At 37.9% G+C, this 72,089-nt stretch overlaps 3 protein-coding genes across 3 annotated transcripts in view; 2 read left to right on the forward strand and 1 right to left on the reverse strand.

Annotated features, from left to right (window-relative positions):
* The first annotated feature begins 10,898 nt into the window (after positions 1 to 10,898).
* Positions 10,899 to 32,748, forward strand: LOC140239216 (uncharacterized). Its single transcript, XM_072319097.1, has 5 exons — positions 10,899 to 12,452; positions 13,006 to 13,249; positions 25,921 to 26,019; positions 26,738 to 26,829; positions 32,452 to 32,748. Exons 1-5 carry the CDS (start codon positions 10,899 to 10,901, stop codon positions 32,746 to 32,748), a joined length of 2,286 nt encoding a protein of 761 aa, XP_072175198.1.
* A 6,505-nt stretch (positions 32,749 to 39,253) lies between these two features.
* Positions 39,254 to 55,907, forward strand: LOC140239009 (polyunsaturated fatty acid 5-lipoxygenase-like). The gene is made up of 12 exons (XM_072318907.1): positions 39,254 to 39,742; positions 42,714 to 42,758; positions 45,975 to 46,103; positions 47,196 to 47,293; positions 48,953 to 49,085; positions 49,920 to 50,015; positions 50,651 to 50,865; positions 51,979 to 52,238; positions 53,635 to 53,735; positions 54,139 to 54,312; positions 54,719 to 54,882; positions 55,793 to 55,907. The coding sequence occupies exons 1-12, from the start codon at positions 39,254 to 39,256 to the stop codon at positions 55,905 to 55,907; spliced, it is 2,019 nt and encodes a 672-aa protein (XP_072175008.1).
* A 7,505-nt stretch (positions 55,908 to 63,412) lies between these two features.
* The window catches only part of LOC140239308 (uncharacterized), a 10,806-nt gene continuing 2,129 nt past the window's right edge, over positions 63,413 to 72,089 (reverse strand). Inside the window, exons 4-10 of the mRNA XM_072319179.1 lie at positions 70,939 to 71,153; positions 70,143 to 70,229; positions 67,945 to 68,087; positions 66,301 to 66,328; positions 65,470 to 65,688; positions 64,347 to 64,532; positions 63,413 to 63,800 (exon numbers count right to left, since the gene is read on the reverse strand). Coding sequence (XP_072175280.1) covers positions 63,513 to 63,800; positions 64,347 to 64,532; positions 65,470 to 65,688; positions 66,301 to 66,328; positions 67,945 to 68,087; positions 70,143 to 70,229; positions 70,939 to 71,153 — 1,166 coding nt within the window. The 3' untranslated portion in view covers positions 63,413 to 63,512. The remainder of the gene's footprint in view (positions 63,801 to 64,346; positions 64,533 to 65,469; positions 65,689 to 66,300; positions 66,329 to 67,944; positions 68,088 to 70,142; positions 70,230 to 70,938; positions 71,154 to 72,089) is intronic.

Genomic DNA, 72,089 nt, shown 5'->3' on the forward strand with positions numbered 1-72,089 from the left:
AAAAATAATGATAAAACGAGCATGGGAAGTGTTATTTTTGACATTTCCTTAAGGGTCGAGGAGTGACAACTTTTAAAATGTTAAAGTTTACATTGATATGTTTATTAGCTAAAAGATGTCATGGTAAATGGAACGTTGGGAGTGTTATATTTTAACATCTAAAAAGGTTCAAATAGTAACAACATTTCAAATGTTGGAGTTACCATTTCAAATGTTTAGCTGGAAAAAAAATGAAATGGTAAACAAAACTGAGAATTTTTCGTTTTATTTTTAACATTTAAAAAATGGCATTTAAAATGATGGATTTACCGTTTTTATTTATTTTTTCTTTCTGGAGTGAGTCAGGTTTGCAACGGAAAAATTGCGAGGAACCGAACACACAGACCAAAACTGTTTTGAGACGAAAACGTGAGGCCTTCGTAACCTTAGTGACCGTTCATCTGAAATGGTAATGAGTCGAGATTCCCTTGCGGCTCCAAATTAGATTTTAAGGGTGCGTGCGGTATCGAAACCCCCCTGTCTTGATATAGAGATAGTTAAGAAAGAGAGCAGAGGACTGGTAAGAAAGAAAGAAACAAACAACAGGAGCAAGAACAGAGTATCGAATGTAGCGATCAGGAAGTCATTATCTTCCTGATTGCATCGTGCTCCTGGACCGAGTGTGCATTTACCTTGAAAGTTACGCAAACGTTTTCTCTTGACTAGACATAGCACACAAAGTGATATAAGGGAGCATTGTTTCTGTGCCACAAGCCATCGCTCCTCTTTCAATCGGAGTCCATTGAGATGTCTTCCGTCTAACATTTTGTTTAAAATCAAACTATCGAGCAAACATACAAACACCAACAAACACCGAACAAACGCGAAGGAGCAATACATCACGAGGAAATCGCGTGTACAGCAGAGAATTCCAATGTTACCTGGCTGCTTCGCCTGTATTACACATGTAATTGCTACTTATTTTCCCATAATTTTATCAAAAAATAGAAAAATAATGAAGTGAACTCACATTTTCCCGCGTTGACTGACACATCTAAAGAGAGAGAGAGAGAGAGGGATAGAGGGTGGGGGAGAACCTGGCTGTGTGTATAGATGTACGTTTCTCTTTAACATTTACTCTATACTAGCCCTATTCTTCATCGTTACTATACATGCTATATCAATTATATCTCAGAGTAGAGCGTAGTTAGGTGCACTTAAAACAAGTAGCTACTGGAAAGAAAGCAGCCGAGAAAAGGAAGAAAGGGATAGAAAGCAAAAGAATGTACATTATTACTCAGTAGTTTGAAAAAGGATTTTTTTTTTCTCCTACATACCGAGGTAGCTCTGTCCGTTGATCATAAGCCACAAACCAGTTCATTTCAAACGGTTTCATCGTGTACCTGTAATAATGGTATAACGTAAGTTTCCAATGAATTCAATTTCATTCGTACAGATGTCCGCTTGTTAAATCTAATCAGCATTCATTTTGGAATAGAGATAATGGGCTCAAAAATCGCCTTACTCTATTCCTCTATACCCGACCACAAAGTCGGTACGCACGTTTGCTATGTAGACCACTGTCGTGGTGACCTTGCCAGTTATGGGTATGATGGTCAATTATTTGTTCGTGACATGTGCGATGCATACCCCACATTACAGTATGCATCTCGGTCAATTTCTTCTGCAATAAGGTGACAAGCACTGCAACGCTCCCCCGGGGACCCTAAGGTGCAGGAAACGTTGCAAATATAATCATTCTTCCCTCCTTATTCTACATCGTTATACGCTTTACTAATTTTAGCCAAGCATTCCTAGGGCAATGTGATTATTTCAATGAATCATTCATGGTCATTTTGACCACAAGATTTGATTCCACAGCAGGAATAACAACGGCCCTTGTATTAAAAAGAAAAAGAAACAAATCTGTCTTATATATTTTGTCACGTGTGACGTATCATCTAAGACCATGTCGCGGTAATAAGGTTGTCAAGCATCAAATTATAATTCTGATATTTCTCGATTCTTCTTACTGAAATATTTCCTTGAAATGTAATTTGTCCGTATTTATTTCAATACACTTACTACCACAGTAAACAGTAAAAATGTACATATATTAAAAAAACAAAAACAAATGAAGAGTTTGTTCGCAAAAACCGATAAGTCCATACTTGCCAAATGGAGATATTTGCGATTAAAGGTCAAGAAAAATAAAAAGAATAATAAGAAAAATTTTGCTTCTTTTGACCATAACTTCAAAAATGTACCTTTATACGTAGTGACCAATATATCAATTAAAAGGTATTATTTTGTACTTTGTGACAGAGACCGTACTTCAAAATCTTCAAAAATGGACTTATCGGTTTTTGCGAACAAACTCTTCAAATGAATACAAGAAACTGGACATTTTGGAGAAATTGGTTTTGACATCAAGATGCAACTTGCAGGAAATTAAGCATTTAAACGCGATGGAGTCATCTTTTCTAAAAGACCCAGAGATTGTTGTCCAAGTCAACCGATAATGATCTCCTCCACCTGTATACCTTTTGAGGAAACGATGAAACATGTGTATGTGTAATATAAACGTACTCATATCTATTCCTTATGAATAGTCTGGTTTATTACTTTGATGTAAAAACTGCTGATTTTGTCATTAAAAATCATTTGAATGAGAGAAAGAACAAACTGAAACAAACTGAAACTGAAACTGAAACATGGAGGCATCTATCTTTCTGTGTTTTCACTTCACGTTAGTTATTTCTGGGAATGCTCAAGAAAGGATAACCACCAGACATTACCTACTACTTCTACTTGTGTCTTTTCTTCTCCCCCCCCCCCCATTTCACCTATTCTCTACCCTTCTTTTCCTCTACCTACAGTGTAGACCTCATCAGGTTTATCAGCAGTTCTTTAAAGGACTATTTCAAGAAGGAATTAACACTCCCTTTAGGACGTTCTCTTCTCCTTCCCTTCAAGTTTCTTCCACCTCTAACTTCTGTTCTTTCTCCGTCATTTTCCTATTTCTCATTTTCTCTTATCTTTCTATCTTTCCTTCTCCTCTTCTCTTCCCAGGCAGAAGTTTTCAGGTTTACACACATCAAGTCATGGCGAACCATAAAGTCTACACCGGTGATCATATAACATTGGGTATTCGTAGATAGCAAAACACGCAATAATCGTATAATAATCGTATAATCGTATAAGCTACAAATATAAAATTCATTCTCAGAATTAGAGGCGTAGAGAGTGTGAGAGAGAGAATTCAAGCTGCAAATCAGGTAAGTCAGTCATTAATCCTCTGTTACCATGACAACTATATACACACTTTTGTTCATGCCTGATTATGTAAGGAAGATTGCTGATGAGGCGAGGACAGCAATTTCAAAGCTATAGACTTGAGAACTTTGGCATAGAAAGTGTGCATTACACATTCTGGGAAACAATGCATATACACATGTAGTGTGTGTGTGTGTGTGTGTGCCGTTATGTATGTCTATGTCTTTGCGATTATAATTGCATGTAAGATAAAAAATACTGTGTAGCAGTGTTGAAAGCAAGGAGGTTCGAGAGATGGAGTTACAACTGACTATAATTATTCAATCAGCTGTCAGTTTTCTATGGATGGACAAAAGAATTCCACAGGTGCATTTGTGCCTTTGATGTTCGATGCTTGAAGCCGCCATCTTTCTGAGCAATCTGAAGATTCATTTTTAACGCTAACATAATATCGGGTATATGCTGCTCGTTTATATATCAAATGCAATGAAAGTGTAAATCTGAGCTGTATTTTGTGAAAGTGTTTGAAATTTTACCCTCATGGAAAGCCGGTTTTATCACTTTTCTCCTTATTTCCGCCAAATGAAACTAATATGGTATCATCTTCAAGTACAGTTCTTTATAAATTAATGTGTCAGATCAGCATACAGACACGTATACAGTCGAGTAATTCTGATATCTATTTCAGCAATATTTGAGCAATTTCTATTGGCGCACCCCCGTGCCTTTACCATTGTCTACCGCCCATCGTTTGTAAGTAGGGATAGCGAAAAGTAATTACCATCACGAAGACATATCTTCCTTTGAAAGTGGCTGGTGATTATGCAATGAGACACGAGTCAATTGTCTTCGCATCTGAGCGGCAGATCCAGTTTGACACATACTTCAAATTTTTTTGGGTGGCGGCTTCGAGCATGGGATCAAAGCGAATAAGACTGTTGTGACTCCATTTCTCGAACCTCCTTGGTTGAAAGACTATGTATTTCTTCAGCTAGTATGTTTATTGATTCATGTAAACAAATGACGTGTATCTAAATTTCATTTGGAAATGTCAAAGTTGCATTGTACTTAATTTGTTTATATGAAATTGTCATATTATATGCTTTGGCCGGAAATGAAATAAAAATGAAATGAAATGAAATGAAAGAGCCGGCAGCGTTCTTGCATTTTGCATATTCAAGATGACACATTCCCTATTTTGTTAAGAATTAATGAAAAAACAGTACGACATTTTGACTTGATACATGACCGTTTATGACAAGACGATCTTGCCCCACTGAACACTTCTTGTTTTTCCAATGGAGTCATAACATACCAACACATGGATATACATTATTATGATTGTAAGCAAGCTGCGAAAGTTGCGTGTTTGCTTTGGTGCACGACATTTTGATTAATCTTATCTTGAAATTCAGTCAAAATACAAGTCACAATACGCACAGTCATCATTGCCCTATCTTATTTTCATTTTCTTTGCATTTTTATCAAGACATGGTTTGATCGTCGTCCGAGACGAAGGTCGCTGCGTTTGAAAATTTCTGTGCACACCCAAGTATCAACCCGTGCGTGCGACCTGGTTTCGTGACACAACTGTGAATTGAGGTGTTTTGTCACGTCACAATATGCTTGCTTCTCTTTTCCTCAGTTTTTTTCCCTCGCTTTTCATGGAGGCATGTGGCAGGTCAGGATTGTAATAGCCGTCTTGAAAAACGTGTCTAATAGTGACCACGAGGCGTCAACATCAAAAAGTAGTGCTACTGTTGTTGTGCTCAAAGAAGCCATCAAAGTAACCGTGCCGGAATTCAACAGTATTTCTCTCTAACGCTCCTTATACACGGCGCCTAAGTGATCGTAGGAGCAGAAAAAAAAGATACCTTTCGATATTCTCTACTGACACACCATGGACCCTTGGTAGGGTCCATGGACACACATTCACAGGACTGAAACCACATTATATCTTCCAATTGATCTTGGGCATGCACGAATTAAATTAGTCAAAGATGGACCTTTTTTTTTTCACTATTGTACAGCCAGCATGCTAGTGAGGAACTACATACGTTTACACTTAGTTCTCGCTATCCGCCGTCTGCTGACTACATGAATGAAACAACGGTTTTTTTTTTCTTTATTCTGACCAGAATTGCGGTCGCACAAAATCAGATATAAAGTGGGCAACAAAGATAAGAAAAAGAACCTTGAAGTTGAACATTGTTCATCACAAAGTAAGAAATGTGACCTTGCATCACTCGCAAGGCAACAAAAGTCGACAGATAGGATCTTTGTTTGATCAAAACCTGAAAGAAGAGAGCATTAAATTGATTAGCTACATAACACACCAAAACTTGATTTTCCTAACCTACAAAAGAAAAAAAAAGAGAATGACAGAAACTTATGCATGTATATAGGTGCAATGCTACTCTGAAAAGAGGGATTTTGAAGTGGTGGATTCGTCTATTCATTAAGTGCACGTCGTTAAACGTTATTACTTTGAATGATTCATTTGATTTTGTTGCTGTTTTGTTGCTTTTTTTTTTAACGTAATGTAACAGGAAGACAATTGACCAAAGTTATTGAGTAATACTTGAACAGTGAAATCCATGGAAACAGCTTTATGGTTGACGAAAATTCACAATGCTGTCTTCATTAATGATACAAAATGATTACGAGCAAGTGTCTTTTACACATTAAACGTTAAAAGGAAATAAAATTCCGCGTACCTACTGTTAAAAACAGAAATTAAAAGAAATCTAAGTGTTTTAGAAATACATGAGCCATTATCATACGCAGGTGCTTGACGGGGATAATAACATCAGATCTACACATGGTATTGTACAATCATAGATGATCCAATCACCACTCACTCTGAGTTTGATGAAAGAAAAGGGGAGGGGATATTAAAGTTCCTCGGAAACTATATCCTGTACATGGAATATGAGATTAATCTAAATATTTTGTACATTGATCGAAATGCTCTTTTGTGACTGCTCAAATGTCAAGGCAATACCGCTACTATTTTAAACTTTTGGGCTTCAGTTAAATTTTCCCATCTTTAAGTGCCGAACGGGATAAAATGAAATGTAATCTAGTTCGAGACAGAAAGCAGCAAGTTTACCAAAACTACTAAAAAGCAATAGTTGTACTTAATGCCCATTGGTAACATTTGTATATTTTTGCCGATAAAAATAAAAAAGCTTAAGTGCTTCAAAATAGTTATAAAATGTGAGTTGGGAATAAAGATATAGCCAACATGAACAATCATGAAGAAATAATTTAATATACAAATATGACTGATAATTTCTTGTAAAATCCGCTTCCTATACAATAAACCATAACCATGACGGTTCATTGAGCAAAAATAATAGTGATATCTCCCTTTAATGGCGGCTTCATTGCGAATTTTTTTATGCGGTAGGAATTGCAAAACAACCGAACTATACATATGCGTCGAATATGATAATTCGAACATTTTAATCAATGTTCCCAATGTTGAACAGTGGCTTGTAGTCTAAACCTCTTCGCCTTGGATCAGGATAGAAAAAGTCAAACGACTTGACCTAATAGTGTACATTTCATACATAAGACCAGGCCTACGGGTAGACTAGCACATTGTGTGTTCTGTGTTGAGTTTGAGATACAATGTCATAAAAGGTCGATCTTAGTGCTCTACAAGTATAGCTGTGACCGAACAATGAAGAGTTACAGTAGAATATGATCAGTCTATTTATTTTGTTTGTTTGTTTGTTTGTTTGTTTTGGTCGTTCTATCATGGTTGCAGCAGGCGAAAGAAATGAATCCTTACACCCCTCCTTCACGGTTTGATGCATAATACTTTATAATATATCATCTGGCAGAGTCGGCCTATAATAGAGGCCATATTCATATTCATATTATGAATATATCAATAACATATATTGTATTTTTGGGTAGGCCTACATACTATGACATATGACATTAAATGTAAAATATCTATAGAAAATTGCAAAAATTATAATCGTACAAGCTTGATTATAGCGACGTATTTTTGCTTGGGAAATGTTCTCATTTTCATCATCCTGTAACTACAACCAGCTGTCTATTCCTCTATACTTGACAGTTGACATAAACACAGTGAATCGAATCAAGCAATATTTTTTTTTTTTTTTGGGGGGGGGGGGAATAAACGTCACTACACTTGAACATTATTCTGTGTTTTGTTCTAGTTAAGATAACTTTATAGCGAAGAAATCACTGATTTCTTTGTAGTTTTTGTTGTTGTTATTTAAAAAGTGGAAGAAGACTTCCTTTAATTTCATTTAGCCCAGCAAATAAGCTATGGCGTTTTGACAGGCACCATCGCCAAGTTGGAATGCACTCTAATGGTCCGTTCTTTCTTTCGTAAGATGCTTAACCTTTTTAATACCCCTCTTGATTGGCGCATACCTTCCGGCCTTTCTGCTCGTGTTCCCAGAAAGATGACGATGTTATTGCGGAAATTGCGAGTGGACACCTTTCCCGGCGAATCCCGTCATGCACCGCCCGAGGGTGCTGGCTTGCGGGGCGCGCACGGAGGCTAATTCATTGGCGCGAAAGTCATCACGCCGCGCGAGAGACACCTCTACCCGTTCGAAATCTAATCAGCGAGCGACAAGACCCGACAAATAGGCTTTCACGGCGCGGTCTCGGCGGAGGTGTGACGGAGCCTTATTGGATGAAGCGTGTTTACACCGACATGACAGGCCTCCAATGGCGAACGCGAAACGCGCGCGACCAATGAGTTTCATCAAAGTCGCGTAGGGGGATATTAGTCGGGCTTTTATCGAAGCACTCTCATTCACTACACAAGTTCGTATAAAGTAAGATGTTGATGACAAATGATACATTTGTACTCATATTTTTCGAAAGTGCGGTTGCATGCGTTTTCCTTCAGTTCGGTACTCTTGGGTAATTCCTTTAAGAAATTCTCTGAGAACACGAATTACAGGAAATTATAGAAACTCTAAATGAGGCATGCGTAAGGAAGAAAGTAGGTCAAGGTGAAAGATTAATGCCAAGGGGATGAAAATGAAATAGACGAGGAGATTAGAATGTAAACTGAGCAGGGCCTTCTCTGTCATGCTAGCCGAGAAAAATGAACGGTAAAATGTATCTATGCCATAGCGTTTTCATTTCCAAGCAATGATCGATGTGTATGTCCACTCGGTTGTATCTTTTCCCGAAATCTCGGAGTTGTCTGCATATGCAATTTTCTTCCCAGCTGATTTACGCTCCGCTTTAGATTTCGCCTGCTGATGGTGTGCGCGTAGCGTGATCGCAGTCAATCCACTTGACGCCGTATATGTATCGTGTCTTGCTCGAGATCGAACGATAGGAGACGGCAACATACATAATGTCTTAAGGTTGCCATGGTAGATGCATCAGGAGTATTTTCTGTGTACACTTGCTTTAGCCCACGTGTTTATAAAGGCATCAGTGATATCACTTTCATACGCCGACGAGAGGTACTTGCCTTTCAAAGATATACCTTGAAGCACTGGATTTGTTGTAATAATGTCTTTATTGGTACCAAAACAAAGAAAATGTTAACATACATAATTTACCAAGTCAATGATCCTATTCTGGAGACATAACAGGTAAAACATATACTTACAAATACTTACAGTCAACAAGAATTTATAACATATTGCTAAGTACAAAAAAAAAAAAAAATGGTGATCGACAGCACTATCAGATGATAATCCAACAACAACAACAAAATCATTATGCATTCTTCAGTATACGTATTACATGCTTTAAGCGTTTAAGTGTCAGTCCCACGAATAGTTTTTTTTTACATTTCTCTAGGATACATATTACATTTCGAAATGTTAAGTGTCAATCCAATTAATCATTATACACTCATTCGTACACTTTCTTGAAGACAATCAGTAATGCCATACATACTTATGAATTTCACTTTTTATACTTTGTAATGTCAATATAGTTACGCACTTATCTTCTGTAAAAAAAAAAGAAATCGTATTTACATGTTTTGTTGAAGATGGAAAACGAATGAATGAATGAAAATTTCCCTTTGATTTCTTTTTTAAGGTAGCTTTTTATAGCTTATTTGCAATGGCGAGTGAATGATTTTCCCTACAACATTCCGTGTAGAAAGGCTACGACGGATTTCTTTTAACGATTCACATCTTTTCTTTCTTTCTGTAGTGAAAACCGCCTTGTACACTTACCCGGAGACAACCGTTATCTTGTATTTCATTGATACCATTTTTCTTGTGATAATTTGTGTCTTTTCTCCCGTTTGTTTAATCGTTCATAAAACTCTGGCGCAATGTTCATTCGTGATATACTTGAACAATTATCGTATCTTTCTGAGGTATTTTTATTTTTTTAAATGTGGTTTTTCTTTTGTTTTATCCTTTACATTAAAGTAGACGATACTATGTAATGTCCCTAATTTCAGAGCATTTGTCATGCCTTCTTTTACTATTCAACTTTGAATGTCATGATAACTGATATTACAAGTTCTACTTAACAAAAATTCAGGGATAGACTTAAAGATTGACAAAAGTACCCTAATAAACCTCTTGTTAAAAGGATCGTATAGTTTTGGTTGAGACCTAATTTCCGGTTTCTAACATTTTTTGGTGAGATAATGAGAAACCTCATATGAAATATGAAAGAGCATGTAATTCTATGAGAAATCCAATGTTATTTGATGAAAAGTGGTTTTGAAATGGCTAAGATATCAATTAAGAGTGATTCTAATAAAGTGTGGGACCCACACTTTATTACAATTGCTTTGTTTTACTTTGTTTTTGGATGTTTCAGTCATTTCAAACCCAATTTTCATCAAATAAACTTTGAATTTTTCTTAAAATGGTACATAACTGTATATTCTGTACTATATAGTAAGTGTTTCTTGGTATCTCACAAAAAGTTAAAAGCCCAATTCTCATCTCCACCAATACTGTACCATCCCTTTAACTGTGGCCAAAGAGAAATGGTATGAAAGAGTATGGTGCTATAGATGATTGGTGATGAAATTCAAAGGCTAGTCTCTAGTCCAATCAGGGTAAGGTAACATAATAGTATGCAGCAACATCGTCAGTCCACTAAAATAGTATGCTAAGTCAATAATGTATTCTGTCCCAGATCTGCTCTGTGTCGTTCTGGGACAGCGAAAGATCTCGGACATTATAACCTATGGGGAAGTTTTGACTGAGTAATCAAAACATATTTCCGTACCTGTTGTACAGTTGTAGAAAGAAAAAAAATCTTCTTGGGCGTTCTACAGGAAGTACTTTTAAAGATGAACACATTGAGGATGATTACTTTACAGTTGTCTTTTTGAAATGAATTTATATATACTGTTGGTCTTTAGTTGCTCATTCTTCGAACGAAAGTTGTCCGTCGTGATCATTCATTCAACAAAATATCCCGATGCAGCGTTACACAACTTCACAAAGTCATGCAGTACCTTTAGAATGTGATAGCTGTCGGCCTGAGTTGGTAACATACGTATCTAGCCAACCAGGTTTTCGACCCAAACCAATAGCTAGTTTTATTATGTGAGTTTGCTGTTTATCTCTGATTTCAGGACGGCCGTATGGCTGACGGAATGGTATACTTCTGCAGACAATGTTACTCAGTGGTAAGAGGGCAAGATGCATAATCCGGAAGTCCAGCTGCGTCCGGAGTCCAAGCGGTCGAATGTCTCCGACAGCCGGAGGAACAGCATCTTCACCCTCGCCTTCGAGGAGCCGGATGGGTGCCTCCCGCAGCTCTTCGCCTGTCGGCAGAACTTGGCTTCCGAGCGCGGGAAGCGCCTGCAGACGGTGCGCATCTGGTTCCTGTGCTCGGTTTCTCTGGTCGCCATATTGGTGGTTGCCACCGTGGACATGCAACATTACACAAATGAGGAGTTTACGTGGAGGGAAACTCGGAAGGCGCTGTCCGACTGGCAATGCATCGATCCCATTATTCACTACTTGAGCATAGAGGGCGCTCTGGACGCCCATCTCCGGGCTGTCATCCACAGCGCGAAGAGGAATGGATCTTTCACATCGCCTGCGACATCTTTGGTAGAATCGCAACAAAACTTAACTATGCGTCAAAACACTTCCTCGTCACCTGATCAAGGTACCGTGTCACGTGATGCCTCGACACACTATGCACATCAAACAACCACATCTTCTCCTACATCTTCACCATCAACTTTGGTCTCGTTTTCGACAATACTTACTACACTTGTATTCCAGCAGGTTTCCTTGCATTACAACAACACAAATCTAGCTCTGATGGATCCTTGTTTTGAGACTTTAAAAGCCGAATTGTCGAACTCAAGTGAGTCAAGTTTGTATATTTCGGAGGACATCCATGGCACGCTTTTGCGTTATCGGAATGAGCTCTTAGCGTCCGACGTACTCTCAGAACTGGACTCTAATATCTATGAAGCCTTAATAAAGGCTCTTGAGGCTATTAGTCCAACGAAGCACACTCCACTGGGATACGCTGCCTTAATGAAAGCCAGGGGGTTCCTGGCAGGAGAAATGACTCTTGCCTCACAGTGCTTCGGTTATTTTGAAAATATCCCAGAAAGCACGTGGGATGCATTAGCCTCGTATCAAGCGAACAGTGATTCATTTTTAGCTTTCGCAGCTGAAGTGGACGACTCTATCGACAGTAGGGTCGCCGAGAGTATTTTCCTAGCGGATATTTTTTCAGGCAGTTTGCATAGCAGTAGACAAGAAATTCGAAACTCATGCAGAACGAACATTCCGCCAATAAATAGCACCTTCAGTACTTATTTTGACACCATGACTCAGCTTCTCACCGAACTCAAGCTCATCAGCGATGACACATTGAGGATATTGTCAGAGGCTGCAGCCTCGAAGTTGGACTCGATTCGGGCGCGTCTGGCTATCGAGATCGTCGCTACGCTGTGCGTCGTCAGCTTCTTTCCACTCGTTCTCAACGCGGTGGGCAATATGACGGGCTGGATCCACGACTACGCCCACCGCCTGAGGGAGAGGACCAATGAGCTGAAGCAGGAGAAGAAGACGACGGAGAGTCTGCTCTACCAGCTCCTACCTCGGAAGGTGGCCAATCAGATTCGAGCTCGTCAACAGGTGTGCGCGGAGAGTTTCGACGCCGTCACCATCTTCTTCTCCGACATCGTGGGCTTCACGAGGATCTCGGCTCATATCACTCCAATACAGGTACGTAGGTCGTAGAGAAAGTAGCCGTAAGGTCGCCGCGTACTATACGACTCACGTCTATACGACTGACAGACTTTGGATCTGAAATAAATAAGTGAGTTTATTCTTCGGCTACTGTGATTTACTTCGGATCCAAAGTCTGTCACTCGTATAGTCGTGACTCGTATAGTGTGCGGCGGGCTTTAGGAGTACAGAAGTCATTATAATGAAACTTCACATGAACGGCATGGGCATCAGAGGAGTTTACTTTTTGTCACACGCCCACGCAACAAACATGATAAGACATATTCCTAACATCTTATTTATCGAAAACGCAACCAGACATTTCTTCAGGTCTTTCTGGAACGAAGATCATAAGATTTGTCAATTAAACATGTCCACGTCCCCACATAATATAGTTATCGAACTCCAAGAAAGGAAGGAAAAAGAAAGCAAGTGATATCAGAGACAGTCTTAGCAGCAGTATGAGAAACAGCTGTGGTTCAATGCATTAATTAATGTAGCAGTCTTGACTGGATCTTGTACTTTAAATCTTTCTTTTTTTTTTTGTCAGGTGGTGGCTATGCTGAACGACCTCTACTCGTGCTTCGACAGCCGCATCGATGTCTACGACGTGTACAAAGTCGAGACCATAGGTGACGCCTACATGGTGGCCAGCGGGTGTCCGGAGAAAAACGGCGACAAGCACGTCACCGAGATCGCAACCATGGCCATCGACCTCCGCAGCGCCGTCAAACAGGTCACCGTCCCGCACGCCCCGACCACGAAGCTCCAAGTTAGGATAGGTATTCATACGGGTAAGGAAACTCAAAACAACGAAACTAACTTTCCCTCCTAAAGTTGAATTTCACACTACGCTCAACTTTGTTTAACAACGAAGAGAGCGAAGCATCATGGTGGGGGTATCGTAAAAAGAAAATCTCATCTGATATATGAAAGTCAGGAAAAGAATAAATTCAAAAGGTGAATATTTTCCGTCACACGTGCCAATTTAGGAGGTGAGGATGTCACAAACCAACCGAAAAGCCTTCAGAATATCTGTAGATAAATCGTCTTTAAAATAACAGCATTTCGATCCTGGCAGGTACGAGTCAGAAGTGATGATTGTCTCAGTAGAATTTTACGTCGGAAGTTAAGACCAGCAGCAGAAAAATAAGCAGTGTTAGTGTCAGACAGTGTCAGGATTGTCTTTGAGCCCGCGTCACTATTTTTGCCTTTGCAGTCTCCATTATGATGATAATCATACTATCGCCCTTGTTACACAACTACTGCAACTATAGAGAAAATGATACTGTCACGTACCAATATCAATAATTATGCTGATAACGATGATTATCGTCTTTATTGGTCTCATTATGAGGATTATTAGTATCATTATCAACGTCATATCAGAATTAATCACAGACATGACCAGTGTGTCTCAGCATTCAGTATTCGAAATTTGGCGAGAACGCAGAAGGCTTAGAAACAGTTTCCGCTACCTTTAACTTATAGCCTATCAAGATGTAAAAAGCCTACGGTTATCGAAATGTAACTATAACCAATCTAATCGATTACGAAAAGGTGGGGGTTGGCTTATCACAGCTTCTTGTTCACATCGTCATTGTTCCGAATCTGTGATCTGACACTATATAGTGTACGTCCTATGCACGTTTTACTATTGTATTTTCACCGACTGACCGAACTGAGCAAGAACATAACAGCAAAAATGCATAACCACCTTCCAAGTCAGAGGTTCACTGCCTGATAATGGCTCTCTGAAAATGTATACTTGCCAACAAGAGAAGTCAAAGGAATGTCAGGATGAATTCACATGGTTTCTGTAAGGTTCTATCGTTCTATTTTGCTTTCGTTTTATAACATTCGGTCATACAGCCCTCGAGTCATACGACCCATGAGCGCGACACTAGGCAATAAAGGCGCATGTGTCCGACACTACAAGGCTCAAGAGACCGGAATTAGGCAAAAGAAGGTCCATGAATCCAACACGAGGCAAATATGGCCCACGAGTCCGACACTCGGTAAACAAATACAGAATCACAAGGGAAATCGTGAAACACGCAAAAAAGCAAGCACCTTACCGCAGACAGACAGATAGAAAGAACACACACACAGACACTCACGCACATACACACAACCGCACACACTATCTCACACTGCAACACACTCACGCATCCTCACACTCACATTTTGTTTTGTATTCCGCCGAAAAGATGTTATGTACAGAAGAGATAACGATCATTCTCATTTGTCGTTCGAGAATGGAATAAGGTGACGATCGTCTGATGGTCGGCTGATTGAGGTTAATTAAGGTCAGCTCTCGTGGCAGCAGGCAAGCAAAAACGACAAACAATGCGGGCATTACATTAAACTGAGTGCAATGAAACAAGAATGCAAAAACACAAAAGACTGTAAAGATATATGTGTATATTATACATAATATATATTCTTATATAGATAGGTAGATACAGATATATTACAGATAAATATAATAACCACACATACAAATACTTATACACATACATAATATGCGTGTATATGTCTTTAGGTGTGTGTTTGCTGGCAAAGCGGCAGCGGTTGAAGAACTTATGAGTTTTTTATACACACTTTAAGAAAGTTATATCTTGTGTATACATGTATTTAGTTCTTGCATATATTTATGATATATACATATACGTATTATGTAGAAAGAGAGAGAGAAAGAGAGAGAGAGAGAGAGAGAGATAGGGAAACGTCATAATATTATGTACATATTATAAGGAGATAATGATCATTCTCATTTTCATTCTCATTTTATCTCTGGTTCAGTTGTTTTATAATTCATCACCACACGATTGAAAAGAAATGCTAACAGTAGCTATGTGACATTCGACACTACCATCCATGCCCTTATAGGGCTCACACCTGTAAATAAAATGGACTGTCCCAGACCCCTTCACAAATTCGTACCAAAGATACCAAAATAAATGAAGAAAAAAATTAATTAAAAATCAATGATGTAGTTTGGCAAAAAACTGAATAGCTGTAGATATTGAGTATGAATTCCTCTACAAACTGCATTTTGGTTGGAAGATGAAAGCTTTTCTGATGGAATTTGAGGGGACTATATTTCATTGGGTACGTGTACGGAAAATAGGTGATTTTTTGAGTGACAAGAACTCGTAGTCTGGCTTTGCGGACCCCTGGACAGAATTAGAGCAGAACAACCCACCCTGGAAATCTGATGAATGAAAGGTAATATCTCACTTATTCAGGTTAGTGAAGATGAAACACCTCATTTCTCCCAGCTATTTTACAAAATTTTTTGAAATTTGAATTTTAACACACGTCTCTATGGGGAATTATTTACCCGTGTGAGCCCTATAGAGAATGCACGCAATACATGCAAGTCTATGGGAAGTATTCATCCCATACAAGCTCTGCTGGTTTATGTTGATCTTGTATTGTGTCAGATCTATCTTCCTCCCTCCCCCTTCTCCTCCCTACTCCTCCCCCCTCCCTCTACCTCTCTCCTCTACTCCCCCCCCCCCCCCAACTCTATCTTGCTACAATTTCTTTTCTTAATATTATGTTCTTGTGGTACTAGATCTTGGTAAATAGCAGTCATCAGTATCACTCAACTTTGAATGACTTCTTGTATTGTGAATCTTGTATTGTGTCAGATCTCTTCCTCCCTCCCCCTTCTACTCCCTACCCCCCCCCCCCGTCTCTCTCTACCTCTCTCCTCTACTCTCCCCCCCCCCCACTCTCCCTTGCTACAATTTCTTTTCTTAATATTATGTTCTTGTGGTACTAGATCTTAGTAAATAACAGTCATCAGTATCACACAACTTTGAATGACTGTGTTATTCTTGTATTGTGTCAGATCTCTTCCTCCCTCCCCTTCCCCTCCCTACCCCCTCTCTCTACCTCTCTCCTCTACCCCCCCTCCCCAACTCTGCCTTGCTACAATTTCATTTCTTGATATTATGCTCTTGTCACTAGATCTTAATACGTAGCTGTCAGTCATCAGTATCACACAACTTTGAATGACTGTGTTATTTTAATGTATTTCTTTGTTTTGGCTACCACTGAAAGAGCTCAAAATACATAAAGTTAGTCTGTTTGACAAAACAAAGTCTTATCAAGTGCTTTGTAGGCTATAAGGTGATGATGACACCCCCACAATCAAGGATAACTGCCTGGATCTATGTATTCATCTTATGAAGAACTGATCAAAACTGCAAGATTTATTTAAAAAAAACCCTAAAGGGCATGATTTTCTAAAAGTGTCCCTTTGAGAAGCTTTATAATCCTTGAAAGTGTAATTTCTCATATGATGTAGGGGCAAATATCATAAAAAAACACATTTATGATGTTTAAAAGTCAAATAAGAAATATGACCTCCACTATAGAGAATGCACGCAATACATGCAAGTCTATGGGAAGTATTCATCCCATACAAGCTCTGCTGGTTTATGTTGATCTTGTATTGTGTCAGATCTATCTTCCTCCCTCCCCCTTCTCCTCCCTACTCCTCCCCCCTCCCTCTACCTCTCTCCTCTACTCCCCCCCCCCCAACTCTATCTTGCTACAATTTCTTTTCTTAATATTATGTTCTTGTGGTACTAGATCTTGGTAAATAGCAGTCATCAGTATCACTCAACTTTGAATGACTTCTTGTATTGTGAATCTTGTATTGTGTCAGATCTCTTCCTCCCTCCCCCTTCTACTCCCTACCCCCCCCCCCGTCTCTCTCTACCTCTCTCCTCTACTCTCCCCCCCCCCCACTCTCCCTTGCTACAATTTCTTTTCTTAATATTATGTTCTTGTGGTACTAGATCTTAGTAAATAACAGTCATCAGTATCACACAACTTTGAATGACTGTGTTATTCTTGTATTGTGTCAGATCTCTTCCTCCCTCCCCTTCCCCTCCCTACCCCCTCTCTCTACCTCTCTCCTCTACTCCCCCCCCCCCTCCCCAACTCTGCCTTGCTACAATTTCATTTCTTGATATTATGCTCTTGTCACTAGATCTTAATACGTAGCTGTCAGTCATCAGTATCACACAACTTTGAATGACTGTGTTATTTTAATGTATTTCTTTGTTTTGGCTACCACTGAAACAGCTCAAAATACATAAAGTTAGTCTGTTTGACAAAACAAAGTCTTATCAAGTGCTTTGTAGGCTATAAGGTGATGATGACACCCCCACAATCAAGGATAACTGCCTGGATCTATGTATTCATCTTATGAAGAACTGATCAAAACTGCAAGATTTATTTAAAAAAAACCCTAAAGGGCATGATTTTCTAAAAGTGTCCCTTTGAGAAGCTTTATAATCCTTGAAAGTGTAATTTCTCATATGATGTAGGGGCAAATATCATAAAAAAACACATTTATGATGTTTAAAAGTCAAATAAGAAATATGACCTCCACTATAGAGAATGCACGCAATACATGCAAGTCTATGGGAAGTATTCATCCCATACAAGCTCTGCTGGTTTATGTTGATCTTGTATTGTGTCAGATCTATCTTCCTCCCTCCCCCTTCTCCTCCCTACTCCTCCCCCCTCCCTCTACCTCTCTCCTCTACTCCCCCCCCCCCCCCAACTCTATCTTGCTACAATTTCTTTTCTTAATATTATGTTCTTGTGGTACTAGATCTTGGTAAATAGCAGTCATCAGTATCACTCAACTTTGAATGACTTCTTGTATTGTGAATCTTGTATTGTGTCAGATCTCTTCCTCCCTCCCCCTTCTACTCCCTACCCCCCCCCCGTCTCTCTCTACCTCTCTCCTCTACTCTCCCCCCCCCCACTCTCCCTTGCTACAATTTCTTTTCTTAATATTATGTTCTTGTGGTACTAGATCTTAGTAAATAACAGTCATCAGTATCACACAACTTTGAATGACTGTGTTATTCTTGTATTGTGTCAGATCTCTTCCTCCCTCCCCTTCCCCTCCCTACCCCCTCTCTCTACCTCTCTCCTCTACTCCCCCCCCTCCCCAACTCTGCCTTGCTACAATTTCATTTCTTGATATTATGCTCTTGTCACTAGATCTTAATACGTAGCTGTCAGTCATCAGTATCACACAACTTTGAATGACTGTGTTATTTTAATGTATTTCTTTGTTTTGGCTACCACTGAAACAGCTCAAAATACATAAAGTTAGTCTGTTTGACAAAACAAAGTCTTATCAAGTGCTTTGTAGGCTATAAGGTGATGATGACACCCCCACAATCAAGGATAACTGCCTGGATCTATGTATTCATCTTATGAAGAACTGATCAAAACTGCAAGATTTATTTAAAAAAAACCCTAAAGGGCATGATTTTCTAAAAGTGTCCCTTTGAGAAGCTTTATAATCCTTGAAAGTGTAATTTCTCATATGATGTAGGGGCAAATATCATAAAAAAACACATTTATGATGTTTAAAAGTCAAATAAGAAATATGACCTCCACTATAGGGCTCACACCTGTAAATAAAATGGACTGTCCCAGACCCCTTCACAAATTCGTACCAAAGATACCAAAATAAATGAAGAAAAAAATTAATTAAAAATCAATGATGTAGTTTGGCAAAAAACTGAATAGCTGTAGATATTGAGTATGAATTCCTCTACAAACTGCATTTTGGTTGGAAGATGAAAGCTTTTCTGATGGAATTTGAGGGGACTATATTTCATTGGGTACGTGTACGGAAAATAGGTGATTTTTTGAGTGACAAGAACTCGTAGTCTGGCTTTGCGGACCCCTGGACAGAATTAGAGCAGAACAACCCACCCTGGAAATCTGATGAATGAAAGGTAATATCTCACTTATTCAGGTTAGTGAAGATGAAACACCTCATTTCTCCCAGCTATTTTACAAAATTTTTTGAAATTTGAATTTTAACACACGTCTCTATGGGGAATTATTTACCCGTGTGAGCCCTATAATTTGGTTGTGTATGCCAGCATGCGCCTCCTATCGGCCATTCATTGACAACTCCCCTTTCCGACGCATGGCAAGTGAATGTATCGATGCGCATCCTCCCAATTTACACAAATTTACATCACAAGTTGTCTCCCTTTTCGTTACGATATCATGCCTTCTGGTACTGTTACGTTTTGTCTGGAGCAATTAAGGAAAAAAAAAGAAAGAAAGAAGTATCAATTTACTCCTTAAATATGTGTTCATGTAAGGGCAAGATGTCCAATTCCGGTACCTTCCGACTACGATTAGGTTTTGATGGGGATCTTACGTGACAAACCACTACATGCGTAGATGTTGGTGCATGAACGAAAATTACCCTTTTTTCGTGCCAGTGTAATTATGATCATTCTGTTTTGCCGTTTTTGTTGTTTATGAAAAATACTATTCAAATCAGGCGTCCATTCACTTATTCATTTTTGTTGAATTCCGGAATGCATAGTTCTTGGTTATATATTCCGAGATTCACGCATGCGTGGATGTTAAGGTTTACATAACAGAGACAAGGACGGAAGTTAGAAAGAAAGAGAACAAGCAAGAGAGAGGGAGAGAGGGTGCGACACATTTTGTAGTCATCATTTGGGACTCTTCTCCAACTTTACAGACTGATCCAGATTAAAGCTCTCAACCCTGATTTTCCATGTATCATTACGACTCAGATTCAAAGTCTATGGTAACAGTACATCAATCTCAACATATTGCTCAAGGTGTTTTCATAAGCACAAGATTTGACAAGGCCTTATCTCATTACTTTATGTTGTTGGTGTTAGATTACAGCAAAATATCTCCTGCCCTTTTTTGTTGGTTTGTTTTTTTCTTGCATCATGCCCACCATTTCTGATTGGTAAATGAAAAGTAAAAGAGAACAAAAACAAGACATTACAAAGCCTAGAAAAATCATTCGCGTGTGGTAACTAAGCGAAATGTTTATTCGTTATATAATTGTCCAAAGGACATATCCATTTACGGTCATTAGGATTATTCTTTGTTGAAACAGCGTTGGTCATTAGATAAGTAAAAGCGCTGCAAGTCGGTCGCTTGTTATTGTGACTTCTTTCACTCACAGTGTTTTATTTTTCCATTCTTGCGTCATAGGTTATCTGTTAATATTCTGGGTAGAAATCTCTGGCACGCATTGTTCGTAACAAAAGATTTTTTTTTTTTTTTTTTTTTTTTGGGGGGGGGGGGGGAGGACCGGGGGACTTGGGGGTGCAGTCCCCCCCCCCCCCTCTCTCTCTCTCTCTCTCTCTCTCCCGGAAAAAATAAAACATAAAAAAAGCGAGACATTACATATCACAAGACCCACATTTTCGAAGGTTTTTTTCTTTACATTTCCCGTCTAAGCGCGGGGGGTAAAGTATATGAGTCTCTTCTCAAAAATTGTACGCATAGGAACTTGTGGGATGGAGTCCTAAAAGAAGACTGGAGCTTTGTAAGAAAATACAGATGGTAAGGAAAGGAGCAGGAGAAAGAGATAGGGGGGGGGGGGAGGGAGGGAGGTCACTTTTAAACACTTTTAACGTTGTTGTATCTCAAATTTAACAGCAACTTCGGTGGCAGAGTTGAATGAAAAATGCTGAAATGCATGAAAACAAAAACTCACTCGAGCATTCAATAGTGTGGAACATTATCAATTGTCGATTTATGGTAATATTGATAATAATAATAACAATAATAATAATAATAATAATGATAATAATAATAATAACAACAGCAACAATAATAATAATAAGGTCTCATTTATCCAGGGTAGCCTCTTCAGTGTTGCAACTGCTCTACCAGAGGGCCCTGCCATTATTATTACCTAAAAGGTAGGGGATACCTTTTACAGACCTCCCAAAATGCAGCAAAACATTAAATATGAGCCTCAGGGGACTTGTTTAGGCCACTGCTGAGAAATTTGGAAGTCAACAGTTATCTACAATTTGAATAATGCACAAAACTCAACTACTCAGTAGTTCTGTGTGTCAGCCACACTTAAGCCTTTTTGTTGCAGTCTTCTGTATTTTTTTATCTATAAACACAAATCTAAAAGTATAAGAGCTTATGTAATAACATATAGAGTGTGTGGCAAGAATGTATATAGAAATGTTTGTAAGTTTTGATGAACTTTCTTCACAAAATCTACATGATGGACACACATGCAGTGCATGGGTCTGCAAAGGTAGCCTAGTAATGTACTGGAATTTACGGTGAGCCCCGAAAAAAATTCAATTCAAAATCTAACGGGCAATAAAAAGGTATTAAATGTTACCTTCCACTTTCAATACTTCATGGGAGTTTCTAAAATGATACTCTCTTCAACATACCACTATTTATACAACTCTTCATTCAAGGCATGCAAATGGGATTCCCTACCTTTAACGGTGCCAGGTACCCATTTATACACCTGGGTCGAGAGGGACATTGTGGATAAACACATCTTGTCCAAGGATGTAAGCACTGGACGGGTTTCGAACCCGGGTCCTCGGATCAGGAGTCGGGAGTCTTATCCACTATGCCACAGCGCCCCCACAATATATAGTTGAACTATCAACAATATCATACGTTGACAAATTATTACCATCATTTTGAAGTGTTCTCTGGATTGTTTATTTCAGCCTAAAAACTGATAAAAATATCTCTAGGAATTGTTGAGTTTGGTAAACACTCACTTTCACTTTAATAGTGTAGGCAACAAATCGTTTATTTATATCACAATTTCGCTTTACACAATATCAATTCAATTCAATTCAATTCAAACTTTTTTTTTTTCGAAAAGAACACAAACATTTCACTTTCTTCGGTAACAGAGAATAAGGTTGCATAATCAAAACAAAGTAAATTGAGAAGATATAATTGTGGAACCTTGGGGTAACAAATACGTTATCATGAAAATTGATTGACCAAATATCAGAAACTATAATATGCTTGCGTGTAGAACCTTGCATTTCTAATTTCTTTTAAACAATATAAACACGTCTAATGTCTTTGATGTATTATTTCATTAATAATGATACCAGAAGGTGGATCTTCAGATACATTTCTACCACGAAATTCCGACGGTTCAAGTATAAGATTTGAATTCCATCACCATTCCATGCTGGATGACGTATTCACAACAGACAACTACAGCCAAATGCATGACAATCAAGAGTTGACCTTAATGAATTTAGGAGCCTTGATGCAAATAATAAGTACATGTACATTTGAAATGTCTGATGGCGCAGAATCTTTATTTGAAGAAGGTATTCAACGAGACTAAATAAGATGTACATGTACCATTCTAGCAACTAAAGTACGCATATCGCGAAACATTTTCACCTATGATTAGATCAGTAACTGAATTACAATAAGCTCCCGAAATTTACACATTCAAACATAAGCGAGCCGGTCCTTTTCTCACTTTCCTAGTTTTCGAGTTTTTCTAGCTGCGAGCTAGTATTTATATTATCACATACTCAGTGCTATCTTTACGACGGTTTTGTCGGGTTTTTTTTTTTGTTCTACTTTGTTTCGTTTTGTTTTTGTTTTTGTTTTTGCATTTTGTATTTTCTTTTTCATACAAATTTCTCCGTTGTGGGTTGGTGTGTGGACGGCTTGTCCAGGTGTAGTTACCTGCGTGAAGTGTGTATGCCTGTGTGGGCGCGCATATATGTTTGTGTCAACTTCTTTCATGGGGACCTATAGCTACCCCAACCAATATTTGCTTTTCTGTAGATTTCAAAAGATTATTTCAATTGGAATATGATTTTCACATAAATTAGACTAATCCAAATGTATCCGGTACTTTTTAATCATTATGTAAACGTTCAATGCATATGTAATGGAATTAAATGAGATTCATCTATCAAAGGACAAGTTCACCTTCATTAACATAGGATTGAGAGAATGTAGCAATATTAGTGAAACACATCAGTGAAAGTTTGAGGAAAATCGGACAATCCGTTCAAAAGTTATGAATTTTTGAAGTTTTGTGCAGTCACCGCTGGATGAGAAGACTACTGCAGTGTATGATGTCACATGCGTACAACAATATAAGGAAAATATAAAGAGAATTTCACAAAAATTTCATCTTTTGAAAAAAAGTACACATTCAGTTGACTCGATACTGACATATGTTATGGGTAATATTATTCTCGTTGCCTTTAGAAAGAGGCAAGTCAAATGCTCTTTTATTATGCGAAAAAAGTGAAAATATGTTGAATTTTCTTTACATTTTTTATACTGCTGTACTCATATTATGACATCACGAGCTTAGTAGTCTCCTCATCCAGCGGTTCCAACACAAAAGTTTTAAAAATTCATAACTTTTGCATCGATTGTCCAATTTTCTTCAAACTTTCACTGATGTATTCTACAAATATTGCTGCATTCTCTTAATCCTTATGTTAATGAAAGTGAACTTGTCCTTTAACAGACAATAACATCATTGAGAAACACAAAATAGTCAAAGTTAAAGAACATAATGGTTGTTAAGAACAGAACCAGCAATAGCAAAAAGGCTGGTCGAAGCCATAACCCTTCCAACGATACAAATTATGTTCATTTTACAGAAGTAATGTTATGATATATATACATGTATGTCTACAGATTTTTGTTGGGGATCATTAAACATTATTCAAAAAGCGATACATAGGGTTGTCAGTTTTTCTTACATCTTTTTTGTTTTATCTATAGATATATGTGACTAATTTGATTTGTTGGAAACTTAATAAAGGAATTAATTTACAGAAAAAATGCCTACCCAAATACACTAAAAATCCACAAAAAACGACAACAACGAGGTCGAATTAGGTATGGACGTGATTCCACTGTGCAAAATACTGCCAGAGAGCAAGAATGTGCTGTATTTCTCATCTTTTCGTAGTTCAGATGACTGATTTGTAGCTTTAATAACATCAAGACCGTAGGGAAAAGGTGAGAGGGAAAAGGCGGCCTTATGTCTCAGTAAAGGATCAAAATTATGTCGCTAATCACATAAAAAGCGTGGTCAGGCATTTCAGCAGAGGGAATGAAAACGTATTAATGCAACTTTTCTCAATTAAACACCAGCTTTCCGATTATCAGTTCCCGCTCGTACAAAATTATTATTTTTTTCTTGTTTTGTAGCTGCTGAAGAAAAACGTGTCTATATCTTATAGACGTATGAAAAATTTTATTTCCTCTATACAGCAATGCATTGTGTGCTGTTCGCGTCAGAGTGCTCATCAACCCAATTAACATTATTAACAGAAGAAAATTTGAGCGATGTACGTGCCCCATGGGGACAAGATTATGAAAATTAGTGATCTGGTATACCGCTGTGTACGAATTATAATCATCCTGATGCGATGTTTGGGTACTGTTAGGCCAAAGAAAATAATTTATATTATTGTATGTGGGTGTGTGAGTGTGCGCGTGTGCCTTTGTGTGTGTGCGTATGTGTGCGTGAATGTGTGCGCGCGTGTCTAATCAAATAGCATAAGAAATTTGCAAATTCGCAAACGAGAGATCTTAACTTGCTCGACAGGTTGGCAAACTCAGCATGTCGTTGGCTATTCTTTTCTCCCATCGTTGTATTACTAGCTCCATAGTCTTTGCAATATCTGCTTTGGGTTATTACGGAAACGAAGCGAGTCTGACGTCCTGTTCAATGAAAAAAAAAAAAGAAGAAGAAATGTTGCAGCTATCTTTCATTCTCAAATTTTCCATATTATGCTCTCTTTCTAGCATCGTGGATCAAGTCTTTGTTAAAACATCATGTGTCTCTTTGTTTCGTAACTTTCTGTTTCCCTTTCTCCCCATTTGTCTCTCTCTCTCTCTCTTTCTTTTTTCCCGTCATCAGCCTATATATCCATTGATAATATCTATAAGTGTCGATATCACAAGTTTTGATATTAATGATAACAGATAATGTAATATGATAATCAATTATGTTCTCACGGAATGATGCAGAAGTACACCTCAATGTACAGATGAGCACAAGCATGACAATTACAGGGGAAAAACAAAATCTTGTTCTCACTTTTTTTTTTTTTTCTGAGCAGAAAGGGTCGCTTTCGTACACTTGTGATGTTGTTGTTGTTGTTGTTTTTTGAGGGGACTGCAATGAACAAGCTGCCCTTTTGAGCAATCACCTCCATTTCCAACTGCCCACTAAATTACCCATTATCTAATACAACGCTAATAAATTCTCGAAAACTTTGTCTGAAGTTTGGTACATTACATAACAATTTACGATCTGATTTGAATAATCTTGTGAAATAATGTGCGTTCATAATATTACGTTGTGTTTACGATGGGACGAATTTCTTTGTTGGAAATGAAAATAAATGAAAGAAAATGAACAAGATGAAATGAACAAAACTGCGAGCAATAAAGAGAAGGGATAGAATGATAAAGGGGTGGTAACAATTCAACATATAGTAATTACCTGGATCGAAGTTAGGCGCCGTTGTATCCTCACAGTAACAAGTTATACTGGGTCATCGAGAGAACTTGGAAATATATGGATATGTGGATTACTTTTTTTCCTGCTTCTCTGATGCAGGCCCGTGTGTAGCAGGCGTGGTTGGTATAAAGATGCCGCGATACTGTCTCTTTGGCGATACGGTCAACACTGCGTCCAGGATGGAATCCAATGGACTCCGTAAGTAGCCCGTCGTTAATAGCAAACGGTCATTAATCTGTTAATGGTCAAAGTTAAATATCGATATCATCGATAGGCCAAGCTCCGATATCAAATCGCAAAGTTAAAGTCTAGTCAAGTTCGTGAGCTTGCTGCTTGAAATATACCGTGTCAGGGCCACAAAACGTGCACATAATCTTTCTGCTCCTCTATAGCATCTAAATGTGTATTCCAACATGATCATCAACTTATATCATTTTTTTTTTTGCCTCTGAAAGTAAAATAAAACATAACGCTTCGAAAACTGTTGTAGGGATAATCTTCCTGGAGGGAGAAAAAAAGATGGAACAAATGTGTCAGATGTAATAGATTTAATCATTAACATAAAAAAATGGATCGTATATCAAGAAACAAGTTAGTATTTATTATCAATATGATTGATATACATTACTATACATGAATACATAGCTAGAATTTTACATAGATATAATTTTTTGTGTATTATGTACAAAGAGAAAGGAAGGTGAGAAAATTAAAAGAGTGGATGAGAAAAATATGGGGATAGATTCTACATTTACTAAACAAGAATTGTATTTTATCTCTGGCGTACTTTTTGTTTACGCCTTATGTATATGATAATGCGTTTAGGGGTGTAATAGCTCACATTGATTAAGGACCTGGAGATGGTTTAATCCTCTCCTTCTCTCTCTCTCTCTCTCTCATCATAATCGGCTTACAGCCAATAAGATTCACATAAGTGAGACCACTTACCAGGCCCTCTCGTCGGATGAGACCTACGTATTGGAGAAGCGCGGGGAGGTCCAAATCAAGGTTAGTGTACCGAAAAACCGAAGGCAATCTGAATCGTGAGATAACAAACATTCGCCGACTTCCCCCATTGCAAGCGCTAAGTCTCTTGCAATGAGGTGAACTACTTAATAGGCACGCTTCATGGAGTAAGTAGTTCAAGGTGAAATTATGCGCATATATTTCTCTCTCTCCCCTTCTATGTCTCCCTCCCCCCTTGTCTTTCTTTCTTATATATTCTGTATTTCATATAATATATATATATATATATATATATATATATATATATATATATATATATATATATATATATATATATATATATATGTATATATATATAAGTGTTGTAAAGTACATATATCTCTATACATATAATATCATATATATAGATATTATGATATATACACGTGTATATATAATATATATTCATGTGATAAAAAATTCAATTCAATTCAATCAATTCAATTCAAACTTTATTTCATTTTCCGAAAAGAACATAAAGATTTCACTTTCATTGGTAACAGAGAATAAGGTTACATAATCAAAACAAAGTAAAATTGAAAAGAACATAATTGTGGAACCTTGGGGTAACAAATGATGTTGTAATGAAAATTGACTGAAGTGATATAGACGATATAACATTACACAAAATATCCACAAAAAACCCCACAGAATGATATATAATAATACTTAGAATTGTACCTACAATATATATATATATATATATATATATATATATACATATATATATATATATATATGTATATGTATATTATATATATATATATATATATATATATATATATATATATATATATATATATATATTGAAACAAGGAAGGAAAAACTGACCCGAAACAATTGTAATAATAAATAGCGAAAACTTTGCTCAAAGTTTTCGCTATATATATATATATATATATATATATATATATATATATACATGTGTGTGTGTGTATGTGTGTGTGTAGATAGATATGATTTTATCTTTCTGTCTGTATGTCTCTCTGCATGTTTGTCCATTTATCAGTCTATTTAGCTACATTTAGCTACAAAATAATACGCTCACATGGTTGTATGCAAACATATATGTGCTACAATGCGTCAGGTCATCCTTTTGGATAGTGCGAATAGCATTTATCATATTTCAGGTCGGCTATGTCAGTGTATGTTGAATTTCAATTTGCAGTGCTTCCTTGGGCAGCAAAATCTCAGTTGGATGATTATCCATATATCCGTTATACTTCCTATAATACCACTATTACCACTGCTGTTTTGATCATTGATGCAGTTTTTTTAAAAGTGTATAACTATCAACTATAGCTCATGTTGAAGCGTGCTTATTATGCCAATTTTCCAGATATGAATCTGACAATGTCATCAATGATGTTTGTAGGCCTTACTATGATAACATGGGTATCAAGATATTTTGTACAGGGATAGAGAGAGTACATCACAGGGCGCCCTCAATAGCCTTTGAACTTCCAAGCCTCCCCCCCCCCCCCCGAACTCTAACAATCTATGGATTTTGCATTTTCTATGACTTTTGCAGCTGGTAACGAGTTTCAAATTCATGCAATTCTTCCGTTGAAATGTTTTCATAGTAATAGACAAATTGCCCTACATCGACGTAAATAAGCACTAAATTAATCAGTATTTTAGTAGTAGCCATGATAAAAACATCATGGGCGTACATACTCGAGCAGGATTTGGACCTACGACCTCCTGATCTCCGGATAGGCGTCATCTCCACTAGACCACCGAGCTTCCGCCCGACAGCAAGTGTTGGTTCTAATCCTCATAGCATGCAGCGGGTACTGCGTAATTATTCAAATTCATGAAATTCTTCCGTCGCGATGTTTTCATAGCAACTGATTGACAAATTGCCCTACATCGACGTAAATAACAACTGAATTGATCAGTGTTTTACAAAACATCTCGACGGAAGAATTTCTTGATTTCTTGAAACAATGTTATGTTTCACCATTTTATCGTCTGAAAATTAGTCAATCCAACTCAATAAAGTACAAAGGGGCTAAATTGTGGAATATGTTAAGCATGAAACTGAAAACTGCTAACACATTGAATCTTTTTATGACTCAATATAAGCAGCTTTTTCTTAATCTGTACTGATTGTTTATTATATATGAATGAATGATGAAAATTGTGCAATTCCCATACAAACCTTTGACAAATACCCTGCATGTTTGTATTGTATTGTATTGTATTGTAATATATTGTTTTAGTTCAGTCGTTGTTTTGTTTCCTGTTTCCTGTTTCCATCATAAAATATTGTTGATTTTGTAACGGTCTCTAATCTAAGTTCTATTTTGATATATATATATATGTTTCATTCAAAACTGTGATTTTAAACTATATTGTAAAGGGAATCTCCATTTCCAAGCCCTGGGCTTTTGCGTGATTTCCTCCTTTGACTCACACATTTATGTAAATATTTTATATGTGATTTTATGAAATGAATAAATTGAATTGAATTGAATTGAATTGAATTTGAATAATTACGCAGTACCCCGCTGCATGCTATAAGGATTAGACCAACACTTGCTGTCGGGCGGAAGCTCGGTTACGAGTTTATTCAGGAATATCAAAAAGTTATTTACTACGTCCGTTATTACTTTTGATAATGCTTACCGACTCCTACAGATAATGTCTAAAGACTTCCTTTGTTGGTTGTGCGACTCCAGGTCGCAAAGAACCAGACAGATCAATAATTAAACGATGAATTAATACTTAATAAATACATGGTAAAAACCCAATGTTTTCCATGCGAAAGGGGACTGAGAACAAGCGCAGTAAACTCAATCATATGGCTCCTACAGCCGCGGCTCAAAAAAAAAAAAAAAAATCACGTGGTTGATACATGTCATTTTTTGATCCTGGTTGATGTCGCAGGGGATACCATTTCAGCCACAAGGCTTGTCAAGTCCGATATAACCGCTTTTGACACTTGAATGAACAGCACACTGAATCCCCATTGCCACCTTGCCAGCTGCGAGTTAACTTTAAAAGAAGAAGGATAAGACGAATTTGAGACGGAAAATTCCTCGTATTTTACAAAATTCATCTCTTTGTTAATGTCTACAGCATGAATTTATCATGACAAACTCTGCATATCACACGAGGTTTTCCTCATCGATAGATATTCCGTGTACTACACCATTTTCTCTTCTTCTTTTTTTTTTTTTTATTGTTTCACATGCAAGCACGTTCACACGTAACCATACCGCTAAATTGCCTTCGCTCCATGACTATGTTCTTGAAATTTTGATGATGATCGATTAATTGGTCTTTGCTAAGTTGACTGCTTCAGAATGCCATCCTCTTTCTCGATTTGCCCCCGGGGAAGAGTCGAGACATTGAAGTAATTCTTTCAGATCAGTCTAGCGCCCACACGTCTACCCTACTTTTAAAGAGAAATTACCAACCGTATCATTTTCATATTGACTTTTAAGTGATAAAGTGATACCAGATGAACAAAATAATAAAAATGTCATTGAAATCTAAAATCAGACACAAGATAAGAATGACAAGCAGAAACACTTTTAATCTACTCGAATGTTCGTCTTATATAACTAGTCATTGCATAAAAGAAACAGGTATATACAGTTCCATTATTTTTATCAAGTTTAAGCGATTCGGAAGAAGAGATGTTGTCATTAAGCCACAATTCTCCCATCGGTCTGAATACCAATACATGATCACAATATTTTTTTTCAATGATTAATCAATCGCTACCCGTATCGACCTCGAAATCATCTTTGTGAGGTTATGACAAGACCACAATAATATGATGCGAAGAACGATTCTGATTATATATAAGGGTAAACAAAACACACCAATAGACGACAATATTAACTAAAAAACTGAGCTAAATTTTGTACAAACCAATGAGACATTCAAATTTATAAATTTGTTCGGTGGAGTTGTTTTTATTGCAACTAATTAACCAATTGCCCTACATCGATGCTTATTTACGTCGATGTAGGGCAATTTGTTAGTCAGTTGCAACCGATGAGACATTTTGTGAGACAATAAGATTGGAAGTGCATCGTATATTGTTGCCATTGACCGTCAGTGATTTTGTTCGAAATTAAAGTTTATGTAGGGCCTAAATAGATAAACCATAAACAATTGAAAGGGAAACAATGATCAATAAACTCTCCACTTTTTTGTCTAATTTTAATCATTCTTCTTATAAAGTCTGTTCCTTTGACTTTAATCCTTCTACTCAGCTTGGAGATAGATAGAACCTTCCCCTGCACACCCCTCTCTGCTTCAGTAGACGTCACAGAAAAAATGGACTGGTTATGCCGCATGCCTTGTATTATCAGATGTGATTTTTAGATGATAATAAAAGTCAATCTGACCTATAGTGTGATTCCACACGAAGTTAAAATTAATTCTTCTTTTATCAATAAAGGAAATCCTTTACAAAATTCTTTAAAAAGTTTCTTAAAAATCATCGAATAATATTCTAAAGTGTTCTCTTTTCACTGAATAGTGATACAGGTCTCAAACAGCTAAATATGCAAAGCGGCTGAGCAGATTATAACGTCAACGTCAACACGCAAATCACATCTCCCGCTATGGCTTAATGTGCGCAGAATTATCACATAAATCATGTTTGTGGTATCTGTATACCCCAAATTCTGTCACTATCCACTCCATTTTTTTTAAATTCAGAATTGCTTAGACAAACAACACAACAACGATTTGATAGGGAGGATTCAAATATTTCCCTATGATGTCACTAAAAAAAAAGAAGAAGAAAAGTTGGTAAATCTGGGAAAAGTGAAGGAATCGTGTCAGAATGGCATCGCTATAACTAATAATTATAATGTGCAATGTTTAGTATAGCTTCTATCAGTTCCATTGCTTTGTAACATTCCGAAGATGCAGAATCCAATAATATTTTTATACTTTATATTCTGATCGGAAATCTTCCATGCATGCTGGCAGTATGATCTTACTGTGTGTATCAACGCCAGCGGCAGCATAGTATACTGAATTGAATTGAATTGAATAGAATTGAATTGAATTGAATTGAAAAGACTTAATTTCCACGACAAGAAATGAAAATACTTAAACTCCTAGACAACAAAAATGCATCTAAATACAGCCATGTCATGAAAAATAATATGCAAAATAACAATAATAAAAAAAGGAAATACAGTATTCTTTCATGAACGATAAAAAAAACATTTAGTGAGAAGACATAGTACAAGTTGATAATTACAGTGGAAATTGAGGAAAACTCTAAAATCTCGGTTTGTATCAAAGTCGTTGACCCCTCATAGAAAAATAGAAAAAATATACAGCGGTAAGGTAACGAATATATCAATAAAACAAAACAAACAATCATGAAAGAAATGAATCAAAGACAGTTTATACAAAACAAAATATTATACAGTCTATCCAGACTGTGTATGTGTTAGTGTGTTTCTCTGTGTTTGGAATAGAGCCTAAAATGGAATGCCTCTTTATAATACGTGAAGTATTCTTACATTCCGCCTCTTTCTATGGTGGTCTTTCTCATTCTCCCCGAAATTCTCGATGTGTTTCTCTCACTAATATATCCCCTTTTCTCCAATGCTCCCCCCTCTCTCTCTCCCTTCCTCCTCCAAGGGAAAAGGCCTAATGACCACCTATTGGTTGATCGCACGAAACGACTACGGCGAGGTCAACGATAGCGCCGTCTGCCAATGGCGACCGAAGCGGAAGAAAAGGGTTGCCTTGGACGCCAGTTCCAGAGAAGGGTCGACGGCCACCGCGGAAAACTCGTCAGCCACGAACAGTGTCGCAAGCCTGCAGCCCGTGGGCGAGGTCGTGAAGGGTCCCGAGCACGAGGTCAAGCGGTTGCCGCGGATCCCAGGCCAGGTTCCCGACAGCGACTCAAAGCAAAGTGGGGAGACTGAAGCCTAGATGCCGCCATTTTGCTCACCAGTCGTCTATATCAATGATAGTCCAGAACTACAGACGGCGCTGTTTGCGATGTTTGAGGTGGAAGCGAGCAGTACCGTGATTGACTGTCAAAACAAATTCCTCGTCGAAGTTCGCACCGTGCTTTACGCATTAATCTCTTCATTTTATTCAAGAATAAACTTTCTGTGAAAGTTTCTTCTGCCCTTTCAGCTATCGTTGTACATGTATACTTTTGAAAGGTACATTTTTGGGTTCGCATATATTCACATCACTATAGGTTCGTACTTTCACATGTGTTTTTTTTTTTTTTTGTCAGCTTCAAGTGCGATTCAAGTGCGATAAACACCACTTTTTTATTATTTTTTTTTCAAAATAAAAAGGCATATACGGTTTTCAAGACGATGCTGTCGATAACCTTTCTTTTTTTTTTCGATCAGCAACTTCCATAACGGTGATGAGATTTGTTGGCACAAAAGAGTAAGATGGCACTGTTCTTGGAGCGAACAAAGGCCTGTTACCCCTCACGTCAATCCTAGGTGTCCTTGGTCACCTGTTCATGGAGCGTGATGGTCTGATGGAAAACATGAGGCGAGATGGATCAATCTTCTGTCCTCCATATAACAAGGACATAGAACCCTACGATTATATGAATATCCTTAATGAACCCGCATATTGATTAACTAGCCATACAGTCTTCAGTTTGTGAATATGAGAAGGCACGCCGGTTCGCATAATGGCCTGTACAACAAAATCCGGATTAACCGGACTGATGTGACTTCGGTAATTATTAGCAGTTATGCTTTTAAGCAACAGGTGTGATCGTGCAAACATTGTTTGTTTGTTTGTTTGTTTTACCTCGGGCACAGACAGAGATATGCAATATCTATTTTGAGTGCTTAATACTTTCTGTGCCAATGTGCAAAAATTTCACACACAAACCTATGGACAAGTAATTAATGTGACACGCAAAGGGTTATTGAATAGATCCCAGAAATAAGAGTAAGTTATGGATGCGTGTCTGTGTGTGAGTGTGTGTGGGGGAGGGGTGTGTCTTGAGAGGAAGAGAGAGAGAGAGAGAGAGAGAGAGATCAAGTGATAGATAATATACTGGGCAAAATGCTGAGAGAGACGAATGTCTTTTTCTACCCCACCCCTCTCTCTCACTTAAAGATACAAAACTCAACGATAAAAATGTTGGCGAGACGGGATAGGGAGGGAGAGCCAACAATCTATATGCATTGATATCTTACACGCAAGAATCTTTTCTAAAAATTCACAATACATAAGTGACCGTTATTATATTTTGGGTCAACGAATAACCTTCGGGCTGCATGCTTTGTTACTGTACAATTTCATGAGCATCTCTACTGGAAAGAACACAGTGTCCCACAGCCACAATGTGAGAAACACAGTGTGAACACAGTGTGAAATCTCTTCAGCTGTTAAATTCGAGCGTTTCAACAGTGTGAACACAATGGCAGTCATCAATTTACAGTGTGAAACAGAGCATTACTATTTGAACACTATGAAGACCACACCACAGTGTGAAATCATCTTCACACGATTAAATTCGAGCGTTTTCACACCATAGTCGAATATGTGAACACACAGTGACCACACCGTGAGACACTGTGTTCTTTCCAGTAGGAATAGCTAAAAAATTAGTCACATTGTTACATGTTAAAACTTTCAGACTCTCCTGTGACTGATAATTTATTTTAAAAAAATTAAAATCTTTTGGCATGTTCCAACTTGCACGTTTTCATTTTCTATGTGAATGTCTATGACTGCAGAAAGGATGTATACTGCGTCTACTCTTTTTTGCGTCAATGGATGCTCAGTATTTCAGACTTCCAATCAGGGTTGATCTTTTGCTAATCGTGCATCGTGCACCTTATGAGGCTGAATTAAACAAATAACTATTGCTGCCCATCATATCAATGTTGTTGTGTTAAAGAAAAGAAGAGAGAGAAAAATGGAGCCCTACCATATCAATGTTTTTATTTGTTTCTATGTTTTATTTCTAGAAGTATGGGACAATCATGAATGTATCAGCTCGTTTCAAAATTAATCGACTAATATTTTGAAAGCCATATATTTGATCACTTTAGATAAAATCAAGTTATTTGTATTTTCATCTGTTTATTCACCTCTTTTTTCACTTGGTGTATTGCTTTCACTGCTAGACCAATGCTCTGTGTTACTTTGTTAGGATCTAATTCTGGGAGAAATCTCCCTGCACGGAGATTAAAAAAAAGTTTTGACATTCCTTTCATTTTCGTAAGGTTATGACACACAAAGTGTAAAAAGGTCGTCAAATTGCCTAAACTTTGAGAATGATGAGACCGATAAGGCCGTAAACTTATTTAATCATTATCCGGCTTGAGTAGAATCTATAACCACTATCATCATTCTAAACTAGCGCTATGGTATTATGATTCTTTACATTTCATCATTCTTTATGGTTGATGATGTACTGCATATGGTGACATGCCACCTAGATGATGAGATCGCAAGTTTCTTATTTCATCCCCTACGGATATTCCTACAGTATTGACTTACAACAGTTGTTGAAATCGTTTTTGGCTCGTTTCAACTCACGATGGTGATGCTTTAGTTTTCTTTTTTTGGTCTCTTAGTGTGCAATTAGAATTCTCTTGGTTTTATGTAAGAAAGGAAGAAATATTTCCTAGCAAGTCTAGAAGAGCCTGTAATTACCTTGTGATATTTCAGCACATAAAATATAAAATTTCAGTGAGGGAAGTTACTGGGTCGTTGTAATAGTGTATGTACAGATGTGAATATACATACATAACGCAGAACCGTTGAGCCTACATTCTTAATCAGTTTTGAACGTTTGTGTCTTTTACAGAGCAGTTTGTGTTTACCCAAAGTGCAATATACTGGACTACGACTTGGCATGATGTTTGTATAATAAACGATGTTGTTGATATTCTTCTTTGAGAGATTGCAGGTGTCATTTTATTTTGTTGTCTGCAGTATGAGTTGTTCAGATAAAGTTTGATATATGATAAGAACATTCCAGTGCACACCCGACGTTTGTCTTCGATATATTCAGCACTAACGTCTGTGGTACAAGCTATTAGCTATAACGAGATTCCATTGTCTTCCAGAATTTTGTGTGTAAAATATTCAGCACAGTACATGCTGATAAATTTGCATTTTCTTTCCAGAAAAATCATTCATAAAGGGCACTTTTCAACATTCTTTCCTGCTAAGATACTTGAGTACCTATGCCTCTAAATTGATTTATTCACGATGCTCCGTTTTACCCCATCAATTGCAGTGTCAGAATAAAGCACAGCACAAATGATTTGATAAGATAATGATGTATTCTTTTCAGAATATCATTAACATGAAAGTATAATTCCAGAGCAAAATTTTAAATTTGATTTTCAGCTCTCTGTTTGAGGAAAATACCGTAACAGAAACGACAATGTTCATTAACTGTCTCTTTATTTTTTGAGGAATCTTAACTCACGAGATATTTCATTTCAAACTTTTTCAACACCTTTGAAATCGTTGTAATTAAGCAAAACTCAGTGAAATTATTATTCATGAGAGTCAGACAAAATAAAAAGCGAACTTTTTTTTTCACTGTTTCTGAACTGCACACGCTTTAATGGCAAAGTCTTTGCGAACAAGACTATACATGGAGTGATATCCGAGATATATTCGAGATGAAATAAACGTCCATTTCATTTCACACATGCATGTTCACATGCATGTTTTTTTATTTTCATTTCCAATCAAACACAGGTTATACACTTTGACATGATTACATATATTGGAACATAATAATACACATTGGTTCTTAAAAGAACTTCATGGAAATGAAAATTGAGGGGCTGCTAAAAAGCGAACTTGTAGATTGCAGTCCCCTCACTTACGTTACATTACTACAATACATCAAATATATATGACTTTATAACACAATGCAACGATACGTGTACCGTACAAGCTAATCATTGAAAGTATATAGTTTTCATTCAATCGAATCGGATGGTTACATGAAGTATACGCTTTCACATGTATACACATACACATACACATACACATACACATACACATACACATACAGTCCATCGGGCTTCCTCTGAGTGACTCAATAATATTTCAGCTTCAGACAAGTGAGAAACCATTTTGTTTTTTCTTTTTTCAATGATCCAGTCATCCTGATCATCTGAGATCCATAATTAGACTCCTGGAGCATGCGCAGAGAGTGTCCAAACCTTTCGTTAACCCTATAAAGCCCAAGCTATTTTGCCCCCTGCCAGGCCCAAGGGGGGGGGGGGGGGCGCACATTGTGCCCCCTATATAACTTCTTTATTATATGATGTATGACAGTCATATTTGGCACATGGGTAGAGCATCTCGTACTCTACATGACCCAACATTTGAAATTTCTCAAGGTCATCCACTGAGGGCGCTATTCACCAAAATATAAAGAAATACATAGGAAATAAATCATGCTTTTTCTGTTTATTTCTTTATCCCCAGTATATATATGTATTTTTTTTTTTATATCAATCATTTTCATATTTACCACAAAGGAAAAGCAAGTCAGCCTTCACTGTTTGTTATGGTTGTAATTTCTCAAGGTCAACACATGGGGGCTCTATTCATTACAATATAAAGAAATATATAAAACCTATGATGTATTGCTTGGAATGAATACATATATTGATATCGCATTTCATATTTCCAAAATATTGTAATTTTGAGTTTGCAGATTGATAATATGATAAACAAATGATATTACAGGCATAGCTTGTGTGAAAATTACCCAAAATAAAAGGGTAGTCTTTGGAAAATGCTGTATTTTCAATTATTTTTATTATATCTATTGTTTGCTGCCTATGTCATATAGAAAATAAAGGAAATAATAAGAAAACCATTTCAGGGTAATTCACAACCATAATTCCTTCACCATTTGGTCCTTCAGCAAATTACAGCCAAGAAAACCCCCATTTCATCCATTATTATACTGTTAACTGAAATTGGAACAGAAAATCATGCAAAATCTGATGAACATGGTAGTCAGTTTATGGTTGCCATGGCAACCAGCAATATCGGACATAGCTAAATTATACATCAAAATGTGCGCAATAAGATTCTAGGAAAAGTCACCAAATTTGGTTAAAATCGGGTAAAGGGTGTAGGAGCGGCAAACGAAAATAATTATGGTAGGGGGCACAATGTGCCCCCCTTGGGCTTTATAGGGTTAGAATACAGATGCAATGAATGTACGACCGAGAATTGCAATGATCGGCTTCGTCGACAATATAGATGAATAGATAAACAAAGGAATTCATAAATGATTGAATAGACAAATACATATGTAAATGTATTCAAGTGAATGAATGAACAGAACCATATAATCATACGTATGGGGCATCGACACTAACTTGCGTGTGTGTGTGTGCTTGGGTTTTAATGTGATATTTCTGTGGCTCGAGAAAGAAATGTAGGCCTAGTTGCCGGATATAAATGCATATATAAGAATCCATTTTGAATATAAAAGAACGCGATCCGGTCACCTAAATAAAACCCTTTTGGAAATTTAGTGGCCCGCAACATCAATTTTTGTTGCCCCGGGCCACCGAGCCTATTATGATATCAAAATATGTATACGCAAGGAGGTGAAACTTCACTTCTATGTGTAAGCATACACATAAAATCGGTTTGTAATCTGTGGTCCTGGTTTTGCAAACCGATGTTGCATAATTTTGTTCTTTTCACGTTTTATTTTTAAACAAGACTTTTGTCGAGAATGACGTGGTTAAGAAAGAGCGTCTCAAACTGCTGCCATTCAGTTTCATTTATGTAAATACTCAATCTTGAGTGATACACGCCATTAAAACCAAAACAATAACAACAACGTAAACAGTGGGTTTGTGCACACAGTAACAGCGACAACTATTCTCCTTAACTTTAGAAAGAAAAAAAAAAGCTAGACATGAAGAAGATTAGTCCCCAGAGCTATTCTTCCAAAGCGCCTAACAAGCACACTCTCCATTGTTCACAGTTTCCTATCATCCTGAGCCTCTCTCAAGGTCTCGCATGGTGTCACAGCCCGATTATTTCCCTGCCTTTTGAGTGTCCTACGCCAAGCTGCGACGCGGTTGGCTGGGTCAAAATTGCGAGGGTAACGCAAGAACACCCGTCTGTGGTTGAAGGAGGAACGCTTTCCGTTAATTCCTTTCTTTCAGCTGTACCCACAACTTACAGTAGCACAATAAAGACCTTGATTGCAGCCTCTAGCCATCAGTTCTTACCTCCCCTCGTAGATACTTTATTTTGTTAGTGAACACTGCGGCAGGCACAATGTCATACTGCGTCTAAATGCGGTAAGACGAAAATTCCCTTCCAGCAGCGAACGTCACAACACGAAGGAGTGCCACTTACGTCCACGTTTCCCTAACGAATGCCAAAAATTAACCGGTAGTTGATGATAAGATTTTATTAAAAAGGACTATGTGCGATGGGTGTCGTACTATCGTATTTTCACTCAGGACCCCAGTTTCGTATCTCAGTCAGAACAGGTGATCGCAAAGGGGCGGGTACAGACGCCAACGTGTACATTGCCCTGGTCGACAGCGAGGGGAGGCAATCCGTAGACATCCATCTCGACGGCTTCTTGCAGGATGATTTCGAGAAGGGAACCGTCAACACGTTCCGCCGCTGGAGTGGCGTGGAGGACTTCGGCAGCCTGTCGTTCATCGAGATCTGGCGGGACTCGAAGGGGATATTCGACGATTGGTTCTGCGATGTCATCGATGTGACCAATGTGCACAGCAATGAGAGACATATCTTTCCGGTTCACCGGTGGATCCCGGCTGATAAAAAGATCAAACTCAGACCGTTCGACATGTGCCTACCTCAATGCGATGATCTTTGCGATCAGCGGAAGGAAGAACTGGCAGGAACGAAGGCCCGATATCTCCTCACCACCAATATGGTCATTCCGCAGGTAGGCTTGGGGTTCTCCCCTACCCTCCTCCTAGCCTCCCCCCTCCCCCTCCTCTCCTCAATGTTCTGATCCTTACCGACCCCCATCAAGTGACCACTGTTATCATTAGCTGTGTCATCGCAGTCTGTTACCATCGATTTTTTTTTTTGAGGCTGCCGTCGCTCTTAGCCAGCTTCGACTGATTACTCATAATGTTGTTTCTGTAACTTATCCCATTTTCTTTGCTCATTTTTTTTTTTAAACTGGCAAGTTTCCCTCTGTTTGCATTTTTTATATAATGACCGCAGAACTGGGCCAAACATAAACAGGAGAAACAGACTAAGAAAATGGTGAGACAGATTTGACTTATGATAACATGAAGAAGAGGAAAAAAAGAAGCAGGAGGAGGAATAGATGAAGACGAAATTAGGTTTTAATCTAAATAATAATAATAATAATAATAATAATAATAATAATAATAATAATAATGATAATGGTACTTGGTACGAAATTGAATGTCTATTCACCTGACGCGAAATTGAATGCCAACTTTGAATTGAACGAATTTCTCTCTAAATTGAATGAAATAGAATCTAAAAAGAATGATATGAAAACGAAATTAAATGCACAAAGAATGAAAATGAACCGGGAGAGTAGAGCAGCGGCCAAAATCGCTTGATTTTGAACGCCTTTCCGTTAATTCGAAGGCAAATCTAATAAAATTGGGATGAAAACTAAAAAGAAGCGTCTTGCCACCACCAACATAGTGAGGCTGGAATTATTTGAACATATAGTATTAGAAGCTTAAACTTGTCCTTTCGATCAAAACAGATAATATCAGTGTGCTATAATCACTATTCCCTTCATCCTTCGTCTTATGTTGCGTTCACATATCATATCATATCATATATCATATCATATCATATCACATCACATCACATCACATCACATCACATCACATCACATCACATCATATCACATCACATCACATCACATCACATCACATCACATCACATCACATCATATCACATCACATCACATCACATCACATCACATCACATCACATCACATCACATCACATCACATCACATCATATCATAATGTCATATCATAAGATTCTATTAATACACATTATCCCATCGCATTTCACATGCCTAGCGAATGGTCTTGGCAATAGGAGGTAATACAAAGTAAAAAACACCAATTGACTTTCCTTCAAAGCTCACTAATATCGAAATAAAAGAGACAAATATAACGAGAAGTCATTATTAAGGTGTCATTATTATTATCATTATTATTATCATTGTTATTGTTATTATTATTATTATTATTATTATTATTATTATTATTATCACATCATCATCATCATCATCATCATCATCATCATCATCTTTTATGCTATTAATGACTATAACAAAGTATGATTTTTTACGTTTCATAAACTTGCATAACAGGTTTTTTTCATTTCCCTAAGTATATTCAATATAACTTTAGAATGACTATTTAATCAATAAATTGAAAAAAAGGTAGGGCAAACATTTATATCCATATGACGTTAGTTTTGTTCTGTCTGTTTATTCGTTGCCATAATACTCTCGCGCAAGAGTTGCCTCACTCACGTAGGCGAAGATAAGCTTTTTAGCTATGCCATCGGCTTTTAACTTTCGTGATTGTAGTATTCATCCATACACGAATTGAAAAGGCGCCCGATCGAAAAACCATCGTCGAGCGCTGTTCCGCATCAACGAGGTATGCGGATGTTGATGCTCCCTCGATAGTAGAAGAATGGGTATAAGAGTAAGTTCAGAAGTGACGCGCCAGTTACTTCTGTCTTCTGTTCGTTACACGTGAACCGCAACCGGGGTTAGTTGAGGTTAGGTAACTCCTGCAACACCAAAGTGTGCTCGCCAATTTTCGGATTTATGGAATGCAATCGTATCACTCACACATAATATCATTTAGATCGTATATAATTCTATGTCGCATGTATTTGATAGCATCACGGGATTATCCATGTTTTCAATTTATTTTCTTACCAAACGATTGTGGTCTTCCACGTTTCGCAGCTTTGGATACTTCATGTGGTGTAATACGCTCATATCTAAATATGTTCAATGGTTCTTTTCATGAATCTGAATGTGGTTGCTAGTCAGAGTAATTCATATTGTGAACAGATACTATCGAGAAAAAAAAAATGCAACCATCAACACACCCGTGCTTTGTCTATTGAATGAATAAATAAGTATTATGAAAATGCACTTTTGAGGTCTAGTTGATGGTCAGAAATATTTGCTTTCTTATTTTTTTTTTTTAAATTTCAAACATCGCCGTTCTTATTCAATATCAACGTGTTTTATTAAAGCCTTGTTCCTCAATGGTTATATGTAACTACATTTTCATCTTAAAGTGTCTGGAAAGAAGTTATTTTTGTCTTTTTGCAGTTGCTGTTTCGAAGTGGCAGCGAGAATTTGCGTATGGTGTAATTTTAGTCCTCAATGATTTTCTTTCTTTGCTTGTCTTATATTGTCTATCATTCTGAAGGTGTAGAAATATACATTGGCTAATCTAGAACTTGGTATCAAAATGCCTCTGAGTATATCATACTTGTCGTTAAATGTATTGTTTACCATTAGGAAGAGTGATTTAAAAATGTTCGAGTTATCACATTTGATGCATATGTGTAGGTTAGTTGTATATCAAAACATCCAACGATATATAAAAAAAAAAAAAAACAACCGGAATATAGCCTGGAATATAAGGAGATATCAGTATTTTTTCTCAATAAACCATTATTGTAGACGTTTTGTTCCAGAACTAATTTCACATTTTGCATATTTAACAATATTTAGGATTGATTATATCGTTTAACATTTTAGATCTATTTTGAAGCACTAAACTGCTAAAGCTTGTTTTTTGTTTAATCTGCAAATGGTAAATGATGCCTTCAATACCGTTGATTTTGTATCAACATGTTACATTTCTGTTTGTCCAGGTAAAGGTGTTTCCTCAAGACCAGTCGTTCTCCAATGATTACATGGTAAGTGCCTAAATATCGATTGAGTTCTCTTTTCCCCAGAGTACTAAGAAACGACACGTCATTCGGACAAAGAGAGAGACAATTTTATTCTTTGCTTTGCATTCTCACATCATACCGAAAAATGAAAGAACGGTCGGAAAAGTCGAACACTATCTAATATTCATCTAATATCGTCACAATGGTATACATTTTTGCTCATGCACTCTTTAAAGGAGAATACGGGAAACCAAATATAATTATATGAACTGGAGAAATGCGGCAATTTTTTGTAGTGAAGTTTAAGGAAAATCGGACAATCTGTTCGATAGTCTTTTTTTCATGTTTTGGTGTAGCCATCACTGGATGACAAGACTACAATACTTTGTGATGTTACTTTATATATGGAAAAAAAAAGATAAAGAAAATGTAAACAAAATTATTTTCTCTCACTTTTTTACAGTAGTATAATGAAAAAGAACTTGAATTACAATGTACACTGTACCTCTTTCAGAAAGTAGGGGGATAAACTACTACCCTTCACATAATGTAAGTAACAAGCCAATGGAATATATATTTTTCATTTAAAAATGCAATTATTATATCTCTTTTTCATAGTTGTACGTAAGCGCGATCAGGAACTGTTCAACTCTTCTCATCCTGCAATGGCTGCACATGAACTTGAAAAATAGAATCATAACTTTTGAACGGATTGTCCGATTTTCCTCAAACTTCCCTGTTGTGGTCAACCAAAATTGCTACATTTACTCAATCCCCTTGTATATTTGAGTTTCGTTTCCTTCAATTTCTTTGGTCATTGTGGTGTAAAGGATAAGACTCCAGACCCCTCAAAGGGGACCCGGCTCCGTTTAACATTCCTAAGCAAGATGTTTTTCCCACGACGTCGGACCCAAGACATACTGACTGGTCCTCGACAGTAATGGGCCGAAACTGGAAAGCTAGATCTTCTCACAGAACAGAACTATGATAGACAAAGGAAACTTAACCTGAATAGGACTGTATTCCTTTTCTCATCATTGTACAAACACATTTCAAATGCCACATAATTTGATAAAGTGTTAACACATCTTTTTTCCCCCTCGTTTTCTTTTTAGACGGCGTATTCTCAATTCTTGTGTTTTAGTTGTCACTATGTATAAATGTATGCTTCGCTTTCTTTGATCGATCGGTAGTCTTAGTGGTAGCAATGTGTTGTTGGACTATCTGTTCAAGTCAGCAAATGTTGCTGTTTCCTTTTGTTGCGGGTGAAATGATGCACTAAGTTTCCATTGTATACCGTGTATACACGTACCAGGTTGCACTGTTTACGTCAGAAGATGTATAGTCAGACGTGAGTGTAAGTGAAGGTTTTAACCAGGTGGTATATCATCATTCTTGATTTCGTAGGAATCTGCCATGGGTATCCTTGGAGCCACTTTGAAATTGTTCTTTCTATCAAAAGGCATTTAAGCTACTGACATCAACATTGGTGTATGTGTACGTCACAGATATCCTCGACTTCTTTTGATCTGGTGTAATCTCACACGAAACATCTGTCAATTGGCTGTTGTTATGTTATACGCATGTAGATACTCTCGGCCTATCGACGTATGACGCTTTTGTGTGTGTGTGTGTGTGTGTGAAAATGTCTTTTTTAACGTAATCATAAGATGAACAGCAATGAGTGGATATATCAATACTCACATACGTGCACGCACATAAAATAGGACGACGACTCGTGTGTTTTTAATGATACATGTTCTTTCTCAGTCCTTTTTCTTTCACTTTCTTTCTTTCGCAGTATTTTTCTTTCATTTCACCTACTGAAAGCTTGACGTATAATAGTGTCCCTTACGTTTATTGCGATATTACGCCGGAGTAGAAACAAATCCGTTATTAAGAAGGCTGTAAAGCTGATAATTGCAGTTAGTTGTGGAAGGGTTTGTGCCGGAAGACATGCGGGCACCGTTATCGCTGCTCCATGGGCAATTGGCCGTTTACTGCAGCAGTTATATGCACGGCTTGTGAGGTGGTGGCCGCGGCGGTGGTCGTTTGTGACTGCAAACTAGGTCTGAGGGATGGTGCGGGAGGATTCATTTTTAATTTAACTGTATTTTGAAATCTATTTATGATGACATAAGATACTGGTATTTTATGCACGTATATATTCATACCATGTAGTTTTTACATGCCTCCACAAACACAAACACACTCATACACATTTATACAAGTATACAGGTATTATGCAAACATACAGTTGGATACATTTGTTTCACACTCATTTAGGCATGTGGCTTTTAGAAGAAATATGTGCAATATGTTAAGTTGCGGATATATTCTTTGTTATTAGGTGTAATGATTTCTGAGTTATTTATATAACGAAATTATTCAATGTGTGTTGTTTTTATTACTTCTTGTATTTCATTTTGAAATGTAATGTGGAAATATGCGCTTTATGTATGTGCAACCATAAATGCCACATGATTCATAAAGGTTTTCCATAATTTTATGGAGGATAAAAACATGAAATGAAATTAATGAAATCGGCTCTGAACAAGTATTATTAAACCTTGACTTAGCAAGTAAAAAAAAAAACATCATCAAAGGATGTCATTATGATTTGAATACAATACAAACGCTTTAGAATAAATTCAGTTCATGATTTGCAAGCAAGAGAAAAATTAAAAAAAAACCTCAAAGAGTTCAAAAATCTTGTTTACTATGGATAGACTTAGCCAACATTTTGATATGTTACACATACAATTAAAGCACCAAGATATTAGCCACTTCAAAGGTTTTGGTGATTTATTCGACGTTTGAGTCATTACGGTTATGGCCAGGAAGCCATTCTTTAAGTAATGATTAAATGAAATCATTCAATCGAGTCTGACTGCAAAACAGGTGAATCGCTATGTCCAAACATTTTGAATCCTGTCCACCATAAGATACGAGCAAAACAAAAACTTTCCAGTGATATAACTCATCTAATTGTTACATTAAAGGGAATATTCTGGAAGTCATGATTGAAAAAAAAAAAATCCCATATCTATTTGTTGTTGTTTTTTTTTCAGCACATTTAATTCCAAATATCTCAAATCAACAGGAGAGGAGTTAACTCTACTTTTTTGATCGAACTCCACTTTTTTGCGATCAACTTTTTCCTTTCGCGATCAAACTCGATCATATACCAAACGAGATCATTTAATGTTAATGTTTGTCATATCACGATTACATTCCCAGTGGGATCTTGGGAAAAATGTCATCCAGCTTAAGTTGAGAGCAAAGCTGACGGAGATCATGACCGGACGATGGAAAACCATTGAAGACATCAAGAAAATCTACCGACCGCCAGTCCTCCCCATACCGGTGGTAAGTCTACGATTTATGGTAAAACATTATGGCAGGGAAAGATACTGAGTATATTAACACATAGCCCAGAGAGGAGGGAGGCAACCTCCCTGCATGGACTAATCTATGTATATACACGCAATCACACACACAAAAAAAAAAGATAAATGAACAATGATAAATACCAACAATATTTATAGTAAAAGCAATAACAGTGTAACGTGTAGCATTGTTATTATTGTTATTATTGTTGCCATTATTTACATTGTTAGCATTAGTATCATTGCATTATAAATATTACATTTTTTTATTTGCTGTTGTATATGATAATTCCAACATAATGATATTAGAACAGTATAAGTGGTTTATACAAAATAACAATAATGGTACTTTAATTGTTCTAATAACTGGCAAGATTTCATTGGTAATATCATTATTAGCAATGTTATTATTACTTACATCATTTTATCGTTATCATCTTTGTATTATCAATATTTGAATCATTGCAATTGTATATAATAATTCCAACATAATGATATTAGAACAGTATCAGCGGGTTATACAAAATAACAACAATGATATTTTTAATTATTCTAATCACCGGTATTATCATATTCAGAAGGTCTGACACTTTCTACTTATTTGAATTTGTAGGAAACGAGCATACAAGCTCATCACGTCTATCATTGTTGATGTTTGAATAACATGCTCCACCATTAATTTTAAATCATTCTTCTCGTCAAACAAATTGCTACTTACAGGTTCCTGTGCTACTGATGTTTCATTATTGTCGCTGTAATCAGCAATATTTCAGCAGTATCATATCGTCTACATCGTCATCATTATTGATGACGAAAACACAATCACTGAGTGGTAGTTTGTTGATCTTGATACAGCTGTATTACAACCATTATCTCTAGCATTATCTTTCACGAGAACAACTATTTCTATAATAATAATTATCTGTGTCTCTATCTGTATGTCTCTCTCTCTCTCTCTATATATATATATATATATATATACATATATTGTATATACATTTCTATGTCTATATCTGTCTATATCATATGAATATTCCATAGATATAATTCAACTTGTATGATCTGTCCACAGAAATACCGTGAGTGGAAATCAGACAAGAATTTTGGCCGGCAGAGACTACAAGGGTGCAATCCGGGACAGATCCGACTATGTAAGGAAATACCGAAGAGGTATGAAGTTTTGTATCATGCTTAATCATAAAGCTACACAGTAGCTCCATGAAATGATTAGCTTCCTGAGTATTTGCGTACCCTTACACGTTGTATGGTGACAGATAATTGCGTGCTGTAACAAAATAGAGCTTGAAAGGAGGATACTAGTCCTTGTAGAGGCTTCCTGAGAAAAGCAGCCAATGAGTGTCCTCGGCCACGCCCACTGACCATTGACGTTATCACCGCAGACTTTATCGGGCCTTGTGAACAGGGTGAAAGGCTTTATAGTCCCTTGTTGTGACAGGTTTCCATGGAGCTGGAGAAAAGGGCAGCCGATTTTCCACAATGGTCTTTTCTGCGTGATTTAGAGGTTGATCGCGAAATAAAAGATCCAAGTATCGAGCTGTTTGCAAGACTGCCGTAGATGAATAAACATTTAGAAAGGAAGAAATTAGGAACGTCTGCATTATAGGCAATTGCGTAAGTGTTATATAGGCCCATGAAATAAAAGTTTTTTTTTTTTTTTTTTTTTTTTTTTTTTTTTTTTTTTTTTTTGCGTGCATCTTATTCTAGACCATGCCCCCTATTTTGCCCAGTCAAAGTGTATTCTTAATGCAAGGGTTCGATGAGTTTATGATGATAAGCACAGGTATATTTGGGACCCATGGTATATGTAGAAATAATAGTCCTGGCGAGGTCGATTTTTTTTTTAGTGGCTCCACTCTTTCAGAATTATCTAACTTCAAAAAGAGAAAGACATAAAGAAAAAGCAATGCTCCCATGGCCTTCTCTACCTTCTAATCTATTGTTCCCAAGTCCAGAAGTCGATCGGATGTGGAATGCAGTTTTCTGCTCCACTATCATAGTTGTTTTCATGATTGGTGAATCGTATTGTTGTTGAACAAGCAAGCGTTCCTCTTCGTCCATCTCTACCCCTCCATCCGCCATATCCCGAGCAGGTACCGCCCTACTTTTGTGATCGTGATTGGGCGATGAATCGCCATTCGTCAGTAACTGTCCCAAAAGCACCTTCCCCCCTTTCCCTCATCACCAAGGCTCATCGCTTGTTTGCGGAGGAAGTTGTCTTAAGCTTGAAAAAACAAACAAAAGCAAAACAACAAACATTATAAGGCTAACAGTATAATGATAATACCAAGTATAGATATTCATACCAGGTAAATATATCTACCTGTCATTTCACTACTGTTACATTGCACATACACACAGCATTATTATTTTAAACTTTAGAATTGTTATATTCTTTTCGACGAGCGGCTGCTGAAAGATGCCTTCCGCATTCCCACGAGAGGAAATTAGATTTTTAAGAAGCACAGGCATTCCTTTATACAGCCCAAAAGTCGATTAATGTTCAGTCCGAATCGATGTCATTCGGGGCCCTATGGAAGACCACTTCTTATTGATGAATAGGTTACCCTGATAAAAGATTAGAAATGAATGAAATGAATAAATGCAGGAAAGTAAATCCCTCTGAAAACTTTCAAGTGTAATGTTGTGATGCCAATCTACGTCATGGAAAAAAAAATAAACCGGATGAATGTATGAGCGTAATTGCAGGAAAAAGGGGCATCAGTGACTTATTCGGTACTTCCCTCCAACCTCTGACAAAACACTGACCGAATCTGTCCCATTATATTTTTTCTTCCAATAACTTGTAAGGTTTGCCATATCTGACGAGGATCTGAATCCATTGCTGGAGAACATGAAAGTGGAAGAAGCCCTGGTTATGCAGAAGCTCTTCATTGTCGACTACTCCTTCATGAAGGACCTACCATGTACGGACAACAGAAAGGTAATAATGTAGTAAAAAATCCTTGCCTGTCCCTGAAGAGTACCATTATGACGTCATAATCCATGTGTATAATCTTAACTCTCGGAAGTCTTGGATATCAAAAGACATCTTGTAATCGTCTATAATTTTGCCGCCTGGTGATATCAAATGTTCTTTGTCAGGCATCATAGTAGATGTACTATGAGGTATCTATATATTCATTTCTTCGATGAAATGATAAGAAATGATGAGAGATAACGGTGATGTGTGGTTGGGTGTTTCCTTGTTGCCATGCATTAAAGCGAGCCAAGTAATGCTTTTTAAACAGGACCTACGAGCAAAAAAAAGTTATATATTTCTTAAACCATTTGGACATTTATAAACAGCCATACACGTGTCTGTGTGTGCGGGAGCAAAACAAGCAAAAAAAGGAGCAAATGTAAATGCTGTTTTGATATTGTGATATATAAAAATACATGAAATATATTCCTATTCGCGCACAAACGTATATATATGTATATATATATATATATATATGTTTGTGCGCGAATATGAATATATTTCATATATTTCATATATCATAATCAAAACAGCATTTACATTTGCTCCTTTTTCTCGAAACAAAAGATTCAAACCCAAATGTTCTGTTTTTGTCGCGTCCTGAAGTCAGAAGAGTTGCAATAACAATACAATATGTAATGCGGTTAACATTTCGACAAGTACCCCATGCCTCTCCAAAAAAATGATAAAATGAACAAACAAAAACAAAAATCAAACGAATATTATCCTGAATAGCAGTTGGTGCAATAATTTCTTGACGAAGTCAAGTGACGAAGTCAAATTTGTCATCAACAGGTGTGTGCACCAACCGCGTTGTTCTTTCTCAACGAGACAAATGACCTGATGCCCGTGGCTATACAACTCTTCCCCGACCCCGCTCCGGACAACCCGGTAAGTGCATTCATCTGTGTTATTTCATTCCCTATTTCAGCAGACAAAAGGTAGGGATCTACAGAGAGGGGGTTGGAATGGTCCTTTAGCAGCGACAAAGGTGATTCAGTGCAAGAAAGGGCAAGGACGCTGGTGGGGTATACTGCAAGCCCCCCGTAGGGGTGGGGTTAGTGAACTGTTCTGTCGTCAGTCCTTCATTGTCATGTAGTTAGCCAATATCCGCATGAGAATAATACACTTTCATTCTGCTTATCAATAGTCAGCATTGATGAATCCACTGAGCTTATCATGTTCTTCACTCGCACTGTACATCAGGCTTTCAGTCTTATACAACATGCCCTTTATGTTTTCTGATGTTTCTTGCCGTAATGGATCTCGTTGTCCAAAATGTAATCAGGGTCCACCTCCCTGGTGTGAGGCTCTTTAGTCTTTTAAAGCACACTGTGGCTCCTGAATCAATGTCGCTATCAATGTCGATAGATAGGGTGGATTTTGAGAAGGTATTACTATGACCTACTCGACCTATTTCCATTCAACAGTAATCCTCAAAACAATTGGATGATCAGTTTGTTGCATTCTGCTCGGAAGTGGTTGGTAAGTTATAAATAATTGTCTCTTCTCTCCGGACTCCGAAGGTCTTTTACCCAACCGACCCGGAGTACACGTGGCTTCTCGCCAAAATGTACTTCAACAACGCCGACACGGCCGTACATGAGTCGGCAGTCCACCTGGGTTTCACCCACCTAGTGGGCGAGGCCATTGCCGTGGCCTCTCACCAGTGCCTTTCCCCATCTCATCCCATCTTCCGTCTCCTCGCTCCCCACTTCCTCTTCCTGATCGCTATCAATAAGTAAGTGAGAATGATTTCATTTCATACTTTAAAAACAACTCGGCGCCAATTAAAGGGATGATAATTATAGTTTTGGTTGTTTTTTGAAAGATAATTAGACACCACTTGTACGAAATGTTAAAAGACATACAATTCTAAGACGAATTCAAAATTATTTGATGTAAACAGGTTTTTAAATGGCTGAGACATCCATAAACAAAGACGTCCTAGTAACAGGTGGGATGCACTTTTTATTATCACCACTTCGTCTTACTTTTTTTTTGTATCTTAGCCATTCAAAATGATTTTTATCTAATAAACTTTGAATTCATTTTTAGTTGTCTGCTCTTTAATATTTCCCTTTACAGGTTAGCAGTAAAACAGAGGGTAAAATATGACAGAGACGACAGAGAAAATGTGTTCAAAATCGGATTAAAAGGAAAGAAGTTATTACATTTCAGAGACACGCTATTTTTTTTTTTCAAAACAGTTCTTCAACCGTTGATATGAATATGGAAATTAGTGCAGTGATTAAGTCAACACCTTCTAATGGTTCATAGATATTGCAAAAGAAAAATGATGAAATTCACATTTTCCGCAACAAAAGTGTAAGACATAATCTGCTTCTGTTGAATAACTTCTAATAAGTGATCAGACAGAAATATCAGGATTCGAGACTTGGGACACTGCTTTTTTCTAACGAAAAACTGGAAATGTCAAAATTTTATGCAAAAGCTGTATGGCATGCTGTGAGGGAAATGCCATCATCAATTCACAATATATATATATATTTTTTTTTTTTTTGCATTTCCATATTAACTGATCAAGAACTGTTTCGTGAAAATATGCAAAGCTTTAAAATTCCATAATTGTTTTAATTTCTTGTGATTTGATCATCATTGTGATAAGTGATTGCCCTTAATCGCATCAACATATTGTGTAAACATCATCTTCCACGATTTAATGAACGGAAATGCCATTAAGAAAATAAAAGTGAAAAAAATCGCGTCTTTATTGTACAAGTATTCAACACGAATATGATTTTCAGTGATGATGTATATTTACTTCAAGTCAAAATGTAGCCTTCTATCTACTACAGTGGAAACATTCAACTTTTCTGTTTCAAAAATCTAGGATGGCAGTAGCTGACCTGGTCAGTAAAGGCGGCTGGGTCGACAAGACGATGGTGATAGGCCGGATCGGAATGCTAGAAATCATCAAACGGATGTGGGCCGACTGGAGACTGGACGTGCAGGGCTCCCTCATTGGTGACCTCGAAGACAGGGGTGTCGCTGACCCTGCAGTACTGCCGAACTACCCTTACCGAGATGACGCACTGCTCTTTCACAAACCAATCAACGACTACGCCAGAGCCATTGTCGAGCAATACTACGGTAAGAAATTACATGCTGCACTACTCAAAATTGAATGGGATTATAGCTGACATGGAGAACACAGGATTATCCTTTGGTAGACGTTCACAAGAGAGGTTAATGACAGCTTTAAATAGGCGTCTAGGGCCCCGTTTCATAAAACTTCTTATCAGTGACAAGTTGTTACAGTTTGAGAAGCTCCTGAAATCCTTGCATCTGATTGCCTGAGAGCAAATTTGTCATAGAAATGTGGCAGTTGTCACTGATAACAAGTTTTATGAAACGGTCCCCAGAACGAGCTTTTGATAAGAAGTGATCTATACATTGATTCGCGTTCATCAGAATTTCGTTAAAACTACTGGTAGTAGCCAGGGTCCTTTCAGGGACAAACCATGTTTTTACAAAGACGTTAATTTTACAATCCATGTCCCTCTCGACCCAGGTGTATAAATGGGTACCTTGCAATGCTACGGCAATCTTCTTCTCTTTCGTTTGAGACGGCTATACAGTAGCACCAAGCCGCTGCAGCCAGCACACTGTCTCGGAGTTGGGGTTGTCGAGATCCAGGTTGGTGCCTCGGGCAAGGGTGGAAGATATGGTGGGTCGTCTGCACTTGGCCGGCAACACACAGGCAGGCTGCGGAAGGGAGCAGACCCCAGCCCTGCATGTTGACATTGAACCGGCCCACTCTGACCTGATCGTAGCCGAGTCAGTGTTACCCAATCTTTGCGGGGTTGGTCTGTGCCCGGTGGTAGGCTGGTGTTTGGAATGGTTGAGAGTTGGGCGGGTGAGTTGGGGTGTCTCTGCTGCCAGCTGGTTCTCCATGCTTGGAGAGTGTTAAAGTTTGAGCCACCGAGGGAAGCTGAGTGGCGGGAGAACAGGTGGCGGGAAGGCAGGCGTTGGCCAACAAGCTCTTTGGAGCCCATTATGTTTACATTGAGAAAGTTGTTTGGGTCTTCTGCAGCCTTGTTCACAAGTCTGTGGGTGTGGTTTTACCTGTTTAGGGAGGCCGGAGCGTTATCAGACAGTACCGGGAGGAAATCCGTTCGTGTGGGTTTTATGCAACCGGTGACAATACTCGGGGTCTCATTTAGGGTGGTGTCTAGTTTCTTTGCGTGTACACTGCGCCAACACGCGGGAGAGGCATATTCCGCAGTGCTGTAGACCAGGGCGAGGGCGTCAGTTCCCATAGGGTGGATAGGCTTGCAGGCCCCTCTGTTAGAGCAGTGACAACACTGAAGAGGCAGCCCCCTTGACAAAGAAGATTTTGTTGTTATGATTATCATTATCATCACTATCGTCTCTCCCACTTTCTCCCACTTTGAACTTTTTTCCCTCCATTCATTCTTACTATTCTTTATTTGCCCCTTTCTCTCCGTCACGTTATTTGGTGATGTGGTTCTCTGCTTTACTACAGATTCTGCTGAAAAAGTTCAGGAGGATCACGAATTGCAGGAGTGGGGACGGGTTCTTGGCAGCGTGGGACGAGATCCCGACGAAGTCACGGTCAACATGAAGGTAAGAGGCGTGCGATTCGTCATTTTCATACGTGCACATGTTTGTGTTTGTGTATGTCTGCTTGTGTGTTTGTTGAAGGGAATATTTTGTATGTTTGTGTTTGTTGTTGTTGTTGTCTTCATTTTTAGTCATTTTTTTAATGATTTGTACTCCGATGAAATATACCGACACATAATCCTGAGTAGTTATTTGTTTCTCTTCTTCGTATAATTTACCTTCCTTGTTTCTTTCTCCTTGCCATGAATTCTGTCAAATTCTTTTCCCTTATATCTTTCCACGCTCTTCTTAACTTTCTTCACCTTTACTCCTTTCTCTCTTCTTCTTCTCTTTCCGCTTTTCCATCTCTTCTTTTTTTTTTAACCCTCCTCCTTCTCGTACTTCCCCTTCCTGTTGTTTTCTGCAGGGGCTACCGAACGGCGGCAGGTTCAAGACGGTAGACGAGGTCGTGGAGGTCGTCACCAACTTCATCTTTATCTGCAGCGTCGGTCACGCGTCTGCAAATTTCGGACAGTACGACGAGTACGCTTTCCCGCCGAACTATCCGGCATGGCTGCACGGGAGTCCTCCGCGAGATAAGGTGAGAGCTGTTCACGGGAAATCATATCTACATTAATTTTATATTCTTTTCTTTTACGACATATGTTGGTAACCATGTCAAAAAGGTTAATGTTTAAAACTTCTAGGGATTCAGCAGAAAACACTGCACTCGGAACGTATCAACGCAGAAACCATAGTTTTACAGCAGCTCTGTGCAGTCTATTCGTATACTGCGATTTCACACCAATAGCCGTTGTTCACTATTCTATATTTTCCAGTGATTGATTGATAACCTCCTTAATCAAATTTAGATTATCACAAAATCAGTCCGTAAGACATTTTCTTTTTAAAATCATAGTCGGCATTTTCAAGGTAGATACTCTAAACTGTATGATACAGATTGATCTAATTGTCAATCTATCTAATATATTTGTGTCTTTCCTCAGACCCCTCTCACCGAACAGGACATCATAGCCCAGCTGCCGGACAAGGCCCAGACCCTGAGCGTTGTCACGTTGACCAAGATCCTCAGTAGTAAGGGCACCAACTCCTTAGGAGACTTCGAGGTGCAGTATATCTACGAGCCAGAAGGACTCAAGGCTGTAGAGAGGTGAGGAACACAGCTCTCACAGTGTCATAACACTGTGTGATGTGTCGTAACACTCTGTAATGCGTCACAAAACTGTGTGACATGACGTCATAACAGTGTGGTGTGTCAACATGGTAGTGTGTCTCAACCCTATGACGTGTGTCCTATAAAGCAGAATGGTGTATCAAAGCACCGTTTGTGTGTCATAACACTGTCTGGTCACACACTGTTTATTATATGCGCATGTCTCTCAGTGTTGCCATGTGTGATAACACTGTGTCCTATATCATAACACCGTGTTTTGTGTCATAACACTGTGTGGTGTGACACCATTATTGAGTGGTGACACACTGTGGATATGCGCGCGTGTCCCAAACTGAGTGTTACCATGTGAGCTAACACAGTGTCGTATAAGCTGCAACTCAGACGTAATTACCGTTTGTTTGTGTTTTGATTTGCTTAGTGTGTTTTTGTTTTGTTTTGTTTTGTTTTATTTTGTTGTTATTGTAGATGTTTAGTATTGAGTGTTTGAACGTGTGTGATGAACGGTGTGTAACTCAAAGTGTTGCTTACACTGTTATTATCCAGGGTATCCACAGTGGTTGGTGACACATTCAGATATTCAAGGTTTTGCTATAGCATCGACGCATTAGATTATGCTCTTTACACTTTATTTGCATAAACTCCATTTTCCACCGTCAAAGCTATGCTTGTGGGCTCTATTGAAATGTTTTTGGCGTCATTACACTGCATTGTTTAGATCCAAAGTTATGATTTTCTGAGTACAACCATAAAAGACATTAATACTAAGTACTGATATCTTTCTCACTTCTATCTATTTTGCTTGGCCGAGTAATCGCTGCAAAACAGTGTTTGCAACGTGTCATATAACGCAAGTTGTCTCTCTCCCCCCCCCCCCCTGCTTGTCTAGATTCCGCGACGCACTCGAAGATGTTGGTGAAATAATAGACAAACGGAACGCGGAGCGGGAAGTGAAGTACCTGTATTTACATCCCAAGGACGTCCCCAATGCAATCAGCATCTAGGCATTGCAACTGCCAAACCCCGAGACTTTCCTTCTTTCGAGGATTAATTCCACGTGAAAGGTTAAATCGAAATGCTCTAATGGTCAGCTTTAACTTGCCTAGAAACAAGAGATTTGCCCTGCGAATGACGTCACGACGGGAGCTACGACATGGGTTTCTGTGTGGCGCCATCAACGGCAACTGATATAAACGCTATCGGAAAATAACTTCATTCCGCCCGAGTGAACCTTCCACAAGAATCCATCAGCTTGCTTCAATGATTGCGTCGGATGTAAAACGGCTCACCGTAACTAGTCGAGAAGGCGAAGGCGTTACCTATCAGGACTACTTCGTACAATAGTTTCTTATGGAGTCCTGTGTAAAACAACGTTGCAAGTTCATGAAAAGTATTAGCGATATCAAAATGACGTACCTGCTAGGTTGACCTACTGCCACTGTTTTTTGAATGAATGACGTATATCTTGCATCGACTACTTGTATCCTGGCAATGCCTTAGCTTCCAAATTGAAGATGTCTAATTATAAAAATGTAGAGCCAGTGTCTTGAGCTCAGAGATGTATAGGTAATGAAGTAACAATGCTATTCAAATACCAAGTCATGCATGTTCAAAAATACCAAGTGAGTTAAATTTTAGGTACACCCTGTACTTGACTGCCAGATCCAGACGAAATGCTCGGTGTCACACTTTGATTATACTTTTGTTCATACACACAGTTCAAGGTGATTAAATGCTCATTTTTACATAGTCAAAGACTTTTTGCAAGTTGTAGATTTGCACTAATTTACTGTTCAGATATTTTGTTACCAGGCAACATTATTCTTTGCATTTACAAAACTTGTCCATTTCACAGTTCTTTAAGCAGATTTGAACAATTTAAGCATGGCCAATGATCGAATCAATCAATCAATCAATCAATCAATCAATCGTTTCATATATATATACATATATATTTTAATTATTATTCTTTTTTACTGTGCAGGCATCACGCCGTATCACTTCTGTAAGTCATGAACATTTGAAAAAGGGAGAGAACAAAATAATGATTTATTTTTGTGTATTCTTATTGCAGCGGTACCCGTCGCTACTTTGAGGATTAAAGGGGGACATTATAGGATTATCATTGTCTTTTGAAGAAACATTATCAATCGTCCATTTCACAGTTCTTTAAACAGATTACTTTTAGTATGGCCACATTTTTAATCAGTCAATCAATAAGTCTTTTTATTCGACTTTGTATCCGTTAGGATGTAAGCATCACGCTGTATCGTGATACAATTTGTAATTGCTTTATGTTATTGCAAGACATGAAACTGAAAAAAAAAAAAAAACCAAAAACATGGTATTCTTTCCCGTTTTGATTGCGGTGACCGTCACAACGAGAGTATTGCTTTCCTTTAACAATACATCCCTCTGTCACCAGTTTCCAATTTTTATGCGGATATGAACGGAAAATTCTTAGTATGGTCAATGTTTGAATGAGTCAATCAGTCAATATTAGTCTATCTTTTAATTGAGATTTGTATTTTGTTGGGTTTTTTTAAGGCTGTAGGCATCACTCCGTACCATTACTATTTTTTTATATATATATTGCAAGATATGAAAGTTTAAAAAAGGGGAGAAGAACAACATTACAATATTGTTTCTTTCTGTTTTGATTGCGCTACCCGTTACTACTTGCTGGATTAAAGAAGAATATGAAATATATGCAATGTATATTGTTGCCTTTCGATAACATTCCCTCAATCAGATGCATGATAAGAAGCATGGCCATTACTGCCAAATTGAAGATAATAGATAAGCAACGATGAAAGACAAGCAAATGAATACTACGTGGAGAAACTAGCCTCAAGATTCTATGTCCTTAATGGAAGCAGTGAGAGTTCAGATTAAGGCAGAGTCAAAGATATCTTTTCATGTTTTATATATGTCTATCATATTGGGATACATTAGGAATGCTTTGCGAGATGGTGATCTGTCTTTGTCATAACCTATAATGCTCCTGTATAAAGGAAATCGATGTGACCGTTGTAAAGTTTTCCCTATTTATACATGTAATATAAGCAAAACACTTCGTTTATTTTGTTAATACGGTTTTCAGCGATAAGTAAATTCAGCTTGTATGTTTGTACATAAAAACTCTTGTGCATTATAATCTGAAAAATCTCCATGTATCATTAGATCATATCTTTTCATGCCATGGTTTGTATTTTATCTATATATCTATATTTCTTGCTTTAGAGTAATTTCGGGGTAACAGTATACTAAGTCATAATAAGAAGATATCCATATTTTTTTTCCCAATAGGTGTCTATAAACATCAACCGGTAATATCAAAGATCAACTTCAAGACCGAATATAAGTGTTTTCAAAGCGTCGAGTCTTATCTATGAGATCTTGTTTTTGATTTGACATTCTTTTGAAAGTATGACCATGGAGCTATACATTTTCTGTAGCTCCATGGTTTTGCATAGGGTTTGCAAAATTGTGTGCGGCTTGCCTCGGATCTCATCACTTTGTATGTTGATGTAGTTTTATCTTCTTTCTTCAAACTTGTGTCACACACCTTCAACCCGATCCATGACGGTTGGAGTTAGATTTTCCTTCAAAGCTAGATAAAGTACGCAAACTGGTACGTTATTTTGTGAGTATAGTCTCTACAAATCCGGGTTAGAATTTCACACAGCTGGCAAAACTCCCTGATATGAGTAGGAAAATATCATAAAAAATTGTTTCGCATTTCTTGCTGTCCCGATTTTGCATAATTGACACTTGGTTTTAGAGATAATGTGCGCTGGTCGGCTGGCCTGAACTGTGTATTTATCCTTCCTCTCTCCTTCCTGTAGAAACTACAGAAGAACTAGTTCTTATATCGTGCAAATAAATATTTCATTCAAACGTCTCTCGTTCATTGGTCCATTTACTCCTCTGCAAAAAAAAAACAACAACAACAACAACAAATAAACAAACAAACAAACACCTTCATATTCTCACGGCAAATGTTGGATTTAAATGTGTAACTGTTGGCCTTTATTTCATCACATTTGTTCATCAATATTCGTATAAGCTATGAAACAAATGCCCGATTTTGATTGCTTCTATGCAAGCATTGCATTTCATACTTTCAGGTGTTACATGCACAAATACAAATGCAAAAACAAATACAAAACACACACACACACACACACACACACACACACACACACACACACACACACACACACACACAAATCAAGTAATGTATGGGCAGACTATTTGTAATGTGAGTACGAAATTTCACATCTATTGGAATAGCCAAATTACCTTGATATGTGATTGCCCTAAACAAGCATTCAAACTAGCACAAAGCAAGAACTTGATGACTGATTTTTGAAAGCCTTTATTTCACCTTTTCATGTTACAATAAGTGTTTGAACTAGTTATCAAATGCGAGACAGTTTGTTCCGCGTTTGAAAGTAATTGTAAATTATCAAGTTCTCCCGATTGTTGATAGCTTCTCCCTGATTTGGACCGTTTATATAATATATAAATATATAATATAATTATATATATATGTGTGTGTGTGTGTGTGTGTGTGTGTATGTGTGTGTGTGTGTGTGTGTGTGTGTGTGTGTGTGTGTGTGTGTGTGTGTGTGACGGAAGGAAAACTTGCAGTATGGACGTTGCAGTGATGTTCAGTCTTGCCTTTATTCCCCGAGCTTTCGGCTGTTTCACCAGCCTTTTTGAAGGGCTTTTAAGGCGTGGGGATTTGCTTGTGAATGGTGTGGTGTCAGGAGGACTCATCCTCCTGATATATATATATATATATATATATATATATATATATATATATATATATATATATATATATATATATATATAAAACAGGAAAAAACAGGAAACAGAAGGCAGATACTACAGTAAATAAATCTGCCTCAACATCGACTGACATTGGAATGAAAAGCAGAATATTTGTTTGGTTACAATATGAATTCCGCAGAATCATTGAACATGGCGTTTTACGGGGAAAATAATATCTTACAGCTTTTCTCTTAGTGAAAACACTTCTTCATTTTTATTTTTCTCTACTTGAATAGAATGACAACACAATACAATGAGCAAAACAGTGCACGTGTATTGGATGTTACTGAAAAAGAAGTTTATATCATACTGAATGGGATGGCGTTTTTTTTTTTTTTTCATGTCGATCGCATATGCTGATTAGATGAGATGTGAAATGAAGTCATCATCCTACAACACTGTCATCAGGTTATACATGAAAAACATAAAGTATTTTCTGTCCTTTCTTTCCAATGATACAGCGTTTACAACAATACCTCACAATACCTGCACTTATCAGTGTACGACAGCGACGACCAGGTCTCACTACGTTGTACTGGCCTGACTCTCCATGTTCCCAATACCCGCCTAAAAATGTATGGGGATAGAGCCTTCTCTTCTGTTGCACCACGTCTGTGGAACTCTCTACCAGTCCATCTTCGGAATTGCAACAGCCTCAATACCTTCAAGTCTGAACTGAAGACTTATCTTTTCCAGCAACTTTTTGGATGATGTGTGACACTTTGTGGGAGCTGGGCGCCTTTGAATGTTTCAACAGATAAATGGCGCTATATAAATGCTGTTTCATCATCATCATCATCATCATCATCATCATCATCATCATCATCATCATCATCATCATTTAGATCGAGGTAAATAGAATAATTACGCATACTTCTTTTCATGGGCATTGCTCGCCTTAGATCTCTATGTCGACCTGTTTTCATCTTATATGATATGTTATCCAAAATAACAAATGTACAAAAAGTTTACAGTAAAAAAAAAAAAATGTTATCACGGAAACTTCTCTGTTTTACTTCAAAATAGTACGCGCAAGTAAATTGAAAGAAACATTTTATTTTTTTCTCAAAGAATTTGAGAAACAAAGTCCCCATTTTTTTAGGACGAGCTAACTTTTTGTATTCATTTCAAGAAGTAATACTGCCGACCTAATGAAAAAAAAGAACTGTAACAAGGAAAGTAGAGTACAACAACAAAATGATGGCAGAAATACATGTATGTTGAGGACAGTGATGAGTAAAGGTGTAAACCGAAATGAGACGTTTCATGACTGCAAATCTTATGGTAAAATTAGTCTTGTACAAATACATACTGACAACTGTGACGACAATACAACAACAACAATAACATCGACAACAACGACCACAACAAAACAATAGACATATAATTACGCATGATTTTTCTGAGTACGTAAAACACTGCACGTTACTTTTTCAAGAATAGTTTCAAATGTGCATTGGAAGATCGATATAAGGATCGAGGGTATCAAACATTATATATAAGCATTGAGAGGTAACTATCATAAAGGGATGGTACAGTTTTGGTTGAGGTAGGGCTTCAGGTTTCCAACGTTTTTTTTTTTTTTTTCAATGATGCTTTTTTGAGATAATGAGAATTTTTTTATGAAATATGAAAGAGCCTTAATTCTTAAAGGAATTCAAAGCTTATTTGATGAAAATTAGTTTTGAAATGGCTGAGATATCCCAAACAATGCGGTTCTCATAGAAGGTGGAACCCACCTTTTATTAGGATTGCTTTGTTTTACTTTGTTTGTGGATATTTCATCAATTTCAAAACTGATTTTCATCAAAGAAAGTTTGAATTCCTCTTAAAATTGTATGCTCTTAAACGTTTCAAAAAGTGGTTTCTAAGTATCCTTTAAAAAAAATTAAGCTGAATCTTCACCACAACCAATACTATACCATCCCTTTAACAAAAACAAACAAATAATTAAACAAGTTATCGTGATCATGAGCATTCCATGACTATAACTTGGACCGCGGTGTACACAGTATGATATTGCAGATAGAAGTATTACATTATATAATACGCTATAAATATCGAGACAATATAAAAATTGCTGCAAAGCACAACTCACTTCGTCTGTAAAAAAACAACAACAAAAACAGCGAGAATGTTCACATGATTTTTTTTTCCATACTAGATCTCTATTTGCAAGGCGATAATTTAAAAAAAAAAAAATCTGATTTGGCTTCAAGAGAAATAGTGATGTCGAAGTAATGACATTTTGCAGCTTGTACCAGCGTGTAAGAATTTTAACAAAGATGACGAACACCGTCAAAAATCGACTCTTATTGTATGCCGGGAAAATTTTTCCAAATTCTCGTAAAACAGCATGGAGGGCATGTTCATGTAGCCAATAATATGTTAGCTCATTCTGTTCTGGCCTAACATGGTTCACATTCTTTCTTATTTTGTGAAGTTTGCTCCGTGCAACAATTTGGTGTGGTCACGAAGAAACGGTCATCGTACTATCACGAATCATTGAGTCACGCTCTTGTAGATGACTGGTATATTTTAAACTCATGAATTTTTGCCAACAGTGGTTTAGACAGTTGTGGTGCGCAGCATGGTTCCATGATCATCTTGCGTTTGAATATTATACATCTCTTTTTTTTTTTTTTTTTTTTTTTTTTTTTTTTTTTTTTTTTTTTTTACATATTGTTTCAACTATTCCTCGTGCTCTCCTGGATGGTATTATTCATTTCCGTACTGTGAAACTTTCCCAGCTCATTCTCTTTTTCAATTTCACCGAAAGTGACAATACCAGAATACAAGACGCATGGATGTGTGCCGATTGCTTTGGGCTATCACTGCTCCTCCCGGGGCGTCCACGCACGGCGCCTTCGCCGACACCTCTTGCCTTGCCTTTCTCGAGGCGCCTGGTTGCATGCGATGAAACTGTGTGCTCTCTGCGATCTTTAGGGACTTTCAGATTTCGCTTCCAGAACGTAGACTTCGACGTGATGACGTCATTTCATGATACTCCACATGCTTCAGGTTCTCTGGCACGTCCAGCGCCAGAATCAAGAACGCGTCCTGCAAGGATTTCACGTCCTCGCAGATAGTGAACGCGAGTTACGATGGCAGCGTGCAGAGCGTATATTTGGCGCGACGATTATGACGTCACCACATCTGTCGACTTGTACTCACCGTCGACTGAACATCTTAAATGGTTTTACTCTGGTGTCGACGGGAGTTGCCGAGAACGTTGGCTCGCACTTTCGGGAGGCCTGAATGCTGTCGTGTCCACACAATTTAGAAGTCCCTTTTGTGAGAGCTAGTCGAGGAGGTCGCGTGATTCAGTGTGTTATTTCCTTTGGAAAAGGGGGGAATTCAACCATCTGACAGTTTTACTAAAGATGGTAATATGACAGTGTGTATAAGATGAACTAGATGTGTATTGTCTTAGCATCTGATTAAGTTTGGTGATATACATAACAATCTCAATGCAATGCCTACAGTAACCATTGTTTTTAGTATAATAGAACGGTCTTGGCTTCTCAGGAAGGGTGTAACCATGGAAACGTTTCAACATGACCCTATAGCCCTCACGAAGTTGCCAAATGCAGATACTTACAGCTGTATTAGATTCTAGACCTCCATAATTACAGCTTAAAGGTTTGCCGACGGCTAAAGTTACAAACCATTCTGCAGATTGTAATCGAATGCGCGAATTCGAGCACAGCAATTTCCATCACATCATCCATGAATGGTGGAGTCCGGAACAAGAGGGCGCGAGTGAATCACGGAGATTGGGCCGTGTAGGCATATTCGATCTGGAAGTAATTATCATCGTCATCTGCAGTATCGTATTCCATGGAAATCGTGTCGCCGTCGATGTCGTCACCACGTTGCAGCTCGCGCTCGATCTCGCCCAGCACCTTCTCCTCATCCCAGTCGTCGTCGAACTCCAGTCCGTCCGCTGGCACCCCAAGGCTGTGGTGGTTCGGCGATCCGTGCATGGCCTTGTTCGACTCGTCGTTGTCGGATTCGGCGTCGGTGTACTTCGGCCGAAAATCGTTGAAATCCCACTATCGAGAACAACACAGTGTACACGGTGTATATGAAAACGAATAGACTGTTACAATCGACAATAGTCGTGACATGTAGATGTGCAGGTGTGACGCAATAAAATATAATTACGTACATAATACACACAAGTTATACATATGCATATATGGACAAAAATGCGTTCAATGATATAATTAAATGCCTACTAAACATATCCACGCAATCATTTTCTTCGATGCGTTTCTGATATTAGGGACCCCATCTACATACTTTATCCAGAGAAACGACACACGCAATATCAATATGTAGGGCCTACATATACCCTGATTCAAACTGTCCCTGCTGAAATTCTTCTAATCTAAAACAATATTTTACAGACGGATTAAAACAAAGCTAGCCCATTACCATGTGCTTGATATCCGAGGGAACAACACAATCATATCATTAGATTAGCATTTTAAAAAAGAAAGAAAAAAAGAAAGAAAGAAAGGAATGGAGGAATAAAGGAAGGAAGATAGGAGCACACAAACAAACACACTACAACAACAAAAACGAAAATATCATACCTCTAGTCCGTCGTCATCGAAATCGGTCGCGCCTCTTGGCCTACGACGTTTACCATTGCCGTCGCCTTCGCGGACGTAGACGTCCTGATCGTCGTCCAGGATAAAGTCGCTGGCTCGACTGTGGATGCTTGCCGTCTCCGGATCGTAGTCGCCGTCGTGGCCGTCATAGTCTGGATGCATTTCATTCTATTAAGGGTTCAGAGGAGAGTCGAGTTTTTGTTAACTTGTGCAAAGAAATTTGCACCGAAGACACTATCAGTTTGACTGAGCATCCCGACTAATTGGTCATCAAGTGTTTATGGCGCATTAACATGAGAACTGATTCTCTCTTTACTCACAAGTAATTCATAATTTAAGCATCTGAAATATATATGTGTATGATACACACATGTAAGATCTCCAGCAAATGTCCGCAGCATTTATAAGCATAAATCAATGATTGCATTCTGATTATCCCGTAATAAAAAAAAAAAATATTGGCAACTACGAAGATCTCTCCAGCTCGTGTTCGTGACATATTGAAATGAGTACTATTTCTTTTTTGACACACCACTAATTCACACTTTCCCAAAAGAAAAAAAGAATAAAATGGAATGAATCTTCCTCACAGGTTTCGGAATAACAGCCTTCTCGTTCATCATACGATGCTGAGGATGTGTCAATCTTTTTGTATAATAATGCTTCCAAATACGTGTTTCAAGTGTATTTTGTTAATAGACAAATGACGAGAATCATTCCAGTCACAGACTGGAAACTCTCCGCGTCTGTTTCTCGGTGACCAAATAAATCTTCAAATTTACACAGGCACTAATAAACGCAATCCCTAAATAAAGGCCTTCGTCGTTCAAAATCTTTAATCACAATCCTCACCCCACCTCCCACCGTCCCTCTTTCTAACCACAACCCCTAAAAATCACACTTCGTCAAAGTTCACATGACTTAAGCCCGCCGCACACTATGGGACTCGTGACTATACGACTGACGGACTTTGGATCTGAAATAAACAAGCGTGTTTACTCTGAGGCTATCGTGATTTATTTCGGATCCAAAGTCTGTCTGTCGTGCGACCGAAAGTCGAAAAGTGTGCGACGGGCTTAACTATCTCGTCGCCATGGAGACCTACCTCGCTCTCCTCTCGTATCTCTAGGTGCGGCTCCTCCTTGATGCTCGGCAACTTTCCCGCGTTGTTGTTGTCGCCGAACCGCGGGGCGACGGAGCGCTCCAGATCCGAGTTGATGCTCTCCTCGCTGGGAAAGAGAAGGAACGTGCCGTCGGCCCTCCGTCGGCCGACCACGCGGCCACTCGAGCCGATGCCGCGGTTCTTCAGCACCAGGAAGATGATCTGACCAAGTGGTGGTGGCGGGCGTTGTCAAGGATACTGATTTTTACTGAGGAGCTATGTCGAGATGCTGGCAAATCATGGACCTTCGTGCTCTGACCTCGCATCATACTTACTGTGTCATGCTTTCTCTCTGTCTTATTTGTCTGCATAAGGAGGTATCTCCTCAGTCTACTATTATTTAATCCTTTCAGATAAAGTCTGGATATTGCCTGTATTATACAGTGCTTATATAGCGCATATCACTACCGTTAGTGTCTCTATGTGCTTTAAGGGAGAGGGTTGAAAATGGGAAAATGAACTGTGGTCTACTGTACGTACCGTAGATGTTGCAGTTTGCAAAACCAAAACTCATTTATAATACTTTTTAAACATTACTTATTAGAACATCAGTGAAATGAATCTATGATGTTTGCCTTCTAGTTTGTAAACTTTTCTTCAGGTATTTGCACACTTCGACGAACTGTATATAATAGTAATATACGAACTGTACATACATAATATAATAATATAATAATAATACGAACTGTACATGATAACACAATATGAATGAATGGAATTAATGAAGGAATGCATGATATAATGCTTTCCTACCAAGGGAAATGAAAAGGATACAATTGAACTAAATCCAACAAATGCCCAACTGCAGGAGAAAAAAACAAATAAACAAAGAATGATTAACATTTAAGGCATTAAAAACTTGTAACACAATATCATTACATGAACGCGGATTGTGATCAGAATGCTAGAATGCTTAACATACTGGTAGAAGAAGTTCGTGTACAGTGTCTTTAGTCAACCTGAAAATATTTTCATCTCATAGACCTTCACGTTTTGCTGAATTTGGTGAAAGAATCTTCTTTAGAACAGTAGAAAGTTCAGTCAGCTCGGTCCCTATTGTAAAATCTGGACCATCTACGCACGATATGAAAAACCCTACGCCATCTTTTCTGAACAGGATTCATGATCTTGTTTGACGACAAGAAACCATATACATCCATTTATAAAACCAATTGACTGTGAGAAAAACTTATGCAGTATTTCTCTCGAAGGTTCCGCTTATTGGTATATAACATGGCTCTGCGCTATTTTCTGTCGCATGTAACTTTTCACTCCTACAGTGGAAATTCGTTCTAACGACAAACTGAACGAGGCCTCCTGGAGTGTTAAAATCTGTTTTATCACAGCGTATCAGACATTTTGGTGCATAAATTGTATGAACAATAATGATGATGATGATGATAATAATAATAATAATAATAATAATAATAATAATAATAATAATAATAATAATAATAATAATAATAACAATAATAATAACAACAACAATAATAATAATAATAATAATAATAATAATAATAATAATAACAATAATAATAATAATGATAATAATAATAATAGTAGTAATAATAAAAATAATAATGATAATAATAATATGAAAGCCAAGATACAGAAGAGAGATGTGGATGCCACATGCAGGATATGCCGAGAAAGAGACGAGACAGTGCAACATATCGTATGTGGCTGTAGTAAATTGGCGCAAAAGGAGTACAAAAGACGACGTGACAAACTGGCACAAGTCCTTCACTGGGAGCTTTGCAGAAAACATGAAATACCATGTGAGAGCAAATGGTATATGCACGAACCACAGAAAGTTTCTGAAAATGATCAAGTTAAAATCCTGTGGGATTTCGATGTTCAAACTGACATTGTCATCCAGCACAGGCGTCCGGATATCATCGTCGTAGAAAGGGCTCGACAGATGTGCACAATCGTCGATGTCGCGGTACCGGGAGACAGCAGAGTAGCCGAGAAGGAGAAGGAAAAGATAGAGAAGTACCAAGACCTTGCCAGAGAGCTTCGCCGCCTGTGGAATATGAGAACGAATGTGATCCCTATTGTCGTTGGAGCACTCGGAACAACGCCAAAGCAGCTGCGACGGCACTTGGACGATGTTGGTGTGCCAGATCGAGTGCAAACGCTCCAAAAAGCAGCATTGCTGGGGACGGCACGAATCCTGAGAAAAGTACTGGAAGTCTAAGGTTCCAGGATGGAACTTGACGTGATATTAATCTCCAAGAGATATCTTGCGAAGATAGAGATACCAATAATAATAATAATAGTAATAATAATAATAATAATATAGAGCTTGATTAATATGAAGCAATATAGAAAGGAAATTTTGTTTTGTTTTTCATAAATGATCAGGTATATGTTTCTTGAAATAATTATACACCATCAGGGTCGTCAGCTGCTCACCTGATAAGAAGCCAAGGAAGTGCGTTGGTAAGGAAGGCTGCATCGGTGTCGTAGGCAAGAATGGAGACGAAGTAGCAAACGTTTGCTACGATTTGGAGAACGTGGTGTGATACGGACTCCGCATATTTGGCTTTGTGATTGGCCTTTACGCAGAAAATAAACAGAAAATGTCATTTCCATTATCCAAGTTCGTGTATACAGTGTACCTGTACGGTAATGGCAGCTTATTTCGGAATGAATTCTTGTGTGGAATCTGTCGTGTTGTGTTTCGCTCTGAAGTAAATACCCAATTTATCTAATCCAACTTTATATGACTTCCATCGATTTCATTCCAAAGGCAAAAGTGATGGGTATAGACAGAGAAAACCCAAATGACTGACATTAATACATTTACCTCTTAGCTTCAGATTAAAAAATACTTTTGTTAGTACTTGCATATTATATTGGTTCAGTGCAAACGAAGGTATGTTAATTGTAGGTAAGATGGGTAAATCAATGACGAATCGGTGCCCTAAGGCATTTGGATACGTGGCAATTGACTGATCAAAAACAACAGTTCTAAAGAGAAAAGGCAAGCTTTTTCTTTTTGTCATGAATCAAATAAAAACAAAAGACGCGTGATTGAACGGAAAGATACTAGTAGATACAAATTGACAAGTATCATATTGATTCGGAAAAAGACATAACGTCTATAAAGGTGGTGGGATGCTGGTACAGGTATACCGTGGTAAAAGAGGACAGATATATAATGATATAAACATGAAAGAATTGGTAAAAAAAGGAATGATAAAGATAGATAGATAGATAGATAGATAGATAGATAGATAGATAGATAGATATAGATAGATAGATAAATAGATAGATAGAAAGCTGAGACAATGAGAGAGTGAAAGAGACTAGAAGAAAAAAGAAAAAGATGAAAGAAAGAAAGAAGAGGGAGAGAGAGAGAAACAAAAGAGATTCGTGCGTGAGATAAAAAAGGTCGGGGTCTATTGTGTTGAATGTTGGAGGAAAAAAGGCAAAATCCTATGATCATAAAAACATGAGAGAGCTAATATGCAGAGCGCATTTAGCTCACAGTGTTTACACATGAGTGGAACGGCCAACAGACCCAGCGATGTCTTACGACACGCTTGTCTGCTACACTTATTGATTTAGGTAAGTTCAAAGTACACTGTGTAAAGCTTCCATGATATTATTGAAATACGAAGAGTTAATGTCGAAATCAAACATGGCCAAGGCAACCTCTGTATATCACATCAACAATTTGCACATGCCCTATATATCACGGGCGACATTTTCAATCAGTAGTGAAGGCAATAATACACCCAGGTAAAATGCATGTAATATGTGACTTTCGGTCACATGTTATTAGGTGAGTACTTGTTCTTCACCTGCTTATTCAGTGACAAGATTGCGCCCAATTTGAACTTTTCAGATGCTTTATTGCTTAAACCTATTTTCATGTTCCTTCCCTCATTTCTGGTACACTGTAGAGATATTTATATCACAAACGGCATAGAATATATTGGATACAAAACTTAAAGGGCCCCTGAAATCCAAATGTCTGTTGGTTTGTGTTGATATATGATACCCTCAACATCACTTTTGCGGTGAAACGAATATCTAGAAACATTCCATATATTTTTAACGATTTTTTCTTCTATTTTTCTTCACATTACTTGGGAACGCCCACAAAAAATCCTTCCAAGCCAATATTCCTCAGATGACCTCATCTGTCATTCATTGCTAAAGTACTGAAATGTGTAACAAAAGACATTGGAATGCACCTTCCCCTCGACTCAGCATACCTTGCATGTTTCTGTGATGTTAATACGACTAACAAAAGACATGGTGAGGGAACATGCAAGCTATGCTGAGTCGAGGGGAAGGTGCATCCCCCCCCCCCCCACACACACACACACAAAATGAAAGAGTACGCCGTGCCTACAACTGGAAAAGATGCCAATTTATTAAGGCTTACCTCTTCAATCGCCAAAGTCTCTATACACTAAATAAATCATATATGATTTCGCATCCCCTCCCTCGACCCCACACCAACGCGCACACACACACACACACACACACACACACACACACACAAGACAAGCACAGATTCATATACACACATTGCTATCGACGGTAGAAAATATACCTGGTACATTCAGAGGAAAAAAAAATGAGCGGAGTATACTCACAATGTTTACTATTGTTGGTACCGAACGAAGGGAATAGAAAACTAGTGCAGCAAATCCCAAGGCGTAACCGAAGTTATCTGTGGACGACTTGGGAAACGAAGCAAAAACAACATAAGAACGTCAAAAGGTAACACTAGTAAGACTGTAATTCCTTTTCATATCTACAGATAAATAGCGTTATATACGTAAATGCCATTTCATCATCATTATCATCATCATCATTTACATCATCATCACCACCATCTTCATCACCATCAGTGCGGCTTGTTACCCTGAAATAGCCGACCGAACTCATTCCATCCAAACGTATTTGTAACACGCTGTTCATTATTATGTAATTAGTCGGACGGAGATGTAAAATGCCTGAATAGACCTGTAGATAGTAAACATTAGATTTAACAGGTAGTGAGAATGTTTAAAGAACTATACATTCAGTCGTTTCAAGCTGGGCATCATGAGTAATGAAGCATCTGGTAGTAATGACAATAATACTAGTTAAACGTATTTCTGTGATCATTTTCATCGTTAATGGTTAAAGTAATCATCAATATTATCATGACTATTGTCATCGATGTTATTAGTACCAATAAGCCAATGCCGATAAGTTTTTTTTTTTCGTCTAATATTGATGCCAACTTTTAGCACAATGTCATGATCATGCGTGCGTATACTCAACGCCAGAGGAGCAAAGAAAATCCCTTGCTAGAAGGACATGGAAAACATAAGACAATACAATGTGGATATCGCTAAACGTAATTAACTTGGGAATATGTCTGGAATATTTACTGGTCCTTACCTCTCCCACCATTAATAATTTTCGCCCAGTTGGAGACATATGGGCGTGGCCTCTGTATGACAGCTCTTCGGAAGCCAGGGAAAACTTGATTGGCCAATAGAAGACCGCCATCAGCCAGGGAAGACTGAGACAAAGCACCAGGGACCCGCCCCCTCCGTTCATGGTTGCATTCTCTTCTCTCGTCCTATTGGGTGACTTCCAATCCTCGGACGGCACTAAGAGGAGGAGTCAGCGAAACTTCCTGTTACATTGATAACATGCATATCCACCGAATCGAAATGAAGCAGGTCGTTAATCGTCACAGTTTGGGTGAAAAAAAACAACAACAACAACAAACAAACAAACTGCGAAACCTCTTCGCGGTTGCACTTCCATCGGGGCGAAGGCACTGCGAGGTGATGGCAATAACTACCTGGGCCTATTATATGGCCTAATTTCGTCCATGAATTTTAGTTCGCTATCACTGCAAGTTACAAATAATTGCAGTTGCGACGGAATTAATGAATTGATACAAGTAGTTTATTGGCATGTTCACCAGATGCCGGAATGGCTAATATAACATTGAGTTCATACTTATGAGCACTACTAACTGCAAAGAGCATATCTTGTAGAATAATCATGGCTATACTTTCATGCAAACAAACAAGGATTCCGAAACGAAGATAAAAGAATTAGCATGACTAGTAAATATTTTGATATCAAAATTGTGTTGGGGAATGAAAAAAAAAGTGAGTAAGAAGAGAACAATGTTGAATTCAAATGGGGCTTAAAAACAGCAACAACAACATCACAAATGATAATGCTAACAGTTACTATAGCATCGACAAAAACACAAAGGGAACGGAAAGGAAGCCCAAACCACCGTCCCCCTCCCATTATTCATGCTTTTACCATTAATATGATTGATGTTAAACTTTGCAGATTTTGATAGTATGCTGCATCGCTGTATAAAGATTAAAAGTAGTCGATTATGCAGATGAGACGGTGCAGCGTAGCATCACGTGAGCATCGGTTTCAAAGTTCCCGTCAAAGCACAAAATCACTCCTTTTCAAGATGATATCAGTACACAACTTTCAATTCATTTTACTATTATGCTCCCTCCTCCCCCCCCCCCCCCCTTAATAACATCCTCACCCATCCGTCAGGAAAA

Source organism: Diadema setosum, chromosome 15, assembly GCF_964275005.1.
Source record: "Diadema setosum chromosome 15, eeDiaSeto1, whole genome shotgun sequence".
NCBI classification, from domain to species: Eukaryota; Metazoa; Echinodermata; class Echinoidea; order Diadematoida; family Diadematidae; genus Diadema; species Diadema setosum.

Coding starts and splice junctions, on each gene's coding strand:
- LOC140239216 (XM_072319097.1), top strand. CDS start 10,899: ATGCATAATCCGGAAGTCCAGCTGCGTCCGGAGTCCAAGCGGTCGAAT. Junction 13,250..25,920: donor TAGGATAGGTATTCATACGG/GTAAGGAAACTC, acceptor TCTCTGATGCAG/GCCCGTGTGTAGCAGGCGTG. Junction 26,020..26,737: donor GATGGAATCCAATGGACTCC/GTAAGTAGCCCG, acceptor ATCGGCTTACAG/CCAATAAGATTCACATAAGT.
- LOC140239009 (XM_072318907.1), top strand. CDS start 39,254: ATGGGTGTCGTACTATCGTATTTTCACTCAGGACCCCAGTTTCGTATC. Junction 39,743..42,713: donor CCAATATGGTCATTCCGCAG/GTAGGCTTGGGG, acceptor CTGTTTGTCCAG/GTAAAGGTGTTTCCTCAAGA. Junction 53,736..54,138: donor AAGTCACGGTCAACATGAAG/GTAAGAGGCGTG, acceptor TGTTTTCTGCAG/GGGCTACCGAACGGCGGCAG.